The 60,200-nt window shown below is 34.2% G+C and overlaps 3 protein-coding genes and 2 long non-coding RNA genes across 5 annotated transcripts; 1 reads left to right on the top strand and 4 right to left on the bottom strand.

Annotated features, from left to right (window-relative positions):
• Positions 1–344: 344 nt before the first annotated feature.
• pimr211 (Pim proto-oncogene, serine/threonine kinase, related 211) lies at positions 345–5,913 on the bottom strand. Its single transcript, XM_021473527.3, has 7 exons — positions 2,120–5,913; positions 1,697–1,791; positions 1,547–1,597; positions 1,050–1,428; positions 786–962; positions 608–696; positions 345–486 (listed from the first exon to the last, which is right to left on the bottom strand). Exons 1-7 carry the CDS (start codon positions 3,051–3,053, stop codon positions 466–468), a joined length of 1,746 nt encoding a protein of 581 aa, XP_021329202.1. The 5' UTR covers positions 3,054–5,913; the 3' UTR covers positions 345–465.
• Positions 5,914–15,393: 9,480 nt separating this feature from the next.
• LOC792997 (novel PIM family protein) lies at positions 15,394–18,382 on the bottom strand. Its single transcript, XM_073937486.1, has 7 exons — positions 17,173–18,382; positions 16,746–16,840; positions 16,596–16,646; positions 16,099–16,477; positions 15,835–16,011; positions 15,657–15,745; positions 15,394–15,535 (listed from the first exon to the last, which is right to left on the bottom strand). The coding sequence occupies exons 1-7, from the start codon at positions 18,152–18,154 to the stop codon at positions 15,515–15,517; spliced, it is 1,794 nt and encodes a 597-aa protein (XP_073793587.1). The 5' UTR covers positions 18,155–18,382; the 3' UTR covers positions 15,394–15,514.
• Positions 18,383–32,897: 14,515 nt separating this feature from the next.
• Positions 32,898–36,194, bottom strand: LOC792925 (novel PIM family protein). Its single transcript, XM_021474490.3, has 7 exons — positions 34,622–36,194; positions 34,250–34,344; positions 34,100–34,150; positions 33,603–33,981; positions 33,339–33,515; positions 33,161–33,249; positions 32,898–33,039 (listed from the first exon to the last, which is right to left on the bottom strand). The coding sequence occupies exons 1-7, from the start codon at positions 35,601–35,603 to the stop codon at positions 33,019–33,021; spliced, it is 1,794 nt and encodes a 597-aa protein (XP_021330165.2). The 5' UTR covers positions 35,604–36,194; the 3' UTR covers positions 32,898–33,018.
• A 10,789-nt stretch (positions 36,195–46,983) lies between these two features.
• Positions 46,984–48,850, bottom strand: LOC792857 (novel PIM family protein). Its single transcript, XR_659639.5, has 7 exons — positions 48,730–48,850; positions 48,336–48,430; positions 48,186–48,236; positions 47,689–48,067; positions 47,425–47,601; positions 47,247–47,335; positions 46,984–47,125 (listed from the first exon to the last, which is right to left on the bottom strand). It is a non-coding gene; the product is annotated as a novel PIM family protein (long non-coding RNA).
• A 4,537-nt stretch (positions 48,851–53,387) lies between these two features.
• On the top strand, positions 53,388–56,069 carry LOC137488967 (uncharacterized). Its single transcript, XR_011008279.2, has 6 exons — positions 53,388–53,425; positions 53,746–53,858; positions 54,827–54,953; positions 55,130–55,215; positions 55,497–55,539; positions 55,637–56,069. It is a non-coding gene; the product is annotated as an uncharacterized lncRNA (long non-coding RNA).
• The last annotated feature ends 4,131 nt before the right edge of the window (positions 56,070–60,200 follow it).

Here is a 60,200-nt window from a genome sequence, read left to right as displayed (position 1 = left end):
TTAGACAGCATTTAAACGTCTCATTGCTTGGTGAGATGTCTGAAGAACAAATACATGTGGCAGGGAAGTGTCTGTTATTTTAAATATTCATTTTCAGAGTGGAAATGTGATGTCATTTTACAGCTTAAAATGATGTTTATCATCAGCTGTTTTGTGTTGGTGACTTTTTTGACACGTTTATTGTGTCAATATGCAGCCTCTAGTCATCTTTTTAACTGTAAGAATAGCATGACACAAGAAATGCATTGCATACTTATCATACATGACAGAAACAAGATTCACAGTACTATGTAAATATGTGCTCTCCTAGAATTGTTTTTGTCAAATAATACTCTTCACAAGAGTTCAATTAATGCATATGTTTTATTGTTTGTTTTGAGAGGAGCCACCTCCTGCTCAAGATTTCCTGCCTCAAACAGCCTGAAACGTTCCTCTCAAGACAATAACATGTAGGGTGGCTGTTCTTCAGTTCTCCAGGTTGGTGTCCTAAAATAAAAACAGCAATTAGTTTATCAAAAGTGAATCCAAATCTAATATTCTCTAAGCTAACATCCATAGTCTTGTGTTTGAATTAACCCTCCCAAAATACTCTGCTTAGGCTTCATACCTTGAACCATTCGTGGAGAAGAATCTCTTTTAATTGAATCCGCTGCTCTGGCTTTTGCTGGAGACAGCAACTAATCAACTGACAGCATTCTGTGAAAAACAGTTGAAACATCTGTTTACCTTGAACTTCACACCTCCTTTGATGTTGCATGTAAGAGTCTTTGAAATAAAGAGCTTACCATCGGACAAGCCAGCTTTGGAGAAGTTGTTCTCATTGATCATGTGCAGTTCTTGAGGGTTGGGAAAGTCCTCACACACCAATACAAACAAGAGGATGCCAAGGGACCAGACTGTTGCCGGCTTCCCATTGTATTCACCCGTTTCCTCAAACTCTGGGGGGCAGTACTCAAGGGTGCCTAAAGGTAAAAGATTTTTGCATCAATTAGCATTTGTTGCTATAAATTCAGAATATCGTTTTTCACAGCTTAAGGGTTAATACATACCGGCAAATGTATCGTAGGGTAATTTCTTGAGAAGGTCTCCACACCCAAAGTCTATTAATTTGACTTTATGAGTCTCCTTGTTGATTAGTAGATTTTCAAGTTTGATATCGCGATGTAGAACACCATTGCGGCAGCACATGTATGCAGCTTGAGTTGCCTGCTGCATAACAACACGCGCTAAACCTTCACTTATGGATCCTCCATAGCTTTCTGTGAAAGCATATAGGTCCTCACAGGGTGAAGGGTATTCCAACACCATTATATAATGGTCCTCCTGGTCCTGCCAGTCCAGAAGCTGGATTATTTCTGGAACGCTGGATACTCCATGGGCGAGGATGAGAAGTGCAACTTCAAGAGGAAAGGGCTCTGAATGACCCGACTACAGGAAATACATTTTTTATGATGTTTAGATAGATATATATTTTATAGATTATGAATTGAATCATAATTTCACAAAATTTCGACAACAGTAGCTTGTCTTATGAGAAATCACTTACGATACGTATGTATTCCACATCTTCCGTCTTTGTGACAAATTTCACTGCCACCTAATAAACAAGAAATAAGCAAAGTGTATGTAAGAATGATTGTACAGCTAACATATTGTATTTGTTACTATTTATCCTATCCAGAAAAATGAAAGGCACCTTTAAGTCATCGTGTAGACGTCGCCCCTTGTACACAGTTCCAAAGGATCCTTCACCCAGCATGTCATCGATCAGATAGTGGCAAGAATTGATGACTATTAAAACAAAACCAAGGTTAAGTAATATGAAATATCAACCAGTGTAAAACAGGACAAAATGTTTTACTTAATCAGTGTACATTTTTTGAAAATGAGGTCTGAATGTTGAATAAATAAGCTTTAGTTTTACCTATTGCCAAAAATGTATAACTTAAGACTGGTTTTGTGGTCCAGGGTCACAAATGGAAACATTAAAATGGCCTGATATAGTATTGCAGGTGTGTGTGTGTGTGTGTGTGTGTGTGTGTGTGAGTGTGTGTGTGTGTGTGTGTGTGTGTGTGTGTGTGTGTGTGTGTGTGGTGTGTTTAAGGGACAGTCAACTTACCCTGACTTGTCATCTTTCCATTATTCTCTATTTGTTTTGAAACAGAGGCCTGTGTGCAGACTGGAGTTTGACCACCATTGATGCTCCAGTCTGACGTTGTGTGCTGTGAAATCTGAGGGAAATTGGCACTCCCCTCGGAAGCATCGGGGACTGGAATCTCAGTGGCATTGTTACAACAATCAGAAGTGGATGAGTGAAATGGAGGCTGGGTGACATCAATACTCCAGACTGACACGTTGTGTACCGGAGTCCGGGTAGCGTCAGTACTAAAATCTGATGTGGTGCGTGTTGGAGTTTTGATCACATCAATGCTCCAATCTGACATGGTGTGTGCTGAAGTCTTAGTAAAATCATTGCTCCACCTTGATGTGGTGCGTGCTAGAGCCAGGCCATCACAATAGTCATGACTAAGCAATGGAGTCTGGCTGATGTCAAAGTTCCAGTTGAATGAAGTCTGAGCAGTATTGCTGCTCAGAACTGGAGAACGGAGGACATCAGGTTGAACAGTAAGATGTGTCTTTACTGTTGGATAGACTTCAGGGTCACTGGCTGAAGGTTCCTGAAGATTGAGCTCTACAGTATGAATGGCCTGCTGTAGAGATCCGTCACCTGAAGAGGAGGAAGGTTGTACTTCAGGTGGTGCTGCAGTTGCCCCAGTGTCCTGAGCCTCTCCATCAACCTGAAGTGTACTATTTTTTTCAGCAGCTCTCAGACAGGAGAACCACCGCCACAGCTTGAACCTTCTTTTCTTTTTACGGTTGGCCTCCTTTCTCTTTTTATTTTTCCCCTCACTCGCACTATCTTCACCTACGCCAACAGGATGTTTATGAGCTTCCACCAAATTGGTGAGCTGTGGCGGTGCATCGTGATGGTAAACGTGCACACGCTCAAAATCATTGTTTGCCTTTTTGCAACGACAATTACGTTGACCCATCGCTCAACTAGTTTAACCGCAGAATGCCAAAGTCAGAGTTGCATTCGCATTCTCTTAGCTATGATGTCACCGTTTCGAACATTCACATTCAATTCTAAATGTGACGCAGGCTGGGCCGTTTCTGTGGAGCGTTTCTGTGGCCATTTGAAAGTGCCATATTGTTTTTGCATAAAGTATATGCCTTATAATCAATCAATAACTGATCACACATACTCATAGCCTGTATGCAAGCGGCTACGCGGTAAACAGGCTAAACTTGTAAAACACCAGCGTTACGCCTTAATGAAATGAATTCTGCGTCAGTTTTACAACGAACTAAAAATTGAAATTAATTAAAATAAACAGTTGTAACAATAAAAATCATTGAAAAACATTTGTTTTTCACTATTTTACTTTTTTACTATTTTACTAAAAACCTATAGAAGACGAAACCTTCAAAAACTATACAAAAATAAGTAAAAACAAATAAATAAATAAGTTCATAAATAAATTCGTAAATTCCTGCATAAATAAAACAATAAATAAATAAATTGCATATTTATTTGCTTTATTTATGCAGGAATTTGTGGATTTATTTACTCATTTATTGTTATATTAGCTGTTTTATTTATTTATAGTTTTATTTATGCATTAATTTTTATATTTTTATTTATTTATGCTTTGTTTTATTTATGCAGAATTTATTTACTTATTTATTTATATATTTTCGTTTTTATCCATTTTTATTTATGCAGACATTTATTTATTTATTTGTTTATTTGCGTATTTATTTATTTTATGCCTGCATTCATGGATTTATTTACTCATTTATTTATTTGCGTATTTATTTATTAATTATTTTATTTATACAGGAATTTATAGATTTCAATGCTTATTTATGTATATATGCGCGTATTTAGTTATTCTTTTTTTATTTTGTTTTATTTTTGCAGAAATGTAAATGTATTCTCCAATTTCTTTATATATTTGCGCATTTATTCATTTTTTATTTATGCATGAATTTATGCATTTATTTACTCTGTCTTTTATTTATTTGCGCATTTATTCATTTATTTATTTATTTTTGCCGGTTTCGTCCTTCGTATAAACTCAGCATTCTTTTGATTTTGGATGCATGTTTTTTTTTTCTATTGACATAATAATGTTGCTCCCTTTTTATTCATTCATTCTTTATTGTACTGCGTGCGTGTGTATATGTTTCACTGGTAGTGTTGAGGTTGACATTTTGTATGGGTAAATTCTTTAATGAATGTATAAATGAATGGTTTGACTCGACCCTAATAAGTATGGCTGATATTTTAATCCTCATGCTTAAAATATCATCAGTGACTTTCACTTCTATTTTTTGATAGGCTACATGTTTATATACAGTATATTGCTAAATTGTTTATATCCATTCCCACATTGACACATTTACATTCTAGCAATCTCGTATTTTACTATTGTCTAGACAAACTTTTTTTTAAATTTATTTTTTTATTTAAACTTCAAATAACAAACAGGCATTTTCAACTTCCATTGTTAAACATATATAACATTATAACCAAGCAGCATATAATAAACAAAACAGTACAAATTAATAATAACATAAAAATAAACCTTAAATAATACAAAAGAAAATACATTACATTCAGAGGGGTCAGTCCATATATGTTGACAAAAGCTTAGAGAGCTTTAAGGCACCTTTTGTTTTTACTTGTTTTATAGATTTATATGACATATTGAAATCATTTTTAAATGCTTTGAAACAAGAAGAAACTTTAACAAATCTACATTTGTGTACATAAAATTTTGCTACAATCGACATATTATTACATAGAAATTCAACTTCCTTGTTTTTCATAAAAATGCCAAATTTCACAATGTGATAGTCAAACGCAGGTGTTACATTTTTAGTTATCAACCACTAATACAATCTGTCCCAAAAGGATTTGACACTGGAACAACTATAAAAAAAGATGTTCCTGTGATTCTATATCTTTCAAGCAAAAAAATACAAGCATTACTGTCTAAATGAAATCTTATTCTAAGAAATTTGTTACATGGATAGATGTCATCAATTGTTTTGAAATGTACTTCTTTCATTTTAGGTAACAAGGGAAATGACAGGTATCTTTTTCTAATATCAATAGTGTCCGCTTTAGAAAATCTCTCAGATAAAACTTTTCTTTTAACAGGAAGAGGAAAATATTCTTTTGTCAGTAGTGATCTCAAGACTTTGTTGTTACATTTAATATCCCAAAATGAATAATTATTTATAAACAAATCAACTAGTGTAGGTATTACAGAGGAGTATTGCACTATACCTTTAACTAAATTTCTCAAAGCTACAGGAATAGCTTTGACAACCAAAGAGAATTCTCTATGTGCACAATTACAATTGAATTTTAACTTAAAATGATCATAGCTCAACATATTACCATCATCATCCATTAAATGAATTACATTCCAAATTCCTTTGTCAAACCAGTCTTTAAAAAATAAAGATTTCCTCTCATGTAGAAAAACACACCTGTTATTCCAAATGATAACATTATGTGGAGTAAAATTGTGCTTGTACAACATCTTCCAATATAGTTACACTTCTGCATGAAAACCAGACAATTTAAATGGCAATTTTAGTAAGTCAAAATCACATTTTAGAAAAAAAGAAATTCCTCCCATCCTTTGAAAAATATGAAAAGGGATGCTAAACCATAAAGACGGTTCATCTTTAACAAAGCTTTGTAACCATTTTAACTTCATTACTCCATTTATAACGCCAAAATCAATAACATTCAACCCCCCTTCCTCTGATAACTTCACCAAATCATTTTTCAAAATAAATGTTGCTTATTGTTCCAAAATAAACTCATAATGAACTCTGTTAATTTGTTTAATACATCTTTCTGTTACACCTAAGCAATATGCTGGATAGATTAATCTTGATATTGCTTCCATTTTTGTTAATAATATTCTCCCAAAAAATTAAATATTTCTTTGTAACCAGCTACTTAATGTTTTTTTTTTATTTTTCTGTACAACAGTATGAATATTATTATTTTCCCTGTCCCTAAATTTTTTTGTAATAGTTATTTCCAAGTATGTTATTTAGCTTTTAATTGGGATATTATACAATGAATTTTATGTATTATTGTGAAGAATTAGAATCTCACATTTTTTCAAATTTAAATGTAACCCTGAAGCATTAGAAAACAATGATATAGACTTTAAGGCAATCGGTATTTGATTAGAGTCCTTCAGAAATCAAGTTGTATCATCAGCTAGTTGTGTAATTAACAAGGATCTACTCAGAACATTTAATGGCTTAATATTGTCGTTATTTTTAATATACAGTGCTAATAATTCAGCAGCAAGTAAGAAAGAAGGGGGCTGACTGGATCTCCCTGTCGTATTTCCCTTCTGATATCAAATCTCTTTGTAGTACCCGATTGAAGTAAAACAGCACTTGTTATTTGTTATATTGTCAACATTGAAAGAATATTAATAAATTTTGTCCCAAACCCAAAATATTGTTGAGACTGAAAAACAAAAGGGTGTTCAAGTTTATCAAAAGCTTTTAGAAAATCCAGAAATAGTATTATACCATCATCCTCTATCAAATGTGAATAGTCTAATAAATCTAACACCATGCGAATGTTATTATGTATTAGTCGATTTAGAAGAAACCCAGATTGTGTATCACTAATAATTTTACCTATACCACCTTTAAGTCTACTAGCTAATGCATGAGTGAATATTTTGTAATCAATGTTAAGTAAAGTAATTGGTCTTAAATTATCAATAAGAGAGTTGTCTTTTTTTGTTTAGGTATTAAAACAATTATAGCCTGTTTCATTGTAGTTAGTAGTGTATGACTTTCTAAACATTCTATTAGTGCTTTAAAGAGCATTTCTCTCATATCATTCCAGAAAAAAGATAAAAGTTAGTTGCAAGTCCATCTTGACCTGGTGATTTACCTAAAGCCATTTTTTTAATAGCAGCATCAAGTTCTTCAATTTTTAAATCAGAGTCACATATCATTTTAAAATCTTCATCAATTTTAGGAATAAAATTATAGAATTTTTGAAGAAATTCTCAGAATCTTTCATGGAAAATGATGATGAATATAGGCTTTGATAAAATTTAAAAATCTCATTACTTATTTATTTTGGATCAGTTACAATTTTATTAATTGGATTTAAGGTGGTAATTGCATTTCTGTCTACTTTTTTCTAATCTACTAAAATAAGAGCTGTTTTTTACACCAACTTCCATCCATTTTGCTCTAGATCGTATAAATGCCCCTTGTGCCCTATTTAAGTAGAAATCGTCTAATTTAGTTTGTAATCTAATCATTTCCTCTTTATTAGGTTCTAATGATAGATCCTTTTTACAACAATCATTAATGTCTTTTATCAGCTGTTTTTCTAATTATTTTTGCTTATTACACAATATTTTACCATAATTAATTGAGTACATTCTCACTTTATCTCATCATTTGTCACGATTGAATATAAGATTTTTTTAACCATGTCACAAAAATATTCTTCTTTTAACAAGTTTGCATTAAAGTTCCAATATTTTTGCCTACATGTTCTTTCAGAGCCTGGGATCAGTGTGACAGTAATTACACAATGATCAGTTGTAGGAGCTGCAGAGATTTTAGCTTGCAAAACATATTTAAAAAATTTCTTGGGTTACCAACCAAAAATCTATTCTTGATTTACAATTTCCATTGGGTCTAATCCATGAATATTGCCTTATTTCAGGATTAACATGATTCCAAACATCTATTAGGGAAGTATTAATACAAAAATTTGTAATACATTCATTTCATAATGACCATATTTGTTGGAAATCTATCCATCCATTCATCAGGGACACAAATAAAGTCACCAACATATTTTCAGTTGGGAAAAATGTTTTCAACTCTCTAATAGTTTCTGAAATGCATTCAGCAACATTTTGTTTTTATATTGACCATTATATCCATAAACATTTAGAAGAATCAGTGGAGTACCTTCAATCATCAAAACTGCAGCAATCCAGTGTCCATCCTTATCTTCTTTCACTTTAACTACTTTACCAGGACAGTTATTCAAGCATATGACTACGCCAGCAGATCTATAGTTCCATGACTAAACAGTATAGTATCACCCCATTGGTTTCTCCAGAAGGTTGAGTCCTCTGCGCTGGAATGTGTCTCTTGTAAAAATATACATTGTGCCTGTTGTGAGTCTGACAGGAGTTCAGCTCCGGCACCCCAGTCGAGCCGGAGCTGAACTCCTGTCGGACAACATCTCCAGATTACTTCGCACCATCTGACTAGCAGGTAAAAATTCACAGAACTCACATTATAGCCACCTAGACTCTTGTTCACCCCACTTAAACATCAGTAACGCATATCTGGCGAATCCTATAGAGACTGTGTCTGTTCCTCGTATTATTAGATTAAGAAATAAACGTACTGTGTGCTCCAGAAAAAATCTAGTAAGAATCAAACCAGAAAAACCAGTAGAAAGTGAAAATACAAATTTCGTAAAACTTGGTCTCCTAAACATCAGGTCACTTGCACCTAAAGCACTTATCATAAATGAAATAATAACAGAAAACAATCTTAATGCACTCTGTCTCACTGAAACCTGGCTGAAACAAAATGACTATATTAGCTTAAATGAAGCAACTCCTCCAGGATTCTTATATAAACATGAGGCTCGTCAAACTGGTCGTGGTAGTGGAGTTGCATCAATCTTTAGTGATTTCCTTAATATTAAACAGAGAAACGGACTTATGTTTAGCTCCTTTGAAGTATTATCGCTTAATGTTCAGCTTCCAGATACTATACAAAAACCTATGTTATCTCTCGCTTTAATCACCATATATAGACCACCAGGACCCTATGTCAAATTTCTAAAAGAATTTTCTGATTTTATTTCTGACTTACTAGTCAAAACTGATAAAATGCTAATTGTAGGTGACTTTAACATCCACATAGATGACGCTAATGATACATTAGGGCTCGCGTATATGGATTTAATACACTCACTTGGGATAAAGCAAAACGTTGTGGGTCCAACCCATCGCTTAAAGCATACATTAGATCTAATTCTGTCTTATGGAATCGAGGTTATTGACGTAGACATTATACCACAAAGTGATGATATTACAGATCACTACCTCTTACTATATAAGCTATGTTTACCTGAAATCAGCAAACCCGCTCCAATACTCCGCCCTAGTAGAACTATTGTTCCGTCAACTAAAGATGAATTTATCAATAACTTACCTGATCTCTCTCTATTTCATAATGCACCCGCAAACTCAAATGATCTTGATGTAGAAACCAGCAGTATGGATGCCATCTTTACTAGCACACTAAATACTGTGGCACCCATCAAATTAAAAAAGGCTAGAGAGATTAAAACTGTACCATGGTATAATAGTCATACTCGTGCGCTCAAAACAGCAACCCGCGCCCTGGAACGTAAATAGAAAAAAACTAATTTAGAGGTCTTTAGAATTGCGTACAAAGACAGTATGTCCAGCTATAGGAGGGCTCTAAAATCTGCCAGGACCGAGCACCTGCGCAAACTGATAGAAAATAATCATAACAATCCTAGATTTTTATTTAACACCATCTCTAAATTAGCAAATAACTCTTCTTTATCTATAGGCCATGTTCCAAACTCTTACAAGCTAGCTGTTAATAAGCCTATTATTAAGAAACCGCAACTAGACACCAACAACTTAGCTAACTATAGACCTATTTCAAATCTTCCATTTATGTCTAAAATACTAGAAAAAGTTGTTTCCACTCAATTATGCTCTTTTCTGCAGACGAACAATATTTTTGAAGTGTTTCAGTCAGGTTTCAGGGCTCACCACAGTACAGAAACCGCCTTAGTGAAAATAACCAACGATTTACTCTTAGCTGCTGACCGAGGGTACGTCTCGCTTTTAGTTTTACTCGATCTTAGTGCGGCATTTGATACCATTGACCACAATATCCTCATAAATCGCTTAAAGTCTACAGGTGTCCAGGGACAGGCTCTACAATGGTTTAAGTCATACTTAACTGACCGCTACCAGTTTGTGAATCTTAATGGACAGCCTTCACAAATCTGCCCAGTAAAGTATGGGGTGCCTCAAGGATCAGTTTTAGGCCCTTTACTGTTTACAATTTACATGCTACCTCTGGGAGACATTATTAGAAGACATGGGATCAGCTTTCACTGCTATGCAGATGATACTCAATTATATATTTCAACTAAACCTGACAAGACGTCTGAACTTTCTAAACTAAACTAACTGACATCAAAGACTGGATGACCAACAATTTTCTTCTCTTAAACTCCGACAAAACAGAATTATTACTTATTGTGCCTATATCTTGCACACAGCAGATCTCGCAACTCAATTAACAATTAGAGGGATACAAAGTTAGCTTTAGCTCTACTATAAAAGATTTGGGTGTCATATTAGACAGCAATCTAACTTTTAAAAACCATATATCCCATGTCACAAAAACGGCCTTCTTTCATCTGAGAAATATCGCTAAATTACGTAACATGCTATCCATCTCAGATGCAGAAAAGCTAGTCCATGCTTTTATGACTTCGAGACTGGATTACTGTAATGCTCTATTTGCTGGCTGCCCAGCATCCTCTATTAACAGACTTCAATTAGTACAAAATGCAGCAGCCAGAGTTCTGACCAGGTCTAGAAAATATGATCATATAACCCCAATTTTATCCTCCTTACACTGGCTGCCTGTTAAGTTTCGTATTGAATTTAAAATATTACTTCTCACCTATAAAGCTCTAAATAATCTAGCTCCTGTTTATCTAACCAACCTTCTGTCTCGCTACGAACCAACTCGCTCTTTAAGATCTCAAAATTCAGGGCTTCTGGTAGTACCTAGAATAGCAAAATCAAGTAAAGGAGGTCGAGCCTTCTCTTTCATGGCTCCTACACTCTGGAATAGCCTTCCTGATAACGTCTGAGGCTCAGACACACTCTCTCAGTTCAAAACTAGATTAAAGACCTATCTGTTTAGTAAAGCATACACTCAATGCATCACCTAGCGGGTTCCACACTGGCTTCTGCATCTTGCTTATACACTATGAACAGCAGCTACGCTAATTATTCTCTTTATTCTCTATTTTCACCTGGGGATACTCATCCCGAGGTCCTCAGATTAGGCGGAGTCACTGATTGGATCCAAGACCAGATCCAAGACCAGATCCAAGATGATCCCAAGGATTCCATATCCGGGACCAGGCCATATCCTGAGCTGCTGCTGCGCTGATGGTCGTGGGGAGTGGAGAACATGTGTCTGATTCCAGCGACGCTCCAGGGACAGACGAGTCTTCATTGAGGCCATCTCCAGCATAAACCACGGCGAATGAAGTTCTGCACAAGACTTTTGGCCAGCGGAGAAATTAAAATGGTCGTGCCCAACTGAGTCTGGTTCTCTCAAGGTTTTTTTTCTTCACTCCCATCAGGTGAAGTTTTTTTTCCCTCTCCGCTGTCGCCACTGCCTCGCATGGTTCAGGATTGGTAGAGCTACGCATCGATGAATTTGCTCTTCAGTGTTTGAACGATGAAGAGTAATGATTAAATCACACTGAACTGAGCTAAACTGAACTGAACTGAACTTAAACACTAAAACCTGAACCACACTGTTCCAGTTACTATGACCATTTATGTGAAGCTACTTTGACACAATCTACATTGTAAAAGCGCTATACAAATAAAGCTGAATTGAATTGAATTGAATTGAACTGTTGACTTTTGCAAAATAAGAATATTGCTTTTCTCTTAATACTGTCTTTAAGTCCCCTGGTATTCAATGATATAAAATAAATTTTAGAACAAAATTTAAACATACTATTTACTTACACTACAAGTAGCTTTAACAAGCTAACAAATAACACCTCACAATATCTGTGTGGAGAAAAAAGAAAAAGAATAATTCAGTTGGTCCTTCTAAATATAATCACGTGTCTCATTTGTCTACATTAACAGCTCCCATGAACTATTTAGTATACATTTTAAGCGAAACATAAATAAAACAGTGTTTTCCTGTATTTACAAACAGAAGAAAATAAAAACTGGGTGAAATGTTTACAGTATACTCACCAGAAGTGTCCTGCAACTGCAGCCACGAGAAAATGCCATAGCCTGAACAGTAAGTCAGGTTGGGAGCAGGTGCAGGATCAGACAAAAACTCTATTGTACTTAAAGTTATTCATCCAATAAACTTTGTCTACAAAAAAGTAGAATTCGCTTAAAAGGTTATAGTAATGAACTAAATGTAAAATTATTTCAGTACTTGCACTTACAGGCTCACAAAACAGTAAAACACCTTTTTTTGAGCAGTTGACGGTCGTATATGTGTCCCACACTGCTAAAAACACTATTAGGACACAAATATTTCACTAAAAAGTGAAAATTGTTTGTTTTCGCCTAATTTCGAGCAAATTTATACTTCCAGTTAGAAACTAATTTTTGAAGCTGCGTCACAGTCATGAGATCTTAGCGTGTAATCTAGTGTGTAGACTTTATGTCTGTACCTGGGAGTACCTTGTGACGTCTCTGAGTGTGCTGCGTTCATTCATGAGAGACTTGGTTCAAACCAATCAGCGCGCTCTATTGTGTATGCCGTGCAACTTCATTAATATGAAAGCTAGCTTACAAGACTGTTTGTACCTGAAACAGTGTTCAGACGGCAGATAGACGCCATGTTGGGTTGCCAGAAGAAGTGGGAAAAGAATAAGATTTGTTTTGGAGATACGGGTCGTGATTTTATAATGTGCTGCAACGAAGGTTTTGTTTTAATTTTCCAGCTGTAAGAGCGCAATTGGACTCACGTGTGGATCAGTGCACGCGACACGCGGCAGAAATACGTTTGCTCTGAAAATTTTTTACTCGAGAGCTTTTTGCATCTGGGCCCGGTTTTTCAAAAGGATTAATCTGGATAAAATTGATCCGGATTTAGTAATCCTGTTTTTGCAATCCGTGATCACGTAATCCAGCTTACTTTTTGAGCCAGTTTTTCAAAGCAACATCGGATTGGATCAATGTGATCCGGATAGGAACTTTTCAGGATCACTAAATCTGGATTACCAGTGCTCAATCACAATGTAGATAAATAGATAGGCCTGTGTAAAGAGCAACAAGTAGAATAGCCAGTGTGGGGTCAATATAACTTTATTTTTATTTGAAATGAAAACTAAGAAAATTTAATAAATAATAAAATAATAATAATAAATGATAAAAACAAGAAAAACCCCACCCCATCCTCTTCCAGCAGTCCGCTCATCTGAGACCTACAACACTGTACATTGAGGATATTTATAATGAGTTTCAAATATAGATGTAAATAAAAAAAAGACTTAATGTCAAAAACTCCACAATAATTTCAGACTTCCTCATCTGATGTGGAGAGAGCAGCTTGTCTGAGCATAGCCTTTAGGAGGCGGATCTGAAGTCTGGCCTTGGTTTGCTGCAGTTTGGTAAGAGTCAGTTGTTCCTCTGCCAGATGAAGCTGTGCTTCCGCCCTTTCAGTCTCTTTTTGCAATTGTTAAAAAAGAGATTTCTAAAATCAGTCATTGCCATTCTTTGCACTTTTTTTTTTTTTTTGGTTATTCTGTAATTATTGCATGCATCACTAATAAATATCCTAAAAACAAAAATATTTTCCATTGTGATGAATATAGATATCAATTATTGACAATAAAATGTATTGTTTTTGGTCAATTTTGACAGATGTTTGGGGGATTATTTTATGAGGCCAAGCTATTTCTACTTTGCTGTAGGCCTATACTGAATGGCTGAATACGTTAAAGCCAATAATCACTACAGGCTGATGGATGAACAAATAAAATTAAAACCTTATGAATAAATAGTATATCTCGCAAGATACTGTGTGATCCAAAAATAGTATTATTTAATAACATTTTTAAGTTTTTATTACATTTTGGGCATGAAATCCACACTTTCTGATGGGATCAGTTTAATCCAGGTTTTTTGGATCAAAGTGATCCAAATCCTACAAAAAAGGTCTGAAAAACCCAAAGTAAAGGTTTGATCCGGATCAAAACCAAGATTAGATTACGTGATCTAATCCGATTAGGTAATCCGTTTTTTCTTTTGAAAAACCCATTTTCAAGATTTGATCCAATCCCTTATCCAAAATCCTAGTGGATTACTTTTGAAAAACCGGGCCCTGGAGATTGTGAAATCCGGATTTGCTGCTCGGATTTGCTTTCACATGGCATTGCCATTTTCACAATTTTTTTTTAAATTTATTTATTTATTTTTTTGTATTTGCACAGAAAATAAAAAATTTAAAACAAATTTTTAAAATTTGCAATTTCAAGCCCACATATTGTCATTGTTTAAGTATTCATGGCCAAAAACTGTAAACATGATATAAACATATCTAGATGTATTATGTTTGAATTGACCTATGCACAGTTATTCAACTTGCGAAGGGAAAAAAAACAAACGTTTTTGTGTGTGTTTGAAAAACATCTAACTGCTTATAAGGTGGCATGGAGGCTCAGTGGTTAGCACTGTTGCTGCACAGCAAGGTGGTCGCTGGCTTCCTAGCGGGACCAAGCTGGGTCACTTGGCGTTTCTTTGTGGAGTTTGCATGTTCTCTCTATGTTCATGTGGGTTTCCTCCGGGTGCTCCAGTTTCCCCCACAGTACAGGTAGGGGAAACTGAATTGAAGAAGCCACAGTCTAAATTAGCCATAGTGTATGTGTGTGAATGTGAGTGTATAGGAGTTTACTTGGTTGTGACTGGAAGGACATCTGCTGTGTAAAACATATACTGGATAAGTTAGCAGATCTTTCCGCTGTGGCAACCCCTGATTAATAAAGGGACTAAGCCGAAGGAAAATGAATGAATGAATAATTATCTATAAATCAAGTCATCAAGTAGCCATATAGATTTGCACTGCCTACCCAAATTTAGCCTTCTTTTGGCCAGACGTTTAGAGTCTATTAGACAGCATTTAAACGTCTCATTGCTTGGTGAGATGTCTGAAGAACAAATACATGTGGCAGGGAAGTGTCTGTTATTTTAAATATTCATTTTCAGAGTGGAAATGTGATGTCATTTTACAGCTTAAAATGATGTTTATCATCAGCTGTTTTGTGTTGGTGACTTTTTTGACACGTTTATTGTGTCAATATGCAGCCTCTAGTCATCTTTTTAACTGTAAGAATAGCATGACACAAGAAATGCATTGCATACTTATCATACATGACAGAAACAAGATTCACAGTACTATGTAAATATGTGCTCTCCTAGAATTGTTTTTGTCAAATAATACTCTTCACAAGAGTTCAATTAATGCATATGTTTTATTGTTTGTTTTGAGAGGAGCCACCTCCTGCTCAAGATTTCCTGCCTCAAACAGCCTGAAACGTTCCTCTCAAGACAATAACATGTAGGGTGGCTGTTCTTCAGTTCTCCAGGTTGGTGTCCTAAAATAAAAACAGCAATTAGTTTATCAAAAGTCAATCCAAATCTAATATTCTCTAAGCTAACATCCATAGTCTTGTGTTTGAATTAACCCTCCCAAAATACTCTGCTTAGGCTTCATACCTTGAACCATTCGTGGAGAAGAATCTCTTTTAATTGAATCCGCTGCTCTGGCTTTTGCTGGAGACAGCAACTAATCAACTGACAGCATTCTGTGAAAAACAGTTGAAACATCTGTTTACCTTGAACTTCACACCTCCTTTGATGTTGCATGTAAGAGTCTTTGAAATAAAGAGCTTACCATCGGACAAGCCAGCTTTGGAGAAGTTGTTCTCATTGATCATGTGCAGTTCTTGAGGGTTGGGAAAGTCCTCACACACCAATACAAACAAGAGGATGCCAAGGGACCAGACTGTTGCCGGCTTCCCATTGTATTCACCCGTTTCCTCAAACTCTGGGGGGCAGTACTCAAGGGTGCCTAAAGGTAAAAGATTTTTGCATCAATTAGCATTTGTTGCTATAAATTCAGAATATCGTTTTTCACAGCTTAAGGGTTAATACATACCGGCAAATGTATCGTAGGGTAATTTCTTGAGAAGGTCTCCACACCCAAAGTCTATTAATTTGACTTTATGAGTCTCCTTGTTGATTAGTAGATTTTCAAGTTTGATATCGCGATGTAGAACACCATTGCGGCAGCACATGTATGCAGCTTGAGTTGCCTGCTGCATAACAACACGCGCTAAACCTTCACTTATGGATCCTCCATAGCTTTCTGTGAAAGCATATAGGTCCTCACAGGGTGAAGGGTATTCCAACACCATTATATAATGGTCCTCCTGGTCCTGCCAGTCCAGAAGCTGGATTATTTCTGGAACGCTGGATACTCCATGGGCGAGGATGAGAAGTGCAACTTCAAGAGGAAAGGGCTCTGAATGACCCGACTACAGGAAATACATTTTTTATGATGTTTAGATAGATATATATTTTATAGATTATGAATTGAATCATAATTTCACAAAATTTCGACAACAGTAGCTTGTCTTATGAGAAATCACTTACGATACGTATGTATTCCACATCTTCCGTCTTTGTGACAAATTTCACTGCCACCTAATAAACAAGAAATAAGCAAAGTGTATGTAAGAATGATTGTACAGCTAACATATTGTATTTGTTACTATTTATCCTATCCAGAAAAATGAAAGGCACCTTTAAGTCATCGTGTAGACGTCGCCCCTTGTACACAGTTCCAAAGGATCCTTCACCCAGCATGTCATCGATCAGATAGTGGCAAGAATTGATGACTATTAAAACAAAACCAAGGTTAAGTAATATGAAATATCAACCAGTGTAAAACAGGACAAAATGTTTTACTTAATCAGTGTACATTTTTTGAAAATGAGGTCTGAATGTTGAATAAATAAGCTTTAGTTTTACCTATTGCCAAAAATGTATCTTGTGCAACTTAAGACTGGTTTTGTGGTCCAGGGTCACAAATGGAAACATTAAAATGGCCTGATATAGTATTGCAGGTGTGTGTGTGTGTGTGTGTGTGTGTGTGTGTGTGTGTGTGTGTGTGTGTGTGTGTGTGTGTGTGTGTGTGTGTGTGTGTGTGTTTAAGGGACAGTCAACTTACCCTGACTTGTCATCTTTCCATTATTCTCTATTTGTTTTGAAACAGAGGCCTGTGTGCAGACTGGAGTTTGACCACCATTGATGCTCCAGTCTGACGTTGTGTGCTGTGAAATCTGAGGGAAATTGGCACTCCCCTCGGAAGCATCGGGGACTGGAATCTCAGTGGCATTGTTACAACAATCAGAAGTGGATGAGTGAAATGGAGGCTGGGTGACATCAATACTCCAGACTGACACTTTGTGTACCGGAGTCCGGGTAGCGTCAGTACTCCAATCTGATGTGGTGCGTGTTGGTGTTTTGATCTTATCAATGCTCCAATCTGACATGGTGTGTGCTGAAGTCTTAGTGAAATCATTGCTCCACCTTGATGTGGTGCGTGCTAGAGCCAGGCCAGAATCAATGCTCCAGTCAGATAAGGTGTGAGCTAAGCTTTCGGCTTCATCACAATAGTCAGGACTAAGCAATGGAGTCTGGCTGATGTCAAAGTTCCAGTCGAATGAAGTCTGAGCAGTATTGCTGCTCAGAACTGGAGAACGGAGGACATCAGGTTGAACAGTAAGATGTTTCTTTACTGTTGGATAGACTTCAGGGTCACTGGCTGAAGGTTCCTGAAGATTGAGGTCTACAGTATGAATGACCTGCTGTAGAGATCCGTCACCTGAAGAGGAGGAAGGTTGTACTTCAGGTGGTGCTGCAGTTGCCCCAGTGTCCTGAGCCTCTCCATCAACCTGAAGTGTACTATTTTTTTCAGCAGCTCTCAGACAGGAGAACCACCGCCACAACTTGAACCTTCTTTTCTTTTTACGGTTGGCATCCTTTCTCTTTTTATTTTTCCCCTCACTCGCACTATCTTCACCTACGCCAACAGGATGTTTATGAGCTTCCACCAAATTGGTGAGCTGTGGCGGTGCATCGTGATGGTAAACGTGCACACGCTCAAAATCATTGTTTGCCTTTTTGCAACGACAATTACGCTGACCCATCGCTCAACTAGTTTAACCGCAGAATGCCAAAGTCAGAGTTGCATTCGCATTCTCTTAGCTATGATGTCACCGTTTCGAACATTCACATTCAATTCTAAATGTGACGCAGGCTGGGCCGTTTCTGTGGAGCGTTTCTGTGGCCATTTGAAAGTGCCATATTTTTTTTGCATAAAGTATATGCCTTATAATCAATCAATAACTGATCACACAGACTCATAGCCTGTATGCAAGCGGCTGACCGGTAAACAGGCATAGACCAGCGTTACGCCTTCATGAAATTAATTCTGCGTCAGTTTTACAACAAACTAAAACTCGAAATGAATTCAACTAAACAGTTGTAACAATAAAAAAATCATTAAAAACATTTGTTTTTCACTATTTTACTTTCACTAGTATACATTATATTACATATATTTATTTATAACAAAATTCGAATGGACCTAAATTTACCAAATGATTTAAAACGTCTGAATCTCTTTAATATAGGATTGTAAAATGCTAGACACTTCTATTTACTTCGTTATTATTTCTTTTGCACAATTTATCAATCAATTTATCATTATCTATCCGCATCTGCAACATGGATATTCGCACCCTAGGAAAAAAAACCTATAGAGGACGAAACCTTCAAAAACTATAAATAAATAAGTAAACAAATAAATAAATAAATGAATAAATAAATTCATAAATTCCTGCATAAATAAAACAATAAATAAATACATTGCATATTTATTTGCTTTATTTATGCAGGAAACTGTGAACTTTTTTACTCATTTATTTTTATAATTGCTTTTTTTATTTATTTAATGTTTTATTTATGTAGTAATTTATATTTTCTTGTTTATTTATGATTTGTTTTATTTATGCAGAATTTATTTACTTATTTATTTATATATTTTCGTTTTTATTCATTTTTGTTTATGAAGACATTTATTTATTTGTTTATTTATCAGTCGTATTTATTTATTTATAAAAAAAATATTTATGCCTGCATTTATGGATTTATTAACTTATTTATTTATTTGCGTTGTTATTTATTAATAATTTTATTTATACAGGAATTTATAGATTTCAATGCTTATTTATGTATATATGCGCGTATTTTGTTATTCTTTATTTTATTTTATTTTTGCAGAAATGTATGGATTTATTCTCCAATTTCGTTATATATTTGCGTATTTATTAATTTTTTTATTTATGTATGAATTTATGTATTTATTTACTTTGTCTTTTATTTGTCTTTTTTTTTGTGTATTTATTCATATATTTATTTATTTATTTATTTTTGCCGGTTTCGTTCTTCGTATAAACTCAGCATTCTTTTGATTTTGGATGCATGCTTTTTTTTTTCTATTGACATAATATTTTTGCTCCTAATTTATTCATTCATTCTTTATTGTACTGCGTGCGTGTGTATATGTTTCACTGACAGTGTTGAGGTTGACATTTTGTATGGTTAAATTCTTTAATGAATGTATAAATGAATGGTTGGACTCGTCACTATTAGGTATGGCTGATATTTTAATCCTCATGCTTAAAATATCATCAGTGACTTGCACTTCTATTTTTTGATAGGCTACATGTTTATATATATTGATAAATTGTGTATATCCATTACCACAGTGACACATTTATATTCTAGCAATCTCGTATTTTATTATTCTCTTGACGAACTTTTTTTTTTTAATTTAAACTTCAAATAACAAACAGGCATTTTCAACTTCCATCGTTAAACATATATATCATTATATCCAAGCAGCATATAATAAACAAAACAGTACAAATTAATAATAACATAAAAATAAACCTTAAATAATACAAAAGAAAATACATTACATTCAGAGGGGTCAGTCCATATATGTTGACAAAAGCTTAGAGAGCTTTAAGGCACCTTTTGTTTTTACTTGTTTTATAGATTTATATAACATATTGAAATCATTTGTAAATGCTTTGAAACAAGGAGAAACTTTAACAAATCTACATTTGTGTATATAAAATTTTGCTACAATCAACATATTATTACATGGAAATTCAACTTCCTTGTTTTTCATAAAAATGCCAAATTTCACAATGTGATAGTCAAACGCAGGTGTTACATTTTTAGTTATCAACCACTAATACAATCTGTCCCAAAAGGATTTGACACTGGAACAACTATAAAAAAGATGTTCATGGGATTCTATATCTTTCAAGCAAAAAATACAAGCATTACTGTCTAAATGAAATCTTATTCTAAGAAATTTGTTACATGGATAGATGTCATTAATTGTTTTGAAATGTACTTCGTTCATTTTAGGCAACAAGGGAAATGACAGGTATCTTTTTCTAATATCAATAGTGTTCGCTTTAGAAAATCTCTCAGATAAAACTTTTCTTTTACAGGAAGAGGAAAATATTCTTTTGTCAGTAGTGATCTCAAGACCTTGTTGTTACGTTTAATATCCAAAAATGAATAATTATTTATAAACAAATCAACTAGTGTAGGTATTACAGAGGAGTATTGCACTATACCTTTAACTAAGTTCCTCAAAGCTACATTAATAGCTTTGACAACCAAAGAGAATTCTCTATATGCACAATTAAAATTGAATTTTAACCTAAAATGATCATAGCTCAACATATTACCATCATCATCCATTAAATGAATTACATTCCAAATTCCTTTGTCAAACCAGTCTTTAAAAAATAAAGATTTCCTGTCATGTAGAAAAACACACCTGTTATTCCAAATGATAACATTATGTGGAGTAAAATTGTGCTTGTACAACATCTTCCAATATAGTAACACTTCTGCATAAAAACCAGACAATTTAAATGGCAATTTTAGTAAGTCAAAATCACATTTTAGAAAAAAAGAAATTCCTCCCATCCTTTGAAAAATATGAAAAGGGATGCTAAACCATAAAGACGGTTCATCTTTAACAAAGCTTTGTAACCATTTTAACTTCATTACTCCATTTATAACGTCAAAATCAATAACATTCAACCCCCCTTCCTCTGATAACTTTACCAAATCATTTTTTCGAATTAAATGTTGCTTATTGTTCCAAATAAACTCATAATGAACTCTGTTAATTTGTTTAATACATCTTTCTGGTACACCTAAGGAAAATGCTGGATAGATTAATCTTGATATTGCTTCCATTTTTGTTAATAATATTCTCCCCAAAATTGAAATATTTCTTTGTAACCAGCTACTTAATGTTTTTTTTTATTTTTCTGTACAACAGTATGAATATTATTATTTTCCCTGTCCCTAAAACTTTTTGTAATAGTTATTCCCAAGTATGTTATTTAGCTTTTAATTGGGATATTATACAATGAATTTTATGTATTATTGTGAAGAGTTAGAATCTCACATTTTTTCAAATTTAAATGTAACCCTGAAGCATTAGAAAACAATGATATAGACTTTAAGGCAATCGGTATTTGATTAGAGTCCTTCAGAAATCAAGTTGTATCATCAGCTAGTTGTGTAATTACCAAGGATCTACTTTTAATGGCTTAATATTATTAATATACAGTGCTAATAATTCGGCAGCAAGTAAGAAAGAAGGGGGCTGACTGGATCTCCCTGTCGTATTCCCCTTCTGATATCAAATCTCTTTGTAGTACCCGATTGAAGTAAAACAGCACTTGTTATTTGTTATATTGTCAACATTGAAAGAATATTAATAAATTTTGTCCCAAACCCAAAATATTGTTGAGACTGAAAAACAAAAGGGTGTTCAAGTTTATCAAAAGCTTTTAGAAAATCCAGAAATAGTATTATACCATCATCCTCTATCAAATGTGAATAGTCTAATAAATCTAACACCATGCGAATGTTATTATGTATTAGTCGATTTGGAAGAAACCCAGATTGTGTATCACTAATAATTTTACCTATACCACCTTTAAGTCTACTAGCTAATGCATGAGTGAATATTTTGTAATCAATGTTAAGTAAAGTAATTGGTCTTAAATTATCAATAAGAGTGTTGTCTTTTTTGGTTTAGGTATTAAAATAATTATAGCCTGTTTCATTGTAGTTAGTAGTGTATGACTTTCTAAACATTCTTTTAGTGCTTTAAAGAGCATTTCTCTCATATCATTCCAGAAAAAAGATAAAAGTTAGTTGCAGGTCCATCTTGACCTGGTGATTTACCTAAAGCCATTTTTTTAATAGCAGCATCAAGTTCTTCAATTTTTAAATCAGAGTCACATATCATTTTAAAATCTTCATCAATTTTAGGAATAAAATTATAGAATTTTTGAAGAAATTCTCAGAATCTTTCATGGAAAATGATGATGAATATAGGCTTTGATAAAATTTAAAAATCTCATTACTTATTTCTTTTGGATCAGTTACAATTTTATTATTTAGATTTAAGGTGGTAATTGCATTTCTGTCTACTTTTTTTCTAATCTACTAAAATAAGAGCTGTTTTTTACACCAACTTCCATCCATTTTGCTCTAGATCGTATAAATGCCCCTTGTGCCCTATTTAAGTAGAAATCGTCTAATTTAGTTTGTAATCTAATCATTTCCTCTTTATTAGGTTCTAATAATAAATCCTTTTTACAACAATCATTAATGTCTTTTATCAGCTGTTTTTCTAATTATTTTTGCTTATTACACAATATTTTACCATAATTAATTGAGTACATTCTCACTTTATCTCATCATTTGTCATGATTGAATATAAGATTTTTTTAACCATGTCACAAAAATATTCTTCTTTAAACAAGTTTGCATTAAATTTCCAATATTTTTGCCTACATGTTCTTTCAGAGCCTGGGATCAGTGTGACAGTAATTACACAATGATCAGTTGTAGGAGCTGCAGAGATTTTAGCTTGCAAAACATATTTAAAAATTTCTTGGGTTACCAACCAAAAATCTATTCTTGATTTACAATTTCCATTGGGTCTAATCCATGAATATTGCCTTACTTCAGGGTTAACATGATTCCAAACGTCTATTAGGGAAGTATTAATACAAACATTTGTAATACATTCATTTCATAATAACCGTATTTTGTTGAAAATCTATCCATCCATTCATCAGGGACACAATTAAAGTCAACAACATATTTTCAGTTGGGAAAAATGTTTTCAACTCTCTAATAGTTTCTGAAATGCATTCCAGCAAAATTCTCTTTTTATATTGACCATTATATCCGTAAACATTTAGAAGAATCAGTGGAGTACCTTCAATCATCAAAACTGCAGCAATCCAGTGTCCATCCTTATCTTCTTTCACTTTAACTACTTTACCAGGACAGTTATTCAAGCATATGACTACGCCAGCAGATCTATAGTTCCATGACTAAACAGTATAGTATCACCCCATTGGTTTCTCCAGAAGGTTGAGTCCTCTGCGCTGGAATGTGTCTCTTGTAAAAATATACATTGTGCCTGTTGACTTTTGCAAAATAAGAATATTGCTTTTCTCTTAATACTGTCTTTAAGTCCCCTGGTATTCAATGAAATAAAATAAAGTTTAGATCAAAATTTAAACATACTATTTACTTACACTACAAGTAGCTTTAACAAGCTAACAAATAACACCTCACAATATCTGTGTGGAGAAAAAAGAAAAAGAATAATTCAGTTGGTCCTTCTAAATATAATCACGTGTCTCATTTGTCTAACAGCTCCCATGTACTATTTAGTATACATTTTAAGCGAAACATACTTAAAACAGTGTTTCCTGTATTCACAAACATCCGAAAATGAAAACTGGGTGAAATGTTTACAGTATACTCACCAGAAGTGTCCTGCAACTGCAGCCACGAGAAAATGCCATAGCCTGAACAGTAAGTCAGGTTGGGAGCAGGTGCAGGATCAGACAAAAACTCTATTGTACTTAAAGTTATTCATCCAATAAACTTTGTCTACAAAAAAGTAGAATTCGCTTAAAAGGTTATAGTAATGAACTAAATATAAAATTATTTAAGTACTTGCACTTACAGGCTCACAAAACAGTAAAACACCTTTTTTTGAGCTGTTGACGGTCGTATATGTGTCCCACACTGCTAAAAACACTATTAGGACACAAATATTTCACTAAAAAGTGAAAATCGTTTGTTTTCGCCTAATTTCGAGCAAATTTATACTTCCAGTTAGAAACTAATTTTTTGAAGCTGCGTCACAGTCATGAGATCTTAGCGTGTAATCTAGTGTGTAGACTTTATGTCTGTACCTGGGAGTACCTTGTGACGTCTCTGAGTGTGCTGCATTCATTCATGAGAGACTTGGTTCAAACCAATCAGTGCGCTCTATTGTGTATGCCGTGCAACTTCATTAATATGAAAGCTAGCTTACAAGACTGTTTGTACCTGAAACAGTGTTCAGACGGCAGATAGACGCCATGTTGGGTTGCCAAAAGAAGTGGGAAAAGAATAAGATTTGTTTTGGAGATACGGGTCGTGATTTTATAATGTGCTGCAACAAAGGTTTTGTTTTAATTTTCCAGCTGTAAGAGCGCAATTGGACTCACGTGTGGATCAGTGCACGCGACACGTGGCAGAAATACGTTTGCTCTGAAAATTTTTTACTCGAGAGCTTTTTGCATCTGGGCCCGGTTTTTCAAAAGGTTTAATCTGGATAAAATTGATCCGGATTTAGTAATCCTGTTTTTGCAATCCGTGATCACGTAATCCAGCTTACTTTTTGAGCCAGTTTTTCAAAGCAACATTGGATTGGATTATTCTGATCCGGATAGGAACTTTTTAGGATCACTAAATCTGGATTACCAGTGTTCAATCACAATGTAGATGGATAGATAGGCCTATGTAAAGAGCAACAAGTAGAATAGCCAGTGTGGGGTAAATATAAATTTATTTTTATTTGAAATGAAAACTAAGAAAATTTTATAAATAATAAAATAATTATAATAATAAATAATAAAAGCAAGAAAAACCCCACCCCATCCTCTTCCAGCAGTCCGCTCATCTGAGATCTACAACACTGTACATTGAGGATATTTATAATAAGTTTCAAATTGCCATTGCCATTCTTTGCATTTTTTTTTTTGTTATTCTGTAATCATTGCATGCATCACTAATGAATATTCTAAACACAAAAATATTTTCCATTGTGATGAATATATATATATATATATATATATATATATATATATATATATATATATATATATATATATATATATATATATATATATATATATCAATTAGTAACAGAATAAAATGTATCGTTTTTGGTAAATTTTGACAGCTTTTTGGGGGATTGTTTTATGAGGCCAAACTCTTTCTATTTTGCTGTAGGCCTATACTGAAAGGCTAAATACACTGTTAGACCTTACCGGGTTGATTTTACAGTAGAATACTGGCAACACTGTTGCCAGCCACTCACTGTAAAAGTTCAGTTACAGTAAGTAACTGGCAACAGTGTTGCCAGTTAATTACTGTAACTGAACCATTACAGTGAGTGGCTGGCAACAGTGTTGCCAGTTATTTACTGTAACTGAACCGATACAGTGAGTAGCTGGCAACTTTGTTGCCAGTTAATTACTGTAATAGAGCAGCAGTGGTAACTAACTGGAAACTGTGTACAGTTAATTACTGTATTGTAGTGTTACAAATCACAGCATTATACTGCATACACATTAATAGTATGTAATATATAGTTATTGTAGTGTTACTAAAATTAATCAGTATTCTTAGCTGTTATTAAAAAAATAGAAGGCATAACATTTTTCAGACAAATTTATTTTATTGTTTTGGCACCAAACAAATAAATAACAGAAAAAGTAGAACAAAATTCAGAAATCAGTAGATATAATTATTGTCTTGCAGATTACAGGTCTGCACAGTAAGGCTGCGGTCACATTAACGTTTGAGCATGCGAAATTCTGTCATACTGCACTGCGAAGTGGAATTAAACAACGCGAGTAGTGGAATTCAATAAAATAATTAGAGATTGAAAAAGCAAGCCAGAGAGGTCACGTTTTGATCTTTGATTGGTATCAAGCAATCACATGATGTGATTTTGCATGTCAGTGTTCTCCAAGCTTGAACTTTCCAATGCTGCGAATTATGAAATTTGTCGCATGAGCTATTATTCCAGGTCTGCAGTACTCACATGCGTATGAATCGAAGTCTATTGGGAGAAAAGTGCAGTGTGACCGGGACTTTAAGCTGTTACTCTAGTTAAACACACCTGATCAAACTAATTAAGGCTTGTTAGAAATCTACTGGTAATGTTGAAGCAGGGTGGGAACTAAATTCTGCTGCTGCAGTTCTCCAGCAACTTGGAGTTTGACCCCCATGGTATATAGCAGGGGTGCTCAATCCGGTTCCTGGATATCTACCTTCCTGCAGATTTCAGTTGCTACCCATATGTTACATATTGAGTAACATTAATTGTGACAATGCAAGTGTGTATTGTTCCTGTGTGTTTCCTCCCATTATCTATCTCTTTCTCTCTCTCTCTCTCTCCACATGAGCGGAGATCAGGTGCAGCTGTGAGAGGGGCGGCGCCAGCTATAAAGGCACGCCGTTGATATGAGGTGCCGTATAGGATTTAAATCAAACTTTGCTTATCAACACATACATAAAACACGTGTATATACACCTATAAATTACTCGCATATACACCTCTACTACTGGATGTTAAAAACAACATGGATGAAACTTGTGTATATACATATAAACTTGATGCATAAATACACCCAAATACACACGCACATACATATAAACTCGATCCTCACATAAACACCCACATTAACACACGCACATACATATAAACTTGCTGCATACAAACACACCTATACACACTCACATATACATATAAACTCGATTCTCGCATAAATACCCACATTTACATGCACATACATATAAACTCGAAGCATGCAAACACACCTATAGATACTCGCATATACATATAAACTCGGTCTATGCATATACACCTTCAACAACACGCGCACATACACAAACTCACTGCATGCAAACACACCTATAACATCTCGTGCAAACATACAAAAAAAATAAATAAATAAAATTCACAAACATTTATCACGAATCTGGTTATTGCAAAGCTTAGGAAATAGAAATAATGTGATTAATAGAGGGATTAAATATGTTAAATTATGACCATATGTTATATAAAATATTAGTCTATATAAATAGACTATTCAAAATAAGAAATATTTTTATTTAAAACCTTTTAATTTAATTAGGTAATTACATACACAAATATAAATGGACAGATAGAACCCTTAAAGGACGTTCAAAAAGCAACCAGAATTATGAATATAAATGTATACTCAAACTAAACTCCTCTTTTCTAGTGCAAATGTTAATGTAGCCTATAGTCTTCTTGTTTTGTTTTTTACATTTTTATAATTATTATGCTTTTTATATGTTTTTACAATGTGGGTGTCAAAATTGTAAGATTTTGGTATCATTTTGATTTGTTAATTATTCAGCATATCCAAAAAAAAAAAAAAAAAACGCTAATTAAAAGTCTCTGCTCATCATGTTGGTCAAGTTAACCCCCATGGAAAAGCTATATATATTATCTGGACACTCCTTTTGTGTTTAATAACTACTACTTATATTTTTACAGCAGCTGTCATCCAGCATTTTGGTGCATTAGCCTGTTTATTGGTGACAGGAAAACCCACTTAAGTGCATTCCTGCCCCCTACTGGACATAAGTGTGTATCATAACCCTTGACGAATAGTGACACCAATAATAAAACAAACATAAACTAATATTAGACAAACATATTTTATTCAAAATGATTACTTAAGCAACTTTACATTTATTAAACCATAATAACATTTCCGAGAGTTTAATTGCATAATAAACCTTTAATTTTGCAGGAGCATTCCTTTGCATTACCTTTTTATTTATTTATTTTTTAGAATTAGCATAATCTATTTTCATAATTCAACAGATGTAATTCCTCTGTTAATCACATTATTTCTGTTTCTTAAGGTTTGCAGTAACCTGATTCATGACAAATAATAATCTTGTTCATTACACTCAAAGGACTTTTACGTTGAAATTAAACGACTTCCTTTTAAAGTGAAATAACTTCCTTTTACTGTGAAAATTCATGCATACACACATATGAAATCACTTGCATATATGTATATACACAACTAACTGTATATATGTTTGTGAATTTTATTTTGTATTTTTGCACAAGTGTCATTTGGGTGTTTATGCACACATCAAGTTTATATTCTTATGTGAGAGTTTATGGGTGTATATGCATAGATCAAGTTTGTATGTATATGTGAGTGTGTATAGGTGTGTTTGCATGCAGCAAGTTTATATGTATGTGCGTGTGTTAATGTGGGTGTTTATGTGAGGATCGAGTTTATATGTATGTGCGTGTGTATTTGGGTGTATTCATGCGTCAAGTTTATATGTATATACACAAGTTTCATCCATGTTGTTTTGAACATCCAGTAGTATAGGTGTATATGCGAGTAATTTATAGGTGTATATACACGTGTTTTATGTGTTGATAAGCAAAGTTTGATTTAAATCCTATACGGCACCTCATACGTTGACGCTCCTCATCGAGTTTCTCTTCCTGTTTCCCTTCGCCATTGTGTGTGTGTGTGTGTGTGTGTGTGTGTGTGTGTGTGTGTGTGTGTGTGTGTGTGCGTGCGTGCGTGCGTGTCTGAGCAGTTCGCTCTGAGTTCTCTGTGCGGCAGTGATCTGTCTGAAACCTTTTGTTCAAAGTAATCCGGTGAGATACTCTGTTAAATACGGTAATAGGACGGTAACCTGCATTAGCGGTGGCTGATTGTGTAATACCTTTCTCCAACCCTGTTTCAAAGTCATCTGGTGAGATACTCTGTTAAATACGGTACTAGGACGGTATCATGTGTTAGCTGTGGCTAATATTTACCTTAATGCTGAATGATCAACGGGAAGGCCCTTTTTCTTTTGTCCAGTTTTGTGGTTAGTTATGGAGGTTAGAATTGTATGCTTTATTTATGGAATTTTATTTTTGGTATAGGTAAGAGGTTTAATATTAGGTAGCGTACCTTGTTTTGTTTGTTGTTTTGGCCTTTTTGTTCCCTGATTCTGATTTTGATCTTTTTGTTTAATAAATCTGATACCCCTTATTGACAACTTGGCCTCTGTGTGTGTGCTTGGGGGAACAGGAACGGGGACTCCGGGTGACCACTTTTTATAGCGGTCATCCTTAAACTTATGTGCGTAGCGGGGTGCATCCGCTACGTAACAATATCAAACACACCTGCCTGTAATTATCAAGTGGTGTTTAGGTCCTAATTAATTGGTTTAGGTGTGTTTGATATGGATAGCAACTGGAATCTGCAGGAAGGTAGATCAGCAAATGAACAGCAAAAAACACGACATAATTATTTTAAAGTTTTAAGTAATTAAAAACTGTGTCAAATCTCAATAAAAAGTTTAAAATAATTATAAAAAATAAAAATAAAGTTGGCAACATCGAAAAACCAAAGGATCCAATCTTTTATTGTTATAATTATCTCATGACAACAAACTTTTATTGTTTCTAATATAAATTCATAGGTGGAAACACTGCTCTGAAAAATACTTGGCAACAAACTCACAACCTGTGACCTGACAGTGGAGCTTTTGTGTGTGGATGGCTATGTGTATCATGTTTTTGTGATTCCCTGTGATGATGTGCACATGTTACCTTACAGAGATGATGGAATTTAATTTTGGCTTAGTTGCCAGAAAGATACATACAACTGTTAGCATCTGTACATTATGGCAGTATGCAATATCCAATATCCAATAAATACATATACTTAGACAAAAGTAATGTAAGAAGTTATATGAGGAGAGGCTAACTAGCTAACAATGTAGCTTTCAAGTACACAGTTCAAGATAACAACAATATAACTTAAAACACAGCCTTATTATAGAAACCCTCAAAAACATTTGAACACATTTTATTTACTCGTTGTAGATTCTTATTTAAAGCCTAATACATATCAGACTCTACATCTGAATTGATGGACAGAGAATAGAGCACACTCAGCAGTAAACAAATCAAACACCGGGCTCCCTTAAAGGGCCAGCATTTTCTGAAAACTCTTTCTAACACCGTTGTGTTAAGAAGAAGACAGACAGCCCGTGGGAGTGTGTGGTGATGCCTAAATCATTAATTTCTGCCTTTAAAATGCACATCTCTATAAATAGCAACATAAACCATCAGAGAAGATGGGACAGTAATGGTTGAACAGTAATTTGCTATTTATTGTCAGTTACTATCTGTAATGAGTACATAAAGTAAATTACTGTAATTTATTTTTTGCACTACACAATTTCACACAAAGTCTACTCCTTTTACAGTAAAATAATGTGTTAATAAATAATAAATGTTTCCTTTTATTACAGCAAAACACTGTAGATTGTGCAGTAAATAACTGTAAAATAGCCAGAGTAACAGTGCAGTTATACTAATTAAACACACCTGATCAAACTAAATCTAAAGGTAGTGTGTTGAAGCAGGGCTGGAACTAAATTCTGCTGGGCTGTGGCCTTTCAGGAGTTTGACATCCCTGGTACATAGCATATTTTCAAAGGAATTGCCTACATTTATCACAATCATGCACATATCATTGAATAAAAACAATAAAAATACAAAAACTTCATCCAAAGCAAATAAATAAAAAAATAATAATAATAATCTGATCCTCATGTTGTTCCAAACCTATAGTAATATATATTACTATAGGTAATATATAGGTCGATATCTTTACCTTTTAATTAGCTCTGTGACATTGACATTGGTTGACTCCTGATACTCAATGTTAAAAACATAAAAGGAACCAAAGAAAACACAGAGATGGCTGCAGAGAAATTTATCTTATCATCAATGCATTGCCTCACTTTCTCCTCAATACTGACCATACACATACCAAAACTGAACTATATATATATATACATATATATATATATATATATATATATATATATATATATATATATATATATATATATATATATATATATATATAGCAACATAAAGCATCAGAGTACATGGGGTAATAATGGTTGAGCAGTAATTTACCATTTATTGTCACAGTAACTATCTGTAATGGGTACATAAAATAAATTACTGTAATTTATTCTTTGCACTACAAAATTTCATACATATCCTGCTCCTTTTACTGTAAAATACTGTTTCCTTTTATTACAGCAAAACACTGGCTATTTTACAGTTATTTACTGCATAATCTACAGTAAGGGTTAACAGTGTACGTTAAAGCCTATAATCACTATAGCCTGACAGATGAACAAATAAAATTAAAACGTTATGAATAAATAGTATATCTCGTAAGATTCTGCATGATCCAATATAGTTTTATTTAATACATTTTTTTACGTTTTAATTACATTTTGGGCATGAAATCCACGCTAAATCCACCCTTCTGATGGGATCAGTTTAATCCAGGTTTTTTGGATCAAAATGATCCAGATCCTACAAAAAAGGTCTGAAAAACCCAAACTATCCAAATCAAAACCAAGATTAGATTACGTGATCTAATCTGATTATGTAATCCGTTTTTTCTTTTGAAAAACCCATTTTCAAGATTTGATCCAAACCCTTATCCAAAATCCTAGTGGATTACTTTTGAAAAACCGGGCCCTGGAGGTTGTGAAATCCGGATTTGCTGCTCGGATTTGCTTTCACATGGCATTGCCATTTTCACAATTTTTTTAAAATTTATTAATGTTTTTTGTATTTGCACAGAAAATAAAAAATTTAGAACAAAATTTTAAAATTAGCAATTTCAAGCCCACATATTGTCATTGTTTAAGTATTTATGGCCAAAAACTCTAAACATGATATAAACATATCTAGATGTATTATGTTTGAATTGACCTATGCACAGTTATTCAACTTGCGAAGGGAAAAAAACAAACGTTTTTGTGTGTGTTTGAAAAACATCTAACTGCTTATAAGGTGGCATGGAGGCTCAGTGGTTAGCACTGTTGCTGCACAGCAAGGTGGTCGCTGGCTTCCTAGCGGGACCAAGCTGGGTCACTTGGCGTTTCTTTGTGGAGTTTGCATGTTCTCTCTATGTTCATGTGGGTTTCCTCCGGGTGCTCCAGTTTCCCCCCACAGTACAGGTAGGGGAAACTGAATTGAAGAAGCCACAGTCTAAATTAGCCATAGTGTATGTGTGTGAATGTGAGTGTATAGGAGTTTACTTGGTTGTGACTGGAAGGACATCTGCTGTGTAAAACATATACTGGATAAGTTAGCAGATCTTTCCGCTGTGGCAACCCCTAATTAATAAAGGGACTAAGCCGAAGGAAAATGAATGAATGAATAATTATCTATAAATCAAGTCATCAAGTAGCCATATAGATTTGCACTGCCTACCCAAATTTAGCCTTCTTTTGGCCAGACGTTTAGAGTCTATTAGACAGCATTTAAACGTCTCATTGCTTGGTGAGATGTCTGAAGAACAAATACATGTGGCAGGGAAGTGTCTGTTATTTTAAATATTTATTTTCAGAGTGGAAATGTGATGTCATTTTACAGCTTAAAATGATGTTTATCATCAGCTGTTTTGTGTTGGTGACTTTTTTGACACGTTTATTGTGTCAATATGCAGCCTCTAGTCATCTTTTTAACTGTAAGAATAGCATGACACAAGAAATGCATTGCATACTTATCATACATGACAGAAACAAGATTCACAGTACTATGTAAATATGTGCTCTCCTAGAATTGTTTTTGTCAAATAATACTCTTCACAAGAGTTCAATTAATGCATATGTTTTATTGTTTGTTTTGAGAGGAGCCACCTCCTGCTCAAGATTTCCTGCCTCAAACAGCCTGAAACGTTCCTCTCAAGACAATAACATGTAGGGTGGCTGTTCTTCAGTTCTCCAGGTTGGTGTCCTAAAATAAAAACAGCAATTAGTTTATCAAAAGTCAATCCAAATCTAATATTCTCTAAGCTAACATCCATAGTCTTGTGTTTGAATTAACCCTCCCAAAATACTCTGCTTAGGCTTCATACCTTGAACCATTCGTGGAGAAGAATCTCTTTTAATTGAATCCGCTGCTCTGGCTTTTGCTGGAGACAGCAACTAATCAACTGACAGCATTCTGTGAAAAACAGTTGAAACATCTGTTTACCTTGAACTTCACACCTCCTTTGATGTTGCATGTAAGAGTCTTTGAAATAAAGAGCTTACCATCGGACAAGCCAGCTTTGGAGAAGTTGTTCTCATTGATCATGTGCAGTTCTTGAGGGTTGGGAAAGTCCTCACACACCAATACAAACAAGAGGATGCCAAGGGACCAGACTGTTGCCGGCTTCCCATTGTATTCACCCGTTTCCTCAAACTCTGGGGGGCAGTACTCAAGGGTGCCTAAAGGTAAAAGATTTTTGCATCAATTAGCATTTGTTGCTATAAATTCAGAATATCGTTTTTCACAGCTTAAGGGTTAATACATACCGGCAAATGTATCGTAGGGTAATTTCTTGAGAAGGTCTCCACACCCAAAGTCTATTAATTTGACTTTATGAGTCTCCTTGTTGATTAGTAGATTTTCAAGTTTGATATCGCGATGTAGAACACCATTGCGGCAGCACATGTATGCAGCTTGAGTTGCCTGCTGCATAACAACACGCGCTAAACCTTCACTTATGGATCCTCCATAGCTTTCTGTGAAAGCATATAGGTCCTCACAGGGTGAAGGGTATTCCAACACCATTATATAATGGTCCTCCTGGTCCTGCCAGTCCAGAAGCTGGATTATTTCTGGAACGCTGGATACTCCATGGGCGAGGATGAGAAGTGCAACTTCAAGAGGAAAGGGCTCTGAATGACCCGACTACAGGAAATACATTTTTTATGATGTTTAGATAGATATATCTTTTATAGATTATGAATTGAATCATAATTTCACAAAATTTCGACAACAGTAGCTTGTCTTATGAGAAATCACTTACGATACGTATGTATTCCACATCTTCCGTCTTTGTGACAAATTTCACTGCCACCTAATAAACAAGAAATAAGCAAAGTGTATGTAAGAATGATTGTACAGCTAACATATTGTAATTGTTACTATTTATCCTATCCAGAAAAATGAAAGGCACCTTTAAGTCATCGTGTAGACGTCGCCCCTTGTACACAGTTCCAAAGGATCCTTCACCCAGCATGTCATCGATCAGATAGTGGCAAGAATTGATGACTATTAAAACAAAACCAAGGTTAAGTAATATGAAATATCAACCAGTGTAAAACAGGACAAAATGTTTTACTTATTCAGTGTACATTTTTTGAAAATGAGGTCTAAATGTTGAATAAATAAGCTTTAGTTTTACCTATTGCCAAAAATGTATAACTTAAGACTGGTTTTGTGGTCCAGGGTCACAAATGGAAAGATTAAAATGGCCTGATATAGTATTGCAGGTGTGTGTGTGTGTGTGTGTGTGTGTGTGTGTGAGTTTAAGGGACAGTCAACTTACCCTGACTTGTCATCTTTCCATTATTCTCTATTTGTTTTGAAACAGAGGCCTGTGTGCAGACTGGAGTTTGACCACCATTGATGCTCCAGTCTGACGTTGTGTGCTGTGAAATCTGAGGGAAATTGGCACTCCCCTCGGAAGCATCGGGGACTGGAATCTCAGTGGCATTGTTACAACAATCAGAAGTGGATGAGTGAAATGGAGGCTGGGTGACATCAATACTCCAGACTGACACTTTGTGTACCGGAGTCCGGGTAGCGTCAGTACTCCAATCTGATGTGGTGCGTGTTGGAGTTTTGATCTTATCAATGCTCCAATCTGACATGGTGTGTGCTGAAGTCTTAGTGAAATCATTGCTCCACCTTGATGTGGTGCGTGCTAGAGCCAGGCCAGAATCAATGCTCCAGTCAGATAAGGTGTGAGCTAAGCTTTCGGCTTCATCACAATAGTCAGGACTAAGCAATGGAGTCTGGCTGATGTCAAAGTTCCAGTCGAATGAAGTCTGAGCAGTATTGCTGCTCAGAACTGGAGAACGGAGGACATCAGGTTGAACAGTAAGATGTTTCTTTACTGTTGGATAGACTTCAGGGTCACTGGCTGAAGGTTCCTGAAGATTGAGCTCTACAGTATGAATGGCCTGCTGTAGAGATCCGTCACCTGAAGAGGAGGAAGGTTGTACTTCAGGTGGTGCTGCAGTTGCCCCAGTGTCCTGAGCCTCTCCATCAACCTGAAGTGTACTATTTTTTTCAGCAGCTCTCAGACAGGAGAACCACCGCCACAACTTGAACCTTCTTTTCTTTTTACGGTTGGCCTCCTTTCTCTTTTTATTTTTCCCCTCACTCGCACTATCTTCACCTACGCCAACAGGATGTTTATGAGCTTCCACCAAATTGGTGAGCTGTGGCGGTGCATCGTGATGGTAAACGTGCACACGCTCAAAATCATTGTTTGCCTTTTTGCAACGACAATTACGCTGACCCATCGCTCAACTAGTTTAACCGCAGAATGCCAAAGTCAGAGTTGCATTCGCATTCTCTTAGCTATGATGTCACCGTTTCGAACATTCACATTCAATTCTAAATGTGACGCAGGCTGGGCCGTTTCTGTGGAGCGTTTCTGTGGCCATTTGAAAGTGCCATATTTTTTTTTGCATAAAGTATATGCCTTATAATCAATCAATAACTGATCACACATACTCATAGCCTGTATGCAAGCGGCTGCCCGGTAAACAGGCATAGACCAGCGTTACGCCTTCATGAAATTAATTCTGCGTCAGTTTTACAACAAACTAAAACTCGAAATGAATTCAAATAAACAGTTGTAACAATAAAAAATCATTAAAAACATTTGTTTTTCACTATTTTACTTTCACTAGTATACATTATATTACATATATTTATTTATAACAAAATTCGAATGGACCTAAATTTACCAAATGCTTTAAAACGTCTGAATCTCTTTAATATAGGATTGTAAAATGCTAGACACTTCTATTTACTTCGTTATTATTTCTTTTGCACAATTTATCAATCAATTTATCATTATCTATCCGCATCTGCAACATGGATATTCGCACCCTAGGAAAAAAAAACCTATAGAGGACGAAACCTTCAAAAACTATAAATAAATAAGTAAACAAACAAATAAATAAATGAATAAATAAATTCATAAATTCCTGCATAAATAAAACAATAAATAAATACATTGCATATTTATTTGCTTTATTTATGCAGGAAACTGTGAACTTTTTTACTCATTTATTTTTATAATTGCTTTTTTTATTTATTTAATGTTTTATTTATGTAGTAATTTATATTTTCTTGTTTATTTATGCTTTGTTTTATTTATGCAGAATTTATTTACTTATTTATTTATATATTTTCGTTTTTATTCATTTTTGTTTATGAAGACATTTATTTATTTGTTTATTTATCAGTCGTATTTATTTATTTATAAAAAAAATATTTATGCCTGCATTTATGGATTTATTTACTTATTTATTTATTTGCGTATTTATTTATTAATTATTTTATTTATACAGGAATTTATAGATTTCAATGCTTATTTATGTATATATGCACGTATTTTGTTATTCTTTCTTTTATTTTATTTTTGCAGAAATGTATGGATTTATTCTCCAATTTCGTTATATATTTGCGTATTTATTATTATTTATTTATTTTTGCCGGTTTCGTTCTTCGTATAAACTCAGCATTCTTTTGATTTTGGATGCATGCTTTTTTTTCTATTGACATAATATTTTTGCTCCTAATTTATTAATTCATTCTTTATTGTACTGCGTGCGTGTGTATATGTTTCACTGACAGTGTTGAGGTTGACATTTTGTATGGTTAAATTCTTTAATGAATGTATAAATGAATGGTTTGACTCGACCCTAATAAGTATGGCTGTTATTTTAATCCTCATGCTTAAAATATCATCAGTGACTTGCACTTCTATTTTTTGATAGGCTACATGTTTATATATATTGATAAATTGTGTATATCCATTACCACAGTGACACATTTATATTCTAGCAATCTCGTATTTTATTATTCTCTTGACGAACTTTTTTTTTTTTTTCATTTAAACTTCAAATAACAAACAGGCATTTTCAACTTCCATCGTTAAACATATATATCATTATATCCAAGCAGCATATAATAAACAAAACAGTACAAATTAATAATAACATAAAAATAAACCTTAAATAATACAAAAGAAAATACATTACATTCAGAGGGGTCAGTCCATATATGTTGACAAAAGCTTAGAGAGCTTTAAGGCACCTTTTGTTTTTACTTGTTTTATAGATTTATATAACATATTGAAATCATTTGTAAATGCTTTGAAACAAGGAGAAACTTTAACAAATCTACATTTGTGTATATAAAATTTTGCTACAATCAACATATTATTACATAGAAATTCAACTTCCTTGTTTTTCATAAAAATGCCAAATTTCACAATGTGATAGTCAAACGCAGGTGTTACATTTTTAGTTATCAACCACTAATACAATCTGTCCCAAAAGGATTTGACACTGGAACAACTATAAAAAAAGATGTTCCTGTGATTCTATATCTTTCAAGCAAAAGATACAAGCATTACTGTCTAAATGAAATCTTATTCTAAGAAATTCGTTACATGGATAGATGTCATTAAATGTTTTGAAATGTACTTCGTTCATTTTAGGTAACAAGGGAAATGACAGGTATCTTTTTCTATTTTCAACAGTGTTCGCTTTAGAAAATCTCTCAGATAAAACTTTTCTTTTAACAGGAAGAGGAAAATATTCTTTTGTCAGTAGTGATCTCAAGACCTTGTTGTTACGTTTAATATCCAAAAATGAATAATTATTTATAAACAAATCAACTAGTGTAGGTATTACAGAGGAGTATTGCACTATACCTTTAACTAAATTTCTCAAAGCTACATTAATAGCTTTGACAACCAAAGAGAATTCTCTATGTGCACAATTAAAATTGAATTTTAACCTAAAATGATCATAGCTCAACATATTACCATCATCATCCATTAAATGAATTACATTCCAAATTCCTTTGTCAAACCAGTCTTTAAAAAATAAAGATTTCCTGTCATGTAGAAAAACACACCTGTTATTCCAAATGATAACATTATGTGGAGTAAAATTGTGCTTGTACAACATCTTCCAATATAGTAACACTTGCGCATGAAAACCAGACAATTTAAATGGCAATTTTAGTAAGTCAAAATCACATTTTAGAAAAAAAGAAATTCCTCCCATCCTTTGAAAAATATGAAAAGGGATGCTAAACCAAAAAGACGGTTCACCTTTAACAAAGCTTTGTAACCATTTTAACTTCATTACTCCATTTATAACGCCAAAATCAATAACATTCAACCCCCCTTCCTCTGATAACTTTACCAAATCATTTTTTCGAATTAAATGTTGCTTATTGTTCCAAATAAACTCATAATGAACTCTGTTAATTTGTTTAATACATCTTTCTGTTACACCTAAGGAAAATGCTGGATAGATTAATCTTGATATTGCTTCCATTTTTGTTAATAATATTCTCCCCAAAATTGAAATATTTCTTTGTAACCAGCTACTTAATGTTTTTTATTTTTCTTTACAACAGTATGAATATTATTATTTTCCCTGTCCCTAAAACTTTTTGTAATAGTTATTCCCAAGTATGTTATTTAGCTTTTAATTGGGATATTATACAATGAATTTTATGTATTATTGTGAAGAGTTAGAATCTCACATTTTTTCAAATTTAAATGTAACCCTGAAGCATTAGAAAACAATGATATAGACTTTAAGGCAATCGGTATTTGATTAGAGTCCTTCAGAAATCAAGTTGTATCATCAGCTAGTTGTGTAATTACCAAGGATCTACTTTTAATGGCTTAATATTTTTAATATACAGTGCTAATAATTCGGCAGCAAGTAAGAAAGAAGGGGGCTGACTGGATCTCCCTGTCGTATTCCCCTTCTGATATCAAATCTCTTTGTAGTACCCGATTGAAGTAAAACAGCACTTGTTATTTGTTATATTGTCAACATTGAAAGAATATTAATACATTTTGTCCCAAACCCAAAATATTGTTGAGACTGAAAAACAAAAGGGTGTTCAAGTTTATCAAAAGCTTTTAGAAAATCCAGAAATAGTATTATACCATCATCCTCTATCAAATGTGAATAGTCTAATAAATCTAACACCATGCGAATGTTATTATGTATTAGTCGATTTGGAAGAAACCCAGATTGTGTATCACTAATAATTTTACCTATACCACCTTTAAGTCTACTAGCTAATGCATGAGTGAATATTTTGTAATCAATGTTAAGTAAAGTAATTGGTCTTAAATTATCAGTAAGAGTGTTGTCTTTTTTGGTTTAGGTATTAAAATAATTATAGCCTGTTTCATTGTAGTTAGTAGTGTATTACTTTCTAAACATTCTTTTAGTGCTTTAAAGAGCATTTCTCTCATATCATTCCAGAAAAAAGATAAAAGTTAGTTGCAAGTCCATCTTGACCTGGTGATTTACCTAAAGCCATTTTTTTAATAGCAGCATCAAGTTCTTCAATTTTTAAATCAGAGTCACATATCATTTTAAAATCTTCATCAATTTTAGGAATAAAATTATAGAATTTTTGAAGAAATTCTCAGAATCTTTCATGGAAAATGATGATGAATATAGGCTTTGATAAAATTTAAAAATCTCATTACTTATTTCTTTTGGATCAGTTACAATTTTATTATTTGGATTTAAGGTGGTAATTGCATTTCTGTCTACTTTTTTCTAATCTACTAAAATAAGAGCTGTTTTTTACACCAACTTCCATCCATTTTGCTCTAGATCGTATAAATGCCCCTTGTGCCCTATTTAAGTAGAAATCGTCTAATTTAGTTTGTAATCTAATCATTTCCTCTTTATTAGGTTCTAATAATAAATCCTTTTTACAACAATCATTAATGTCTTTTATCAGCTGTTTTTCTAATTCTTTTTGCTTATTACACAATATTTTACCATAATTAATTGAGTACATTCTCACTTTATCTCATCATTTGTCATGATTGAATATAAGATTTTTTTAACCATGTCACAAAAATATTCTTCTTTTAACAAGTTTGCATTAAAGTTCCAATATTTTTGCCTACATGTTTTTTCAGAGCCTGGGATCAGTGTGACAGTAATTACACAATGATCAGTTGTAGGAGCTGCAGAGATTTTAGCTTGCAAAACATATTTAAAAATTTCTTGGGTTACCAACCAAAAATCTATTCTTGATTTACAATTTCCATTGGGTCTAATCCATGAATATTGCCTTACTTCAGGGTTAACATGATTCCAAACGTCTATTAGTGAAGTATTAATACAAACATTTGTAATACATTCATTTCATAATAACCGTATTTTGTTGAAAATCTATCCATCCAATTATCAGGGACACAATTAAAGTCACCAACATATTTTCAGTTGGGAAAAATGTTTTCAACTCTCTAATAGTTTCTGAAATGCATTCCAGCAAAATTCTCTTTTTATATTGACCATTATATCCGTAAACATTTAGAAGAATCAGTGGAGTACCTTCAATCATCAAAACTGCAGCAATCCAGTGTCCATCCTTATCTTCTTTCACTTTAACTACTTTACCAGGACAGTTATTCAAGCATATCACTACGCCAGCAGATCTATAGTTCCATGACTAAACAGTATAGTATCACCCCATTGGTTTCTCCAGAAGGTTGAGTCCTCTGCGCTGGAATGTGTCTCTTGTAAAAATATACATTGTGCCTGTTGACTTTTGCAAAATAAGAATATTGCTTTTCTCTTAATACTGTCTTTAAGTCCCCTGGTATTCAATGAAATAAAATAAAGTTTAGAACAAAATTTAAACATACTATTTACTTACACTACAAGTAGCTTTAACAAGCTAACAAATAACACCTCACAATATCTGTGTGGAGAAAAAAGAAACACAACCATTTGTATTCACAAACAGCCGAAAATAAAAACTGGGTGAAATGTTTACAGTATACTCACCAGAACTGTCCTGCAACTGCAGCCACGAGAAAATACCATAGCCTGAACAGTAAGTCAGGTTGGGAGCAGGTGCAGGATCAGACAAAATCTCTATTGTACTTAAAGTTATTCATCCAATAAACTTTGTCTACAAAAAAGTAGAATTCGCTGAAAAGGTTATAGTAATGAACTAAATATAAAATTATTTAAGTACTTGCACTTACAGGCTCACAAAACAGTAAAACACCTTTTTTTGAGCTGTTGACGGTCGTATATGTGTCCCACACTGCTAAAAACACTATTAGGACACAAATATTTCACTAAAAAGTGAAAATCGTTTGTTTTCGCCTAATTTCGAGCAAATTTATACTTCCAGTTAGAAACTAATTTTTTGAAGCTGCGTCACAGTCATGAGATCTTAGCGTGTAATCTAGTGTGTAGACTTTATGTCTGTATCTGGGAGTACCTTGTGACGTCTCTGAGTGTGCTGCATTCATTCATGAGAGACTTGGTTCAAACCAATCAGTGCGCTCTATTGTGTATGCCGTGCAACTTCATTAATATGAAAGCTAGCTTACAAGACTGTTTGTACCTGAAACAGTGTTCAGACGGCAGACAGACGCCATGTTGGGTTGCCAAAAGAAGTGGGAAAAGAATAAGATTTGTTTTGGAGATACGGGTCGTGATTTTATAATGTGCTGCAACGAAGGTTTTGTTTTAATTTTCCAGCTGTAAGAGCGCAATTGGACTCACGTGTGGATCAGTGCACGCGACACGTGGCAGAAATACGTTTGCTCTGAAAATTTTTTACTCGAGAGCTTTTTGCATCTGGGCCCGGTTTTTCAAAAGGTTTAATCTGGATAAAATTGATCCGGATTTAGTAATCCTGTTTTTGCAATCCGTGATCACGTAATCCAGCTTACTTTTTGAGCCAGTTTTTCAAAGCAACATTGGATTGGATCATTCTGATCCGGATAGGAACTTTTTAGGATCACTAAATCTGGATTACCAGTGTTCAATCACAATGTAGATGGATAGATAGGCCTATGTAAAGAGCAACAAGTAGAATAGCCAGTGTGGGGTAAATATAAATTAATTTTTATTTAAAATGAAAACTAAGAAAATTTTATAAATAATAAAATAATTATAATAATAAATAATAAAAGCAAGAAAAACCCCACCCCATCCTCTTCCAGCAGTCCGCTCATCTGAGATCTACAACACTGTACATTGAGGATATTTATAATAAGTTTCAAATTGCCATTGCCATTCTTTGCATTTTTTTTTGTTATTCTGTAATCATTGCATGCATCACTAATGAATATTCTAAACTCAAAAATATTTTCTATTGTGATGAATATATATATCAATTAGTAACAGAATAAAATGTATCATTTTTGGTAAATTTTGACAGCTGTTTGGGGGATTGTTTTATGAGGCCAAACTCTTTCTATTTTGCTGTAGGCCTATACTGAAAGGCTAAATACACTGTTAGACCTTACCGGGTTGATTTTACAGTAGAATACTGGCAACACTGTTGCCAGCCACTCACTGTAAAAGTTCAGTTACAGTAAGTAACTGGCAACAGTGTTGCCAGTTAATTACTGTAACTGAACCATTACAGTGAGTGGCTGGCAACAGTGTTGCCAGTTATTTACTGTAACTGAACCGATACAGTGAGTAGCTGGCAACTTTGTTGCCAGTTAATTACTGTAATAGAGCAGCAGTGGTAACTAACTGGAAACTGTGTACAGTTAATTACTGTATTGTAGTGTTACAAATCACAGCATTATACTGCATACACATTAATAGTATGTAATATATAGTTATTGTAGTGTTACTAAAATTAATCAGTATTCTTAGCTGTTATTAAAAAAATAGAAGGCATAACATTTGAATAAGCAAGCCAGAGAGGTCACGTTTTGATCTTTGATTGGTATCAAGCAATCACATGATGTGATTTTGCATGTCAGCGTTCTCCAAGCTTGAACTTTCCAATGCTGCGAATGATGAAATTTGTCGCATGAGCTATTATTCCAGGTCTGCAGTACTCACATGCGTATGAATCGAAGTCTATTGGGAGAAAAGTGCAGTGTGACCGGGACTTTAAGCTGTTACTCTAGTTAAACACACCTGATCAAACTAATTAAGGCTTGTTAGAAATCTACAGGTAATGTTGAAGCAGGGTGGATACTAAATTCTGCTGCTGCAGTTCTCCAGGAACTTGGAGTTTGACCCCCATGGTATATAGCAGGGGTGCTCAATCCGGTTCCTGGATATCTACCTTCCTGCAGATTTCAGTTGCTACCCATATCAAACACACCTGCCTGTAATTATCAAGTGGTGTTTAGGTCCTAATTAATTGGTTTAGGTGTGTTTGATATGGATAGCAACTGGAATCTGCAGGAAGGTAGATCAGCAAATGAACAGCAAAAAACACGACATAATTATTTAAAATTTTAAAGTTTTAAGTAATTAAAAACTGTGTCAAATCTCAATAAAAATTTTAAAATAATTATAAAAAATAAAAATAAAGTTGGCAACATCGAAAAACCAAAGGATCCAATCTTTTATTGTTATAATTATCTCATGACAACAAACTTTTATTGTTTCTAATATAAATTCATAGGTGGAAACACTGCTCTGAAAAATACTTGGCAACAAACTCACAACCTGTGACCTGACAGTGGAGCTTTTGTGTGTGGATGGCTATGTGTATCATGTTTTTGTGATTCCCTGTGATGATGTGCACATGTTACCTTACAGAGATGATGGAATTTAATTTTGGCTTAGTTGCCAGAAAGATACATACAACTGTTAGCATCTGTACATTATGGCAGTATGCAATATCCAATATCCAATAAATACATATACTTAGACAAAAGTAATGTAAGAAGTTATATGAGGAGAGGCTAACTAGCTAACAATGTAGCTTTCAAGTACACAGTTCAAGATAACAACAATATAACTTAAAACACAGCCTTATTATAGAAACCCTCAAAAACATTTGAACAAATTTTATTTACTCGTTGTAGATTCTTATTTAAAGCCTAATACATATCAGATTCTACATCTGAATTGATGGACAGAGAATAGAGCACACTCAGCAGTAAACAAATCAAACACCTGGCTCCCTTAAAGGGCCAGCATTTTCTGAAAACTCTTTCTAACACCTTTGTGTTTAGAAGAAGACAGACAGCCCGTGGGAGTGTGTGGTGATGCCTAAATCATTAATTTCTGCCTTTAAAATGCACATCTCTATACATAGCAACATAAACCATCAGAGAAGATGGGACAGTAATGGTTGAACAGTAATTTGCTATTTATTGTCAGTTACTATCTGTAATGAGTACATAAAGTAAATTACTGTAATTTATTTTTTGCACTACACAATTTCATACAAAGTCTACTCCTTTTACAGTAAAATAATGTGTTAATAAATAATAAATGTTTCCTTTTATTACAGCAAAACACTGTAGATTGTGCAGTAAATAACTGTAAAATAGCCAGAGTAACAGTGCAGTTATACTAATTAAACACACCTGATCAAACTAAATCTAAAGGTAGTGTGTTGAAGCAGGGCTGGAACTAAATTCTGCTGGGCTGTGGCCTTTCAGGAGTTTGACATCCCTGGTACATAGCATATTTTCAAAGGAATTGCCTACATTTATCACAATCATGCACATATCATTGAATAAAAACAATAAAAATATAAATACTTCATCCAAAGCAAACAAATAAAAAAATAATAATAATAATCTGATCCTCATGTTGTTCCAAACCTATAGTAATATATATTACTATAGGTAATATATAGGTCGATATCTTTACCTTTTAATTAGCTCTGTGACATTGACATTGGTTGACTCCTGATACTCAATGTTAAAAACATAAAAGGAACCAAAGAAAACACAGAGATGGCTGCAGAGAAATTTATCTTATCATCAATGCATTGCCTCACTTTCTCCTCAATACTGACCATACACATACCAAAACTGAACTATATATATATATATATATATATATATATATATATATATATATATATATATATATATATATATATATATATATATATATATAGCAACATAAAGCATCAGAGTACATGGGGTAATAATGGTTGAGCAGTAATTTACCATTTATTATCACAGTAACTATCTGTAATGGGTACATAAAATAAATTACTGTAATTTATTCTTTGCACTACAAAATTTCATACAAATCCTGCTCCTTTTACTGTAAAATACTGTTTCCTTTTATTACAGCAAAACACTGGCTATTTTACAGTTATTTACTGCATAATCTACAGTAAGGGTTAACAGTGTACGTTAAAGCCTATAATCACTATAGCCTGACAGATGAACAAATAAAATTAAAACGTTATGAATAAATAGTATATCTCGTAAGATTCTGCATGATCCAATATAGTTTTATTTAATACATTTTTTTACGTTTTAATTACATTTTGGGCATGAAATCCACGCTAAATCCACCCTTCTGATGGGATTAGTTTAATCCAGGTTTTTTGGATCAAAATGATCCAGATCCTACAAAAAAGATCTGAAAAACCCAAACTATCCAAATCAAAACCAAGATTAGATTACGTGATCTAATCTGATTATGTAATCCGTTTTTTCTTTTGAAAAACCCATTTTCAAGATTTGATCCAATCCCTTATCCAAAATCCTAGTGGATTACTTTTGAAAAACCGGGCCCTGGAGGTTGTGAAATCCGGATTTGCTGCTCGGATTTGCTTTCACATGGCATTGCCATTTTCACAATTTTTTTTTAATTTATTTATGTTTTTTGCATTTGCACAGAAAATAAAAAATTTAGAACAAAATTTTAAAATGAGCAATTTCAAGCCCACATATTGTCATTGTTTAAGTATTTATGGCCAAAAACTCTAAACATGATATAAACATATCTAGATGTATTATGTTTGAATTGACCTATGCACAGTTATTCAACTTGCGAAGGGAAAAAAAACAAACGTTTTTGTGTGTGTTTGAAAAACATCTAACTGCTTATAAGGTGGCATGGAGGCTCAGTGGTTAGCACTGTTGCTGCACAGCAAGGTGGTCGCTGGCTTCCTAGCGGGACCAAGCTGGGTCACTTGGCGTTTCTTTGTGGAGTTTGCATGTTCTCTCTATGTTCATGTGGGTTTCCTCCGGGTGCTCCAGTTTCCCCCACAGTACAGGTAGGGGAAACTGAATTGAAGAAGCCACAGTCTAAATTAGCCATAGTGTATGTGTTTGAATGTGAGTGTATAGGAGTTTACTTGGTTGTGACTGGAAGGACATCTGCTGTGTAAAACATATACTGGATAAGTTAGCAGATCTTTCCGCTGTGGCAACCCCTGATTAATAAAGGGACTAAGCCGAAGGAAAATGAATGAATGAATAATTATCTATAAATCAAGTCATCAAGTAGCCATATAGATTTGCACTGCCTACCCAAATTTAGCCTTCTTTTGGCCAGACGTTTAGAGTCTATTAGACAGCATTTAAACGTCTCATTGCTTGGTGAGATGTCTGAAGAACAAATACATGTGGCAGGGAAGTGTCTGTTATTTTAAATATTCATTTTCAGAGTGGAAATGTGATGTCATTTTACAGCTTAAAATGATGTTTATCATCAGCTGTTTTGTGTTGGTGACTTTTTTGACACGTTTATTGTGTCAATATGCAGCCTCTAGTCATCTTTTTAACTGTAAGAATAGCATGACACAAGAAATGCATTGCATACTTATCATACATGACAGAAACAAGATTCACAGTACTATGTAAATATGTGCTCTCCTAGAATTGTTTTTGTCAAATAATACTCTTCACAAGAGTTCAATTAATGCATATGTTTTATTGTTTGTTTTGAGAGGAGCCACCTCCTGCTCAAGATTTCCTGCCTCAAACAGCCTGAAACGTTCCTCTCAAGACAATAACATGTAGGGTGGCTGTTCTTCAGTTCTCCAGGTTGGTGTCCTAAAATAAAAACAGCAATTAGTTTATCAAAAGTCAATCCAAATCTAATATTCTCTAAGCTAACATCCATAGTCTTGTGTTTGAATTAACCCTCCCAAAATACTCTGCTTAGGCTTCATACCTTGAACCATTCGTGGAGAAGAATCTCTTTTAATTGAATCCGCAGCTCTGGCTTTTGCTGGAGACAGCAACTAATCAACTGACAGCATTCTGTGAAAAACAGTTGAAACATCTGTTTACCTTGAACTTCACACCTCCTTTGATGTTGCATGTAAGAGTCTTTGAAATAAAGAGCTTACCATCGGACAAGCCAGCTTTGGAGAAGTTGTTCTCATTGATCATGTGCAGTTCTTGAGGGTTGGGAAAGTCCTCACACACCAATACAAACAAGAGGATGCCAAGGGACCAGACTGTTGCCGGCTTCCCATTGTATTCACCCGTTTCCTCAAACTCTGGGGGGCAGTACTCAAGGGTGCCTAAAGGTAAAAGATTTTTGCATCAATTAGCATTTGTTGCTAAAAATTCAGAATATCGTTTTTCACAGCTTAAGGGTTAATACATACCGGCAAATGTATCGTAGGGTAATTTCTTGAGAAGGTCTCCACACCCAAAGTCTATTAATTTGACTTTATGAGTCTCCTTGTTGATTAGTAGATTTTCAAGTTTGATATCGCGATGTAGAACACCATTGCGGCAGCACATGTATGCAGCTTGAGTTGCCTGCTGCATAACAACACGCGCTAAACCTTCACTTAGGGATCCTCCATAGCTTTCTGTGAAAGCATATAGGTCCTCACAGGGTGAAGGGTATTCCAACACCATTATATAATGGTCCTCCTGGTCCTGCCAGTCCAGAAGCTGGATTATTTCTGGAACGCTGGATACTCCATGGGCGAGGATGAGAAGTGCAACTTCAAGAGGAAAGGGCTCTGAATGACCCGACTACAGGAAATACATTTTTTATGATGTTTAGATAGATATATCTTTTATAGATTATGAATTGAATCATAATTTCACAAAATTTCGACAACAGTAGCTTGTCTTATGAGAAATCACTTACGATACGTATGTATTCCACATCTTCCGTCTTTGTGACAAATTTCACTGCCACCTAATAAACAAGAAATAAGCAAAGTGTATGTAAGAATGATTGTACAGCTAACATATTGTATTTGTTACTATTTATCCTATCCAGAAAAATGAAAGGCACCTTTAAGTCATCGTGTAGACGTCGCCCCTTGTACACAGTTCCAAAGGATCCTTCACCCAGCATGTCATCGATCAGATAGTGGCAAGAATTGATGACTATTAAAACAAAACCAAGGTTAAGTAATATGAAATATCAACCAGTGTAAAACAGGACAAAATGTTTTACTTAATCAGTGTACATTTTTTGAAAATGAGGTCTGAATGTTGAATAAATAAGCTTTAGTTTTACCTATTGCCAAAAATGTATAACTTAAGACTGGTTTTGTGGTCCAGGGTCACAAATGGAAACATTAAAATGGCCTGATATAGTATTGCAGGTGTGTGTGTGTGTGTGTGTGTGTGTGTGTGTGTGTGTGTGTGTGTGTGTGTGTGTGTTTAAGGGACAGTCAACTTACCCTGACTTGTCATCTTTCCATTATTCTCTATTTGTTTTGAAACAGAGGCCTGTGTGCAGACTGGAGCTTGACCACCATTGATGCTCCAGTCTGACGTTGTGTGCTGTGAAATCTGAGGGAAATTGGCACTCCCCTCGGATGCATCGGGGACTGGAATCTCAGTGGCATTGTTACAACAATCAGAAGTGGATGAGTGAAATGGAGGCTGGGTGACATCAATACTCCAGACTGACACGTTGTGTACCGGAGTCCGGGTAGCGTCAGTACTAAAATCTGATGTGATGCGTGTTGGAGTTTTGATCACATCAATGCTCCAATCTGACATGGTGTGTGCTGAAGTCTTAGTAAAATCATTGCTCCACCTTGATGTGGTGCGTGCTAGAGCCAGGCCATCACAATAGTCATGACTAAGCAATGGAGTCTGGCTGATGTCAAAGTTCCAGTTGAATGAAGTTTGAGCAGTATTGCTGCTCAGAACTGGAGAACGGAGGACATCAGGTTGAACAGTAAGATGTGTCTTTACTGTTGGATAGACTTCAGGGTCACTGGCTGAAGGTTCCTGAAGATTGAGGTCTACAGTATGAATGACCTGCTGTAGAGATCCGTCACCTGAAGAGGAGGAAGGTTGTACTTCAGGTGGTGCTGCAGTTGCCCCAATGTCCTGAGCCTCTCCATCAACCTGAAGTGTACTATTTTTTTCAGCAGCTCTCAGACAGGAGAACCACCGCCACAACTTGAACCTTCTTTTCTTTTTACGGTTGGCCTCCTTTCTCTTTTTATTTTTCCCCTCACTCGCACTATCTTCACCTACGCCAACAGGATGTTTATGAGCTTCCACCAAATTGGTGAGCTGTGGCGGTGCATCGTGATGGTAAACGTGCACACGCTCAAAATCATTGTTTGCCTTTTTGCAACGACAATTACGTTGACCCATCGCTCAACTAGTTTAACCGCAGAATGCCAAAGTCAGGGTTGCATTCGCATTCTCTTAGCTATGATGTCACCGTTTCGAACATTCACATTCAATTCTAAATGTGACGCATGCTGGGCCGTTTCTGTGGAGCGTTTCTGTGGCCATTTGAAAGTGCCATATTGTTTTTGCATAAAGTATATGCCTTATAATCAATCAATAACTGATCACACATACTCATAGCCTGTATGCAAGCGGCTGCGCGGTAAACAGGCTAAACTTGTAAAACACCAGCGTTACGCCTTAATGAAATGAATTCTGCGTCAGTTTTACAACGAACTAAAAATCGAAATTAATTAAAATAAACAGTTGTAACAATAAAAATCATTGAAAAACATTTGTTTTTCACTATTTTACTTTTTTACTATTTTACTAAAAACCTATAGAAGACGAAACCTTCAAAAACTATACAAAAATAGGTAAAAACAAATAAATAAATAAGTTCATAAATAAATTCGTAAATACCTGCATAAATAAAACAATAAATAAATAAATTGCATATTTATTTGCTTTATTTATGCAGGAATTTGTGGATTTATTTACTCATTTATTGTTATATTAGCTTTTTTATTTATTTATAGTTTTATTTATGCATTAATTTATATTTTCCTATTTATTTATGCTTTGTTTTATTTACTTATTTATTTATATATTTTCGTTTTTATCCATTTTTATTTATGCAGACATTTATTTATTTATTTGTTTATTTGCGTATTTATTTATTTTATGCCTGCATTTATGGATTTATTTACTCATTTATTTATTTGCGTATTTATTTATTAATTATTTTATTTATACAGGAATTTATAGATTTCAATGCTTATTTATGTATATATGCGCGTATTTAGTTATTCTTTTTTTTGTTTGTTTTATTTTTGCAGAAATGTAAATGTATTCTCCAATTTCTTTATATATTTGCGCATTTATTCATTTTTTATTTATGCATGAATTTATGCATTTATTTACTCTGTCTTTTATTTATTTGCGCATTTATTCATTTATTTATTTATTTTTGCCGGTTTCGTCCTTCGTATAAACTCAGCATTCTTTTGATTTTGGATGCATGCTTTTTTTTTCTATTGACATAATAATGTTGCTCCCTTTTTATTCATTCATTCTTTATTGTACTGCGTGCGTGTGTATATGTTTCACTGGTAGTGTTGAGGTTGACATTTTGTATGGGTAAATTCTTTAATGAATGTATAAATGAATGGTTTGACTCGACCCTAATAAGTATGGCTGATATTTTAATCCTCATGCTTAAAATATCATCAGTGACTTTCACTTCTATTTTTTGATAAGCTACATGTTTATATACAGTATATTGCTAAATTGTTTATGTCCATTCCCACATTGACACATTTATATTCTAGCAATCTCGTATTTTACTATTGTCTAGACAAACTTTTTTTTTTATTTATTTTTTTATTTAAACTTCAAATAACAAACAGGCATTTTCAACTTCCATTGTTAAACATATATAACATTATAACCAAGCAGCATATAATAAACAAAACAGTACAAATTAATAATAACATAAAAATAAACCTTAAATAATACAAAAGAAAATACATTACAATCAGAGGGTCAGTCCATATATGTTGACAAAAGCTTAGAGAGCTTTAAGGCACCTTTTGTTTTTACTTGTTTTATAGATTTATATGACATATTGAAATCATTTTTAAATGCTTTGAAACAAGAAGAAACTTTAACAAATCTACATTTGTGTACATAAAATTTTGCTACAATCGACATATTATTACATAGAAATTCAACTTCCTTGTTTTTCATAAAAATGCCAAATTTCACAATGTGATAGTCAAACGCAGGTGTTACATTTTTAGTTATCAACCACTAATACAATCTGTCCCAAAAGGATTTGACACTGGAACAACTATAAAAAAAGATGTTCCTGTGATTCTATATCTTTCAAGCAAAAAAATACAAGCATTACTGTCTAAATGAAATCTTATTCTAAGAAATTCGTTACATGGATAGATGTCATTAATTGTTTTGAAATGTACTTCTTTCATTTTAGGTAACAAGGGAAATGACAGGTATCTTTTTCTAATATCAATAGTGTCCGCTTTAGAAAATCTCTCAGATAAAACTATTCTTTTAACAGGAAGAGGAAAATATTATTTTGTCAGTAGTGATCTCAAGACCTTGTTGTTACATTTAATATCCCAAAATGAATAATTATTTATAAACAAATCAACTAGTGTAGGTATTACAGAGGAGTATTGCACTATACCTTTAACTAAATTTCTCAAAGCTACAGGAATAGCTTTGACAACCAAAGAGAATTCTCTATGTGCACAATTACAATTGAATTTTAACTTAAAATGATCATAGCTCAACATATTACCATAATCATCCATTAAATGAATTACATTCCAAATTCCTTTGTCAAACCAGTCTTTAAAAAATAAAGATTTCCTCTCATGTAGAATACACCTGTTATTCCAAATGATAACATTATGTGGAGTAAAATTGTGCTTGTACAACATTTTCCAATATAGTAACACTTCTGCATGAAAACCAGACAATTTAAATGGCAATTTTAGTAAGTCAAAATCACATTTTAGAAAAAAAGAAATTCCTCCCATCCTTTGAAAAATATGAAAAGGGATGCTAAACCATAAAGACGGTTCACCTTTAACAAAGCTTTGTAACCATTTTAACTTCATTACTCCATTTATAACGCCAAAATCAATAACATTCAACCCCCCTTCCTCTGATAACTTTACCAAATCATTTTTTCAAAATAAATGTTGCTTATTGTTCCAAAATAAACTCATAATGAACTCTGTTAATTTGTTTAATACATCTTTCTGTTACACCTAAGCAATATGCTGGATAGATTAATCTTGATATTGCTTCCATTTTTGTTAATAATATTCTCCCAAAAAATTAAATATTTCTTTGTAACCAGCTACTTAATGTTTTTTTATTTTTCTGTACAACAGTATGAATATTATTATTTTCCCTGTCCCTAAATTTTTTTGTAATAGTTATTTCCAAGTGTGTTATTTAGCTTTTAATTGGGATATTATACAATGAATTTTATGTATTATTGTGAAGAATTAGAATCTCACATTTTTTCAAATTTAAATGTAACCCTGAAGCATTAGAAAACAATGATATAGACTTTAAGGCAATCGGTATTTGATTAGAGTCCTTCAGAAATCAAGTTGTCAGCTAGTTGTGCAATTAACAAGGATCTACTCAGAAAATTTAATGGCTTAATATTGTCGTTATTTTTAATATACAGTGCTAATAATTCAGCAGCAAGTAAGAAAGAAGGGGGCTGACTGGATCTCTCTGTCGTATTCCCCTTCTGATATCAAATCTCTTTGTAGTACCCGATTGAAGTAAAACAGCACTTGTTATTTGTTATATTGTCAACATTGAAAGAATATTAATAAATTTTGTCCCAAACCCAAAATATTGTTGAGACTGAAAAACAAAAGGGTGCACAGCAAATTCATCAGAGTTAAATTCTTGGTGTTGAAGCCTTTGAGAGTAAAGTGTTGACGTTAAAGAGTTAGATTTTGATAAATGAATATAATAAGAGTTAAAATTGATTTTATTCAGTGCGAAATCAAGGAGTTATCTTTTCAACACTTGGTGGTGTTATTTCCAACATCCGGGAATTCATGCAGCCCCAGTCACTGAAGAATTTTCCAGACGCCATTTTCCATCTGAGGTTTAGAACAGCAACTGGTGAGTCAAACTACCTAAATGTTGGTATTTTACTGACTTTCTTTAAGGAAATACAGTTGTAAACATGTTGTTAAGTTAATAACTTTAGAATGGAGTGACAATTTTAATCTTCTGCGGTTCATTCATGGTCGTTTGTGTATCTAGCTTAACTGCATTACTATTGACTTCTTTTCAAGAATGTTTTTATATATGCTCACGCATACATAGTGCATAAAAACATCAAATGTACATGTTCAACACATTTCTGTCACGCTTAATGCCATTTTGTGCGTTGTTACCCATCTTTAAAATAAAATCGACACTTCTCCTTTAATTCCAAGCAAACTAGCGAGGGAATCCCCGGAGCCGCCTAACGTTAGCCTACTCTGCCCGGATGCTAACGGCAACAGAGGACGGTTTCCATACGCTCTGGAGAGTTTCTAAAACATATCTGGTGAGTAAATGAACATATGCTTACTTGTAAAAGGCTTCCTGACTGAAACAAATGATTGTTTGTTATTCGTGTACGTTAATTTGGTTATTTTAAACACCGCGGCCCTTTTAAACTGGTTCATTCGTGGCCGTCCATATAAGTTACCGTTAGTCCATAACTTAGACTCGTGTGATAACGTACGCTTGAATTATATTAAGTGTTCACAACCATTAAAGTCGGAATGTTAACATTAATGTCTTTAAATGACCGCGTTTGCACTTTATCAGACATTTAACGTTACAGAAGTCTCCCGGAAGTTGCGGGACTAACGTTAACGTTATCCCGCAAATGCACAGAGACTCCCAGATGCCCAAGTAGATGCCCGCAAATGAATGATAATCTCCCGGAAATCGCGCGTCTCCCGCCCGGTCATTAAACACTTTGCACACCCCTCTCCACCGCATCCCTCCCAGCTCTTCAGGTATGTCGCGCGCAAGTCACCCCCACCGCTCTTCAGGTACGTCGCGCGCAACTCATCCCATTGCTCTTTAGGTACTCATCTCTCCCGCTACCTCCTGCAAATCAACTCTGTATCCCCCAAAAATTACTTTTCCCAACTCGGGATGTCTGACGTTAGTAAGTTAGGCTATTTCCGTTGTCAGTAACATCTTAGTCAAGCTTTTTCTCCCGCATGATATTGTGCTTAAAACTATAGGCTAAACTTAGCATGTAACGTTACTGTACACAACATTTCCGTTTTATTAGTGCGTTGTAAACAGCCACCTGTCTGTAAAATTAATCAACTGATTCATATTTGAGCAGCCTAATGATGATACAGGTTTGATTTGTAGATTTATTATCAATAATCAACATCTGAATCAAAAGATATCTGAAAAAGTGTGAGGCATACTTTGTGATGTTTATCTCTCTTTTTTATCTGAAGGTTATGCATATGTGTTAGATACTAATGTGTTGTTGTTTTTTAACAGCCACAGTTCTCTGTACAATAACACAAGACCCTGTGACGGTGGCTGATTAGAGACGGATGGTGTATTTCCAGAGTTGGTGAAATGACCAAGCACACCTTCTTGGTCATATGTGGTGATAATAATGAAGGTATGTTTGATAAAGTTCTGTATTTGTTTCACAATAAGCTGAGAGGGTATTAGAGCATTAGAGAATAACAAATGACATGAAGGTGATAAGTTTTGTATTGTGGGTGAACTGTTACTTAAATAATGTTTTGCTCTTTTATTTGCACTTTTTCTCTTCTGCTTATCCTAATATTTTAGATTATATTTGGACCTGAAACATCTGCTAGACTCCAGGAAAGGTGGCGTCAATACTGGACCTGAAAGGGCCTAACAAGTTGAATCTGGTAAAGAAACACGCACGCACACGCTTACAGAAAACTGTAAGTTTATGAATATTTTTTACACTGTGGCCAATATTTTTGGGAAGTCAGCATCACTAAATGATATAAAAGATTTTAAGCTCCTCTAAATTTTGCTCCGAGTGTTGTGTTAAATTCAGGATTCTGGACAGACAGCTGCCTGTTTTTCCAGTTCTAGTCATAGTGGTTAACCTAATTGTTTTTGGAGATTCCAACAGTGATGTATGTGTTTTTTCTACTTTTCCATATCCTGTCACCTCAACCAGCTGGGAGAGTCAAGTTGTGGATCATCATGAAGATTTTCAAAAGGTAAGTTTAGATTTCTTGAATGTTTTATTTACTTTAAATGTTCTTTTAAATATATCATAGAATTTGATTGCAATTTGTTTTCAAACATTTTTCTTAGTCATGCTGGAGTCTTGAAGAGTTCTTAGATGAGCATCACCCTATATCCGTGCATCAGGAACCACCAGACGAGCGATCAGCAGCTACTACTGTACATCGTCATGGATAAAAAGGTCATCCTGTGGCTGGGAAGCACATCTTTCACAGGACATGCTTGATGAGATTTCCTAGCTCCAGTTTGTTTTCACACAAGTTTACAGCATTTATACCTTCATTTAAACTGCTGTGTTCGATATGGACGACCAAAGAAACACCAGAAGTGAAAGATTTGCACGCCAAGTTGTTTAAAATGTAATTTCAGAAGAAAACTATGCGTTCAGAAGAAAACTATTGAGTGACGATATACTGAACTTTCAAATTGCTCTGATGAAACATCAAGTTTGGACATCATATTTTGTTGATACTGTCTGTACTAATAAAACATTTAAAGCATATTTGACATTGTTGCATTTTAAAAACTGAATGAATTGTTGAAGTTGTGAATGTTTTCAAATAAAATGTTTTTATTTTGTAATTTACAGTCTATTTGACCTTTTTACCATATTTACACTCAAGAGAGTTGAATAAAATAACAATATATTACACCAGGTGGTGTTAAATATAGTTACATTTTTTAACTCTGCCCTGAGTTAAAATTAACCCTTACTTTGGTGTCAATGTGCCAACCCTTTTGAAAGTGTTGATTTAAGTCTGTTTTGAGTGGACCCCATGAGACACTTTCAAAGTGTTGAAATTAACACCCATAGAGTTGTTTTGGGTCCCCATATTTTGCTGTGTGTTCAAGTTTATCAAAAGCTTTTAGAAAATCCAGAAATAGTATTATACCATCATCCTCTATCAAATGTGAATAGTCTAATAAATCTAACAGCATGCGAATGTTATTATGTATTAGTCGATTTGGAAGAAACCCAGATTGTGTATCACTAATAATTTTACCTATACCACCTTTAAGTCTACTAGCTAATGCATGAGTGAATATTTTGTAATCAATGTTAAGTAAAGTAATTGGTCTTAAATTATCAATAAGAGTGTTGTCTTTTTTGGTTTAGGTATTAAAATAATTATAGCCTGTTTCATTGTAGTTAGTAGTGTATTACTTTCTAAACATTCTTTTAGTGCTTTAAAGAGCATTTCTCTCATATCATTCCAGAAAAAAGATAAAAGTTAGTTGCAAGTCCATCTTGACCTGGTGATTTACCTAAAGCCATTTTTTTAATAGCAGCATCAAGTTCTTCAATTTTTAAATCAGAGTCACATATCATTTTAAAATCTTCATCAATTTTAGGAATAAAATTATAGAATTTTTGAAGAAATTCTCAGAATCTTTCATGGAAAATGATGATGAATATAGGCTTTGATAAAATTTAAAAATCTCATTACTTATTTCTTTTGGATCAGTTACAATTTTATTATTTGGATTTAAGGTGGTAATTGCATTTCTGTCTACTTTTTTCTAATCTACTAAAATAAGAGCTGTTTTTTACACCAACTTCCATCCATTTTGCTCTAGATCGTATATATGCCCCTTGTGCCCTATTTAAGTAGAAATCGTCTAATTTAGTTTGTAATCTAATCATTTCCTCTTTATTAGGTTCTAATGATAAATCCTTTTTACAACAATCATTAATGTCTTTTATCAGCTGTTTTTCTAATTATTTTTGCTTATTACACAATATTTTACCATAATTAATTGAGTACATTCTCACTTTATCTCATCATTTGTCATAATTGAATATAAGATTTTTTTAACCATGTCACAAAAATATTCTTCTTTTAACAAGTTTGCATTAAAGTTCCAATATTTTTGCCTACATGTTCTTTCAGAGCCTGGGATCAGTGTGACAGTAATTACACAATGATCAGTTGTAGGAGCTGCAGAGATTTTAGCTTGCAAAACATATTTAAAAATTTCTTGGGTTACCAACCAAAAATCTATTCTTGATTTACAATTTCCATTGGGTCTAATCCATGAATATTGCCTTACTTCAGGGTTAACATGATTCCAAACGTCTATTAGCGAAGTATTAATACAAACATTTGTAATACATTCATTTCATAATGACCATATTTGTTGGAAATCTATCCATCCATTCATCAGGGACACAAATAAAGTCACCAACATATTTTCAGTTGGGAAAAATGTTTTCAACTCTCTAATAGTTTCTGAAATGCATTCAGCAATATTTTGTTTTTATATTGACCATTATATCCGTAAACATTTAGAAGAATCAGTGGAGTACCTTCAATCATCAAAACTGCAGCAATCCAGTGTCCATCCTTATCTTCTTTCACTTTAACTACTTTACCAGGACAGTTATTCAAGCATATGACTACGCCAGCAGATCTATAGTTCCATGACTAAACAGTATAGTATCACCCCATTGGTTTCTCCAGAAGGTTGAGTCCTCTGCGCTGGAATGTGTCTCTTGTAAAAATATACATTGTGCCTGTTGTGAGTCCAACAGGAGTTCAGCTCTGGCACCCCAGTCGAGCCGGAGCTGAACTCCTGTCGGACAACATCTCCAGATTACTTCGCACCATCTGACTAGCAGGTAAAAATTCACAGAACTCACATTATAGCCACCTAGACTCTTGTTCACCCCACTTAAACATCAGTAACGCATATCTGGCGAATCCTATAGAGACTGTGTCTGTTCCTCGTATTATTAGATTAAGAAATAAACGTACTGTGTGCTCCAGAAAAAATCTAGTAAGAATCAAACCAGAAAAACCAGTAGAAAGTGAAAATACAAATTTCGTAAAACTTGGTCTCCTAAACATCAGGTCACTTGCACCTAAAGCACTTATCATAAATGAAATAATAACGGAAAACAATCTTAATGCACTCTGTCTCACTGAAACCTGGCTGAAACAAAATGACTATATTAGCTTAAATGAAGCAACTCCTCCAGCATTCTTATATAAACATGAGGCTCGTCAAACTGGTCGTGGTGGTGGAGTTGCATCAATCTTTAGTGATTTCCTTAATATTAAACAGAGAAACGGACTTATGTTTAGCTCCTTTGAAGTATTATCGCTTAATGTTCAGCTTCCAGATACTATACAAAAACCTATGTTATCTCTCGCTTTAATCACCATATATAGACCACCAGGACCCTATGTCAAATTTCTAAAAGAATTTTCTGATTTTATTTCTGACTTACTAGTCAAAACTGATAAAATGCTAATTGTAGGTGACTTTAACATCCACATAGATGACGCTAATGATACATTAGGGCTCGCGTTTATGGATTTAATACACTCACTTGGGATAAAGCAAAACGTTGTGGGTCCAACCCATCGCTTAAAGCATACATTAGATCTAATTCTGTCTTATGGAATCGAGGTTATAGACGTAGACATTATACCACAAAGTGATGATATTACAGATCACTACCTCTTACTATATAAGCTGTGTTTATCTGAAATCAGCAAACCCGCTCCAATACTCCGCCCTAGTAGAACTATTGTTCCGTCAACTAAAGATGAATTTATAAATAACTTACCTGATCTCTCTCTATTTCGTAATGCATCCGCAAACTCAAATGATCTTGATGTAGTAACCAGCAGTATGGATGCCATCTTTACTAGCACACTAAATACTGTGGCACCCATCAAATTAAAAAAGGCTAGAGAGAATAAAACTATACCATGGTATAATAGTCATACTCGTGCGCTCAAAACAGCAACCCGCGCCCTGGAACGTAAATGGAAAAAAACTAATTTAGAGGTCTTTAGAATTGCGTACAAAGACAGTATGTCCAGCTATAGGAGGGCTCTAAAATCTGCCAGGACCGAGCACCTGCGCAAACTGATAGAAAATAATCATAACAATCCTAGATTTTTATTTAACACCATCTCTAAATTAGCAAATAATCGGTCATCCTTGGAACAAACTACTCCACCGCAAATTAGTAGTGATGACTTCATGAATTTTTTCAGTAATAAAATAGAAGGCTTTAGACAGAAAATAGGAGATGCCAAACTTTCTGCACCGGCTTATACTCCAAATCCTGTAAATATTTCATTAAATCATAATAATACCCTACACTGCTTCAAAATCATAGAACATGAAGAGTTAGTAAAAATTATAAATAGCTCTAAACCAGCTACGTGTATGCTGGACTCAATTCCAACAAAATTACTGAAAGAGCTGCTACCTGCTATAGGAGAACCTCTTCTTAACATTATCAACTCTTCTTTATCTATAGGCCATGTTCCAAACTCTTACAAGCTAGCTGTTAATAAGCCTATTATTAAGAAACCGCAACTAGACACCAACAACTTAGCTAACTATAGACCTATTTCAAATCTTCCATTTATGTCTAAAATACTAGAAAAAGTTGTTTCCACTCAATTATGCTCTTTTCTGCAGACGAACAATATTTTTGAAGTGTTTCAGTCAGGTTTCAGGGCTCACCACAGTACAGAAACCGCCTTAGTGAAAATAACCAACGATTTACTCTTAGCTGCTGACCGAGGGTGCGTCTCGCTATTAGTTTTACTCGATCTTAGTGCGGCATTTGATACCATTGACCACAATATCCTCATAAATCGCTTAAAGT

Source organism: Danio rerio, chromosome 22 (genome assembly GCF_049306965.1).
Source record: "Danio rerio strain Tuebingen ecotype United States chromosome 22, GRCz12tu, whole genome shotgun sequence".
Lineage (NCBI taxonomy): Eukaryota > Metazoa > Chordata > Actinopteri > Cypriniformes > Danionidae > Danio > Danio rerio.
This window is presented reverse-complemented; position numbering and strand designations above follow the sequence as displayed.

What these genes read in the sequence shown, in the direction of transcription:
- LOC792997 (XM_073937486.1), bottom strand. Translation starts at nt 18,154, where the DNA reads ATGGGTCAGCGTAATTGTCGTTGCAAAAAGGCAAACAATGATTTTGAG. An exon ending in ATGTGGAATACATACGTATC is followed by an intron (nt 16,478 to 16,595) that starts GTAAGTGATTTC and finishes TATTTCCTGTAG; the next exon opens with TCGGGTCATTCAGAGCCCTT. An exon ending in CAAAGCTGGCTTGTCCGATG is followed by an intron (nt 15,746 to 15,834) that starts GTAAGCTCTTTA and finishes TGTTTTTCACAG; the next exon opens with AATGCTGTCAGTTGATTAGT.
- LOC792925 (XM_021474490.3), bottom strand. Translation starts at nt 35,603, where the DNA reads ATGGGTCAGCGTAATTGTCGTTGCAAAAAGGCAAACAATGATTTTGAG. An exon ending in ACCCTACGATACATTTGCCG is followed by an intron (nt 33,516 to 33,602) that starts GTATGTATTAAC and finishes TTTTACCTTTAG; the next exon opens with GCACCCTTGAGTACTGCCCC. An exon ending in CAAAGCTGGCTTGTCCGATG is followed by an intron (nt 33,250 to 33,338) that starts GTAAGCTCTTTA and finishes TGTTTTTCACAG; the next exon opens with AATGCTGTCAGTTGATTAGT.
- pimr211 (XM_021473527.3), bottom strand. Translation starts at nt 3,053, where the DNA reads ATGGGTCAACGTAATTGTCGTTGCAAAAAGGCAAACAATGATTTTGAG. An exon ending in TGGAAAGATGACAAGTCAGG is followed by an intron (nt 1,792 to 2,119) that starts GTAAGTTGACTG and finishes TTGTTTTAATAG; the next exon opens with TCATCAATTCTTGCCACTAT. An exon ending in GTCTACACGATGACTTAAAG is followed by an intron (nt 1,598 to 1,696) that starts GTGCCTTTCATT and finishes CTTGTTTATTAG; the next exon opens with GTGGCAGTGAAATTTGTCAC.